Source organism: Pelodiscus sinensis, chromosome 4 (assembly GCF_052426305.1).
Source record: "Pelodiscus sinensis isolate ZL-2025 chromosome 4, ASM5242630v1, whole genome shotgun sequence".
In the NCBI taxonomy this organism is placed as follows: domain Eukaryota; kingdom Metazoa; phylum Chordata; order Testudines; family Trionychidae; genus Pelodiscus; species Pelodiscus sinensis.
The window spans coordinates 74,173,601-74,245,689 of NC_143055.1; the positions used below are offsets into that span (position 1 = coordinate 74,173,601).

The following is a 72,089-nucleotide window of genomic DNA, read 5'->3' on the forward strand; positions in this document are numbered from 1 at the left end:
CCTTCACTGGAGAGACCTCCCCACAGGCTGGCGATGCAGAATAACATGCTCCTCTCCCTTTGGGCCCTTCTCTAAGGCTATGTCTAGACTATGGAGTTTTTCTGGGATACCAGAGGTACCTCAGAAAATCTCTGCCGCATACAGGGAATGCGTCTACTCTTCCGACATTTTTTTGTGGGAGAGGAGACACGCTCTTTCGGAGTCCTGCCTTCCTCGTATTAGGAAGAAGGGCTCTTCTGAAAGAGGTTTTTCCTTCGTTTGTCCCAATGTAGACAGCCCAAATTTCGGAAAAGCCTCTTCCGACAAAACAATCAGAAAAAGGTATGTGGGGCACAATTTGCGTATCTTTTTCCGATTAAAAGCGGCAGGCTAGACATAGCCTAAGATGCCTCACCCTCCTTCTCCTCTGTGTCCCATGATGCCAGCAGCCCAGCAGGGGTGAGGAGAGTCTCACTCACCCGGCTGGGCTCGGCACCTGCAGCTCTGGATGTGGGCAGCAAAGGGCACAGGGCCAATGGCCAGGCAGGCCTGCCACTGCCTGTGAGCCGAGGCCCTGCTTTGGAGCTGAGAGGGGCGGGCACGGAACCATGCGCGGCGGGGGCTTTGCGCGCGGTCACACAGCAGCACCCCTGGCCCATTGGCAGGGGATGGGGGGTGTCCAGGCAGACACTCTCAGACGGGGACTGGGGAGACTAGGCTGAATGCTGGACCCGCCTCCTGATTGACAGGCGCGGTGGCTTCCGCCCCTGCGACTGGCAAAAGTGCCGAAAGGGAGGGGGAAGACGCACCCTTAAGGAGCTGCTTCCCCGACACTCGCTGGGGGGTTGATTCTTTGCGCATGCGCGCATAGCGAATAAGGCGGGGCGAGTAGACGCTGGCGCCCGCGGGCTGAATGCGCACGCGCCGCCATTCCTTCCGGGAGAGTCGTTTCGCTTCACCGCTTGTACCGCGCGCACGTGTGTGTGTTTGTAGAGGAAACCGGAAGTTGCGTTAGGAAGGGGCGAGAAGCGCGGCCGTTAGGCACGCGGGTTGCAGTGGGAGAGATGGAGGTCGTCGCGCAGCTGGAGACGCTGAAGTTTGACAACGTGCCGGCTCCGGGGAGTCCCAGCGCTTTGGGGCCGCAGCTGGAGCAGGGCCCCGGAGTTAACGAGGCGCAGGAGCCCGGGGGCGGCGAGGAGCAGAGCCCCGGCGTTAACGAGGCGCGGGAGCCCGGGGGCGGCGAGGAGCAGGGCCCCGGCGTTAACGAGGCGCGGGAGCCCGGGGGCGGCGAGGAGCAGGGCCCCGGCGTTAACGAGGCGCGGGAGCCCGGGGGCGGCGAGGAGCAGGGCCCCGGCGTTAACGAGGCGCGGGAGCCCGGGGGCGGCGAGGAGCAGGGCCCCGGCGTTAACGAGGCGCGGGAGCTCGGGGGCGGCGAGGAGCAGGGCCCCGGAGTTAACGAGGAGCAGAGTCCCGAGGGCGGCGAGGCGCGGGAGCCCGGGGGCGGCGAGATGGAGGTCGTCGCGCAGCTGGAGACGCTGAAGTTTGACAACATGCTGGCTCCGGGGAGTCCCAGCGCTTTGGGACCGCAACTGGCGCAGGAGCTCGGGGGCAGCGAGGCGCGGGGCAAGGCCTCGCCCCCTGCGGCCGAAGCAGCCCATGGCGCTGAGGGCTTGCAGGAGGAGCAACCCGGGGAGACAAGCACCGACTCGGACAGGTGCGTAGCCCGTGTTAGTCCCTGTGCCGGCCGCCCACGCCCACTGCCGTGCCAAGCCCGCCACCGCTACTGGCCCTCGCCGCTCGGGTCGGGTCGCTCTTGGCAGTAGCAGCGGCGGTGGACCTGAGCACGGGTTTTGTCAGTTTCACCTTGTGCGGCTTGAGGAAGCGCTGGGCAGCAAGCAGAGCCCTGGGCCTGTCAATATGCACTGTCTGGAAATTGTTATCGCCCCGTTCACGTGTATTTCAGTTGTTCTGGTTATCCCGGTGTACTCTTGTGCTTTGTCCTCCACGTTCTCACAGATATGGGATTCCCTGTGGAAAGGAGGAGATCTGAACATACATGCTGAATATGTGAAAACTCAGTTAAGAAAAAATTCAAGACAGGATGTAACTGTCTAGTGATTGGTATTAAATGGTGTTTTAAGACCAATCCTAATATCTAACTTTTGTGCAATGGAGAGGCTTTACAATGGTCCATCTAGCCTAATATCATGTCTTCTGACAGTGGCCAGTGCCAGAGTCTTCAGGAGGAATAAACAGAACAGGGTTTCATCCAGCGTTCTATTCTGTATGATCCACTCCCAGCTTCTGGCGAGCAAGCTGTGGACACTGAGAGCATGGTGTTGCACCCCTGAGCCATCTTGTCTAATAGCTGTTGATGGACGTATCCTCCATGAGTTTATATAGCTTTTTTTTGAACCCTGTTATGATTTGGACCTTTACAACATTCCACAGGGTGATGGTGTTGTGTGTGTGGTGGTTCTGTTTTAAATCTGCCACCTACTGATTTAATTGGCTGATGCTTGTCGGATTTTCTTATTTACTTTCCATACCAGTCAAGATTTTGTAGACATCTATCATCTTCCTTTAATCATCTCTTTTCCAAGCTGAAAAGTCAGTCTTTTAAACTTCTCATACCAAAGCTGTTCCATCCATCTAACCATTTTTGTTGTTCTTCACTAAACCTCTTTCGATTATAATACAGGTTGAACCTTTCTAGTCTGGCACCCTCGGGACCTGACTGGTGCCAAACCAGAGTATTTGCCAAACCACAGGAGGTCAATATTGTCTAGCAGCATTACCAATACTTTCATTGCTTACTGGACTCTTAGAAGACATTTTAGGGATTAATTAATGCTAAATACAGTCACCATTCATGGCTCTCTGTTAAACTGTATGAACCACAGGAAACTTGGCCACACCCTTGATAAAGTGGATATCTGGCTAACTAAAACCATGCTGGACCACGGATGTTGGTGGACATACAGGTTGAACCTCTTTAATCTTTTTTTTGAGATGGCATGTCCAGATTTGCATGCAGTATTAAAGATGTGGACATTAGGGATGTAAGAGTTTAGATGGTTCTAGTTACCAGTTAAACTCCTCCCATGGCATGGGCCTCTAGCAGGGTAAAAATTACTGTTTAAATGTCTCACTGATTAAATTGTATTCAATTAGATGGTTAGTATTTTTTAATTCTTTTTACATCCCTTGTAGGCATGCCAGGTATCTATATAGAGGCATTATATTTTCTGACTTCTCTGTCCCTTTCTTAATGGTTCCTGATATTCTGTGTCTACTTGAGTTATAACTGTGCACCATAAACTTTTTGAATTGCACTGCTTCTGTGTGGAAGTCAAAGTGTTGCTTCTTACCTATGAAGTCTAATGGCTTAGGACTGGCTACTTTAAAGACATCTTGTGCTTTGTGTACCTTTCTGACAAGGTAAATAAAGAGAAGCCATTTTCAGGAGGTTGTTGCTGGTTGTGAAACTTGTTCCTTATCTGTAAGAACTGGGAGTTATATTTTGTACTATGTTCTGAAAGTATCTTTTGGAGCAAACATTTGCTTGACTGGGCTAGACTTCATGTTAATGTTTTTGTTGGTTGTAGAGGAATGATGGCTGTGTTCTCTGCAGCTGATAGTTTAATAAGTGTAATGTTGTCTTATGCCTAAGTTATAGCAATAGACACTTAAAACACCTTAACACAAATTTAATTACAATAGTGCAAGCCTAGTAAAATGGGGCCTCAGTTAGGGCTATATAAACACTTGTAGACCCAATACATTTACAATCTAAGAAATATAATTGTCTTGTCCCATTGCTGGTAACTGGCCTGTTGTGCCCTTTTTTGAGTTAGGATAATAGATTTAAGTATAATCCTTATGCCTTTTATTTTACTTTAGCACAGGTGCTTTCTTATAAAAAGATATAGATGTTTATAATTGACCTGTTTTTTGTTTTATGCAGTGATACGGATTCTGATAGTTCATCTTCTGTCTCTTCATGTTCTCTTTCAACTGAATCTGCTGAAAGTGGTGGTCATCAAAATGGAAAGGATAACACATCCTACCATGTTAAAAAAAAGGATGAATTGCCTCTTGAGGTAAGTATATTATGAAAACTATCTTTCCAACTTTTTTCTGTTATCCTATTAAATATATGAAACTTAATACACTTACAGCTTTTGTGAAATTGCTTTTTAAAAAATAATTCATGTGTTTATGGCTTTTGCTTGTTAGGAAGTACTGGATTTGATGATTTAAGATTTAGTCCTAAGCGTTGCACAGATTATGGTCCAAGAGCTGAAAATATCTGAACTTCTTGGTAAAGCAACTATCAAGTAATTAAATTCAACCTCCTTGTAGGGAAGAAAAAGAAGGACCTTCCCCTCCCCCCAAATGATACTAGCTACATGTTTTGTTAGTCTGTAACTGGAAAAACTTAAACAGCGAAGAGTCCAGCAGCACTTTAGAGACTAACATGGCTATCCCTCTGAAGGTTTTTTTTTTTTTTTTTTTTTTTTTTTACTGTTCCTCCAGCTCCTGGCATGCTACTGAACTGACTAAAAAGGGAGGCTTTTTAACTACTGTCCTTGATTGTCACCAGGTATCCCAATCAGCCTGTCTCCACTTGCTGTAGCACAGGGATTGGGGGGGGGGGGGGGCTGGCCTTTTTTGAGTCAAGGGCCACTGACCCACAGAAAAATCAGCTTGGGGGCCACACACAAATGAAAAGAAAACACAAAAAAACCCTCACTAGTGTGGCCCCTGACTAAGAAGGAGACAGACATTTCCCTCAGACATCTGAGCTTTTGGGGAGGGGGGCGGAATAACCTAGTGGATCTGGTGTGCTCCAGCCTCATAGTGGAGTGGCAGGGGCGGCCATAGAACCAGTGCTGGGGAAGGAGTCGCTGAGCATCAGTGGCCAGATGGAGGCAAGCCAGGGGCTGCAGGTTCCCCATGCCTATTGTAGCAGATTTTTGATTGACTCCCGGTATCTTATTTAAACTGGTATATACCTTGTTCGTAAACAGGGCAACAGGAACTTGTTAATATACCTGCTTTCTTGTAGCAGTTTGGCTTGACCCAGTCACACTATGCATCTTTCAAAAAACAATTGTTTAAATATTAAGATAACTAATCTAATATGCCAGACAACAGCTCGGAGGTTTTCTTATTAAAGGCTTAATAATGTATTGCAGTACTACTGTGATGTAAATGAGTAGTCAACTATTGGATAGTTGACACACTAGTGGACTTGTTGCTCGCCTCTTCTTCCTCCCTCTCCCCCCCTGCCTCTATTAGATGGAGGCATCAAAGAAGGTGGGGGAGATGAAAGGATGTTTCAAAGTGGCAGTGCCGTGTGGAACTAGGGACCAGACCCCAGGGTCCACGCAGCGCTGCTGCTTTGAAACTCCACGTGCTGCCTGGGACCAGCTGGAGACTCTCTTGCTGACTCCAGGCTCCATGCGGCACTGCCACTTTGAAACGTTGCAAGGAGCACAGGGCCAGTGGGGACTGCTTAAATCCCCCTCTGGTCCTGTGCTCCCCACAGCGCTTTTGCCCTTGAAGTGTAGCAACAGCGCTGGTGGGGCTGTTGCTACGCTTCAAAGGCAGAGGTGCCCTTATTGACTAATGGAATAGTCAATGCAAATTGCATTGACTGACTATTCCAGGGGTGGCCAACCCCTGGCTCTTGAAAGAAAAAATTGTGGCACCTGCACTCGTGGCTCTTAAAGGGGCAGCGTGGGCAGCGTGTTTGTCTGAAAGAGACAGAGCCGGAGTTACGGGTCCCATGCAGGCTTCAAAATGGCTGCCTTAAAAGGGCAATGCCTACTCTGCTCTTAAAAGAGCAAACTGTTTTTTTTTTTTTCTTGATGAAACATGGTGGTGAGGGCGCTTTTTTGTTTCTCAACTTTTTTCCTTTGGCTCTTTGTGCGGTATCCACCACTATTTTGTCTCTATCTGTAATGGGTTGGCCACCATATTTGGCTTAGATATAATGGATATACATGCAGAAGTGCTGTACGATGCAAGTATTTTTAAAAAATCAGAAAAATAATATTCCCCAATATAATTTCAACCCTTTAATATGAACAATTTTGTTTAAATGCCATTTATTAGAATGAATTATTACTAGAATTAGCTTTTTCTTGCGATCCACAAACGTAAAATGTTTCAAATCATTTCCTTGATGGCTGGCAGGATATCTCTACCCATGAAATATTATGTTTTGAACATTACTTTTATATTAGCAGGAACTACCTACTGTGGAAGATTTGACAATAGTTCTTCCTGAGGATGTTGAGCTAAAACCCTTTGGGACAGTTTCAAGCATTCTTGAGCAGCTGGGTAAGTAAACACGAGTTCTCTTATTTTGCTTAAACGAAAATACATTTTTATATAATATGAGTTGTGTTATCAGTATTTTGAGAATAGTGTTGCTACAAATATCACATTTCTTAAGACTGTTCTGTTTCCCTTGATGAGATGCTCTTGCAGAATGAAAGGGAAAAGAGAGTAGGCATTGAATGCATTGTATTGAACAGATAAGTAATACTTGTGCTGAATGCCACTGTGTGGCTATTGGATGGGTATGTCACATGGTTTATCTGAGTAAGTGTGACAGTGTCATCAAAGTCTTAATAGAATCAGCATATGTAAATGGAGAAACTGTTGGGATTTTGCAGTTCCCAGAGAGTCAGGTGCTGGGCAGAATCAAGGGTCTTCAATTCAATTCAATACGACTTTATTGAATGTGCACAAAGGGAGAGCCCCTGGTACTAAAATCAGCCAGAGCCCCTCGAGCAAGGAGCCCCTCCCCTTGCTGTTTTATAGCACATGGCAGTTACAGGTTACATAACACAAACTTCTAAACCAATCATATTCAACCTTTCCATATATGGCTTTGTACTTCTCCACTCCACATGTTGAGTTCTCCCCCCTCCCCTTGGCCTTTTCTAGGCTGTTGCTAGGGTGTTGAGCCACAGCATGCTTCTTTATGCATACCTACTTTCTAAATCACATTTTGTTTAAAATGAACACATGCATGCCCTTCAGAGAATTTGAAAGACAAAGGGAAATGCAGGGCTTGTCTATACTGTCAAGAATACTTATGCTGTTAGAATAAAGAGGCAGGAATCTGTGTGTGAGAAATTGTGCAAGGACTTGGGGGCGGGGAGGGTCATGTTGAGGTCCTCTCCTCCTTCCCCACCTCCCACTACTGCTTAAGGCTGGGCTGCTTCCTGCCTCTTGCTTACAAGACAGTGTGCTGATAGAGCACATGTGCACACACATTCCCTGTGATAGTAACTCTTCCTCTTCCTCCCTGCAATGTAGTACGTCATCCTACTACATTAAAAAGCAGCTGTCAAAATAGGAGGATGACCATGGAGCACTGGGCTTGGGAGACCGTTTAAAAGCAGGCTCCCTCCCCAAGCACTGGCTCGGAGCTGCCTGCTCTGCCCTCCCCAGTGGGGATGTAATAGTGTAGTTGATTAACCAATAAGCAAAAGCTTAGAGGTTAATGCTATAGACTACATGCATTTCCCTCTCCCTGCCAGTAAATTTTTAGCCGGCTGGCCAGTAGCCTGGTTTAGTTCTGACATGTGATGGGTCCAAGACCTATCCCTGTTTCAGCTCTGCACTTCAAGTGTATTAAGAGCCAGCTAGGTGGGCAGGCAGTCCAGCTCAGTTCTGGCTCACATTGAGTCTGGGAGCTGAGACCCCTTTAGATTGGGACTACTGCCATCTTGCAGTGCTGCCTCTTTCTCAGAAGCGTCAGCACATAGTGACAGGCAGCTGGTCCACAAGGGAAGCTGGTTTTTAAACTGGCTCCCCTCGCAGACCAGTTCCAACTTGGCACTCCACGCTGCTGCTGGCCCCACCCCCAGGGACTATAGACTAGAGGACTAACCGATAAAATGTCATGAGGTTACTTGACTACTGAATTAACCGATATTTAACATCGCTACTCGCCACGCTTGCGCTATGAATTTGATTTTTTTCACTTTTTTTTTTACTTTATTCCTGGCACTTCATCAAGGTACTGGTTGCCAATATCAGTAACCATAGGATAGAGCAGGGGTTGGCAACCTTTTCAAACCAAAGAGCCAAACTACATCAAAATTCAGAACAAGTGGTCAACAATCATAAAAGGATGCCCATTTGCATGACTGAAAATATACAACTTAGTATTATTGGTGATTGATATGTTTAATAATAGCATAAATGAAACAGTGTACTCACATTGTACTTATATTTTACTCACGTATTTTATTTAATGGTACTCCTGCTGCTGCATCTTTTTGCACATTTCTTTGAAGTTTACACTGGCTTCCTGCTATGAGGGAAGCTGGGATGGGCTGATTTGGGAATCTAGAAGAGCTGTATCAGGCTCCCTAGTAGGCCATATTTGGCTCGCGAGCCATAGATTTCTGACCCCTGGGATAGAGCATGACTGAAGTGCAGAAGTGTTACCCTTCAATCAGTGCAATAAATGTAAGCCTGGGTAGAATTGTGAAGTATGGTGGACAAAAGCATAGGTATAGACAGTATATATTAAAGGGATATTTCAAGTCCATATGGATCCTAAACTTATGAAATACTTCTGTTGCATGAGATATCACTTCCCGCAGCTCCCATTGGCCAGGAACGACAAACCATGGCCAATGAGAGCTGCATGCAGCCATATCTGTGGATGCAAGGTTAACAGCTGTCCAACAGCCTGCCAGTGGTTTACTTTGAGCTGCATGAGGCCTGTGGGTTGCCCGCCACTGGTAAAAGTTATGTCAGGAATGTGAAAAACACCCTGTGTGCCACATAAGTTAAACATGTCAATAGGAGACACTTTTCTTCCAATGTAGCTACTGAAGCTGGTTGGGAGTGGTTTAATTATGATGGGAGCGCTCCCTTCTGTTGCCATAGCATGGCTGTGGGAGATCTTACAGCAGTGCAGCTGTCTAGAGTAAGCCTGATTTTGCAGGCTTGAAAATTTGAGTCAAATTTCTAGCCATTATGGCTTCAAACGTGACCTTTCAAATGTAAACTATTGTGGGAGTGCTGTATTCCTGATCTGCAGTCTGTCTTATGTAATAGTAGAGGGGAGTGAACTGGTCCATTAATCTCAGTTGTCAGTTCTGAAACATAATGGCAATGTGAGTCAGCGGTTTCAGTTATCACTTTAGCTATTAATATTTCACGTAATTTAGACAAGAAACAGGTTGCACTTCCCAAAACTGGCAATCTCTGCTCTAGCAACATCCATAGTCTGGCACGACCATGGATGATCCTGGATCAGCGAGCATTATCCAAAAGAGGGACTGGGCTGAAGCAGCAGGACAGGGGCTAAGTCTTGGTGGGAACTCTGAGCAGCCCAGAATAGTGGGGCTGGAGCCAGCAGCTGCCCCTGGAAGCTTGTGGCAGTGGTTCCCAGCTGCTGGTTCACAGACGGATGTTGGGTCACGAACTGCTGGCTGCTAGGCTACCAGGCTGCCGCACGCTCCATGCCCATGCCCATGCCTTGACAGGCCTGTATGCAGGGGGGTGAGACGCATCTCCCCATGGTCTCTGTGCTGGTCTGGCACCCCTTCAGGCCATGGGAGAAGCCCTTGGCCACTTTGCCCCCTTTGCCTAGCTCAGTGGAGGGCAGGGACTGCTGGGGGGAGCTAGCAGACCAGCTTACAGTGATTCACTTGCCCCATGGAGTACTAGCTGCCATGGCTCTGGTCCTGTGGCTGAGTGTTTACGCAGACTCCTCTCCCCCACTGTGGAGCAGTGGTGTGGCAAGGGGCAGGACAAATCCAACTGTTGCTGGGGGGGCCGTGGTAAGGCCACCAGAGGGCCCTGGCTGGTGACAGAGGCTTCCTGTGGAAATGTGAGACCTTCCCGTGTGCATCCCCCAGTCCTGGAGGTGGGTGGGAACATCCTGGCTTCTCATGCTGCAGCTGCTCCTACCTTCCCCAAGGGCACCAGGTAGACTGGAGCTGCTCTTCCCGGTTCACATGTGGGGTGTGTAGGCTGGGGGGGCCCTAGCCTCTGAGCATCTCCCTTCCTCCAGGATGGGGTCTAGTGCAGTGAGGTGGGAACAGAGGGGAGTTTTGGGTGTCTTAACTTGTTTCCCTCTGGGCTGCAGGCAGAACAAAAGGCCTAGCACCATGTTAATTCCTTCATGGATTCTGATCCAGTTCTGGCTGCTAATAGTGGTACGTTTTTCCTGAAGCAGAAACTCCAGATAGTTGCATGCAAACTAGGGGAAGGCCATATTTTCTAGGCCCTTTTGTTCTAGTAGCTGAAAAATGCACAGAAGAAAGTGAGCTCAGCAGGCTGTGTTGGTGGTTAGTTCAAACTTTGTGTAACTTGATGAACAGTTAAATTCTCACACAGAGCACTACAGTCCTAGAGCTACAGCTGCCACATTTCACTGGGGGCAGAGTGCTAGGAACTCTGGGATATGGCTACTAGACTTGAGTCAGTTGACTGAAGTCCAACTAATCTTGGACTTACATTGCTATGGACATACCTTCTATGTCCCAAACTGTGTGAGCCAAGGTCTTAAAAGCCACATGATACCTCATTCCTTTATTTCTTGCTGTAAATTCTCTATTCTCACATTTAGACTGCTTTTGCTTCCCAGGTATTAATAATTAATGCTCAGTCATTGAAAGTCTTGTCTCTTCCAGAGTTTCCAATTATATGTTCTTCTTTTCAGTTTTTGATGGCTGCTTCTCATCAACTCAAAATGTGTGATCTTTCCATACCCATCTCTTCTTCCTACTCTGGCAATCTGCATATAGTGGAACAAAGTGGGTCGATAGATTGAGGCACATGTGTATCATAACAACATTACTAAAATTTTCAATATTTATAAAATTGTAAACTAATTTTTAAAGTTAGAATAAATTACGCAGGTAAATACTCAACTACTGTGAAAACGTATTGTACAATAAAATCTCCATCTAAAAACGCACCTAAAGCTACCATAGAGCTGGCGGGTTGCATCAGACCGCCACAGAATTTGAGTTTGTCTTGCTGCAGAGTACATGGAGGGTGGAGGTAGTCTATCATGGTGCGAAAAGGCATATATGAATGTTTTTTAGGTGTCTTCCATTGTGTGAGTTTGAACTTAGCTTCTAATATGTTTATTTACTGTTTACTTTGGCTGCTTATGAGAGCTGAAGGTAGACCTATTTCTGTACATAATCTGGGCTCAGCTAGACTACACGGAAGATTCGAAAGAGGATATGCAAATTCGCAGAGAATTTGCGTATCTTACGATCTCACTTTCAAAAGTGGAGGAAAAGTAGCTTTTCGAAAAAGGGGAAGGGGACTTGCCAAAAAAAACTCACCTTGATTACTTTGACTTTCGAATTCCACTTCCGAAAGTGAGATTGGAAGAAGATATGCAAATTTAGTGGAATTTGCATGTCCTCTTTCGAATCTTCCGCGTAGTCTAGATGAGCCCTTAGATGCAGGAAGAGTGGTTGTCTTACCAATAAAGTTTGCAGGCATGCTATCATAAGTCAGACTAACAGTTGGAAACATTGTAATTTTAGCAATTTTTAAGAAATTCGCCTGCTAGGACACTTCAGTTTCAAGTCCCAAAATGCTGAAAGATTATCAACAACACGGCTGCTTAGAACTGTTTAATGAAGTTTTGCAGAGACATTGAGTAAGAGACCACACAAATGGTGAGGGAGCAATGAACTTGCCTAATTGAGCATTGTGCTGCCTTGAGAGGGGTCAGTTTACTTTGGATTTGGATTTAGTATGCCTGGATGTTATGCCCAACAGGCCCCTGGAGTATCTGTGGGCCAGCAACTATGAACGCTGACTTCTGGTAGGATAAAGGAGTAAACCTTAAATGCTTCTCTGCAGTAATGCGACAAAAGGAAACACAGCTCTAGAACACAGTTAACTCTTTAAAAAAAAAAAAAAAAAAAAAGACTAGAAAATAAACTTCCATTTTCAATGAAGATACATTAAAAAATTTAATTAAGAATCCGTTAGACTCATTTCCTGTCTACCACATTGTGTTCATAATATAATTTCTTGCATATCTTTTTAAAAGAGTATGTCAGTTAGAACTAATACTTCATAGCAGATATTATAATGTATGAATATTAGAGAGAGCCTGTTCTGTCTGCATAGACCTCCTGCCGCAGGGGTTAGTGTCCCACAATCCTAAAGGAAATGTTATCCACTTTCAGGGAACTTTTTTCCTCATTCATTCCAGTTCTTGTACTGTTGTCTGAATTATAGTTTTTAACTATCTGATTCTAATGATTAGAAATATATAATCTTATGTCTTTTAAGGTGGCTATATCGTTAAGAATGCTTGTTTGCTAGTACTACTGTATACTTATGCTAAACACTTCAGTACAAGGTGATGGTTTTCAGGCACATGAAGTGTACCTTATGGTATGCTCATTAAATATTCCAAGGTAGCGGAATCATAAATGTTCTAGAAGAGATTACTATAATTAGTGGGTTGTTTTGTTTTTTTTAAAAGCTACCTCTCCGTGTCTGTTCAATTATACCACTCTAGTAAGCTTCCATTAATTATGCAGTATTACAGCTCTGTCAGAAATCTAATTACTTTACGATTTATTTTTTTTAACAGCAGCACTGTGTAGAAGCAGTAAAGCTTCAATATTTATAGTGACAGAATAACATGAAGTTATAACCTTCATGCCATAATTGTTTTGGCACATCTGATCTTCCCGTCTGACAATTCTAGTACTTTGCAGGAAGGTAGGGTTACCATAATAGAGGCTATTGGGGTGACCTTTTAAAAAGGCAGGAAAAAGATAGTAGCATTATTTTTAAAAAATAGAAATGGAGATGTACTGTACTGATTTAGTAGAAACAAAATGAAGATGGGTCCAACCTGTACTGTGGATACATCTGGTATCCACCCTTGGAATCTGGCCAGTCCCAAATGAGGGAATTTGCCAGGCCAGGAGAAGTCCCCTGCTTCCAGCCCCCCAGTTCACTGCCTCTCCCTACTGCTGGCTCCAGCCACCCCATCTGTTGGGTTGCTGCGGCCCTGGCAGCCCAGGGTGCAGCATCCACAGCCTGCTACCGGTGCTGGCGCTGCTATACTGCTGGGGCTCAAGTCCCTGCCCATGTCCTGCGGGCCTCCCAGACACCAGCACTCTTCCCACTGGTGCTCAGCCAGGACTCCTTGATGTAGGACATCCATTGTCCCAGAGAGTCCTGGTTTTGGGAGGTCCAACCTGCACTGTCTTCAAAGCTTATCACTAAAAATGAAATTAAAAGAAACACCAGAAAAAAATTCCTATCTCTGGCAGTTTGGCATAGAGCCACAACCATGTCAACAGAGCACTACTTTCCTACATCCAGTCCTCCCCTCTTTCTCTCCCATGCAGCAGTTTTTTATTGCTTAACTGTTGCACATCATCTCTTCCACAAATGCTCTGGTAATCATCCACTTAACTGGGGATAAGGCAGTGCCTTTCAAATCTGCTCATACTGAGTTAGTGAGCTGTTTTCTTCACTCTTATAGCAAGAAGTGGCTATCCTGACGCCCATGGCACTTGTACATAACTGAAAACATACAAAGTTAATACATGTTCAAGTAGATGCAGCTCCACTTTGGTGCATCTATGCTCAAGGGATTGAAGCTGGAGAGTTTTTTGCCTAGCAGTGCCAGTAGGAGGTGGCACTAAAGCCTCATAGAGACTAACATAGCTTTTAAAATACTATGTTCAAATTTTATAACGTACATTATATTCTAAACCATAGTGGTAGTTGGTGATAACACCTATATTTAGATTGAAGAACACTTATAAAAGAATCATGTGACTCTTTTAAAAAAAACAACAAAAAAACAACACATCTACTGCCAGATGATGCAGCTGATTCTGTAGTTCAAACTCCATATAATAAGATTGTGGAAGATTGTTCTTGCTTTAAAGATATTGGACTTTTAAAATCATTATTTGCAACTGTAACAAACTAACTTTATAGAGAAGCTAGCTAGTTTTGCAGTTTTTATAGGAATTGGTATGTCTTGTTTCTGTTAAATTCTGTAATACGATTTGGGCTGAGGGGAAGATGGTGGATGTTGAATGCAACTCAAATAGTGCATTATGCAATTTTGCATTTAATTTGCAATATTTACTTATTCGGATCTGGGATTTACTATGGAGATTTAGTAAAACAGTTTTTTGAACAAGCCATCAAAAAATCATGCAAAACAACCCCCTCTCCCCAACAAACCAACTCCTTTTAGCATCAAAAGACTATCACCTGCAGTCCAAGATAGGGATGTCAACATGTAGTTGATAATATGATTAACCGTTAAGTCTGGGCTTATTGATTAATCTTGTCAACTACATGCATTTCCCCGTCCTCTTGCTCCTTCTCAAGCGGGGGAAGCAGGAGCTGGTTCTGGGGTGTTGCCAGGCCCCTGCCCCCCCCCCCCCCGGCGCTGCTGCCTGTATTAGAGGCAGCAGTAGGGGGAGGCAGAGAAGTGCTCTGGACAGAGGCTGCTCCACATCTGGCAGAGCAGCCTCTGTCTGTGGGGAGCTTGTATCGGTGGCAGGCAGCTGGTCTGCGCGCAGAGCTGGTTTTTAAACTGGCTTCCCTTCTCGACCGACTCCCTCTGCTACCCAGTGTTGCTGGCTCTGACACAGAGGCAGCTGTGTGGGATGGTAAGCGGCTCCTTAGGAGCGGGGTTGGAGTGCATTGGCTCCTGGCCTCGGCCCTGAGGACTATAGAATAGTCATGTAACCACTAAGATTTCATGCAGTTACACAACTATTCAGTTACCCAATATCTAGCATCCCTAATCCAGCTCATAATTTCAGTCTTCAATGATTGCATCCCAAAATAAATCTATACCACAAACTACTTTCTCCACAAGCTTGACAGGGTCAAATGATACTTAATGATAACCAGTAATGACTTGCTTCTTTTTCCTGTGAGCCCGTGGCCCTTCACTTGAAAGCCAAGAAGCTTTCAGGGGATCCACATGAAGTTTTGGGCTAGAAAGCAAGTTTTGCCTAGTGATGATAGTGCCTAGTATGTGAAGCTATTCTCTCTCTCCCCTTATACCTCCCCCCTCAATTAATTTCTTCTCGCACTGTTCTCTCACCATGAAGTCTATTATAAATATTGGTCCTATACCTAACTTTTCCTTTTCCCTTCTTCCTGCTTAGGATCATTATCAATTTGTCATTCTTGCCGTGTCACAAGGGAGGTTTTATTATATGATTTTGAAGGAGGTTTTATTATATAATCTTGAAGTTATTGTGTGCTGCAGTTTTCTTGTGTGGGTGCCTTTATAAATTCATCAGCTTGCTAAAAAATGTTGATACTATAAAAGTGCTTTTTAATGTATTATGTGTATAAAGATAAAACTTCATTTGGAAAATCATTTAATGAGTATATATCTCATGACAAATGTACATCAGTGTTTTATCCACAAATGTTATCATTTAAAGTTGTTTCAAAATTAAACATGCTCTTTCTTTTCAGTCACTGCTTCTTACTAAAATAATTGGGTAAATACATTGGTAAAGGTGAATGAATTTTAAACCTTCTTGTATTTTAGTAATAATTGAATCTCTGAAAGGCCTACCTGCAGTAAATGAGGAAAGCATCATTTTTAAAGCAGATCGGCATGCAGCAGGCAAGGTGTGTAAAATACAAAAGCTGTGTGTTGTATTGCAATTTGTTCTATAAAACATTTGCTAGGTTAGTTTGCTAGCTCTTTAATTTACAGTGTGACTGTTTTTGAAAACCGAAGTATGCATCTTACATTTAAGACTGTATATGTAATACTAGAATAATTAGTCATTTCTAATACTTGCAAGGAAATTTTTTTATAAAACTGAGTTTTCAGTAAGATTCTTCAGAGGTATACTTGTAAATGAGAATTTCTTAAAGGAACACAAACATACAGTCATTGATATATGAATATTTTACTTTATCTTATGAGTTACATTTGACTCAACTATAAATGAAACATCAACGTTTGTTTTGTGCTTTTGAGAGCGTTTCTCTGCAGTCATTTTCACTATAGTCTGTTTCCTCTTGTTTATGTGGGAATTGGACAGCAGCGGGATCCCAAAAAAGGGTTTGGAAAATTACAAACATTCTTTCTTTTGTGTGTGTGGCTGCACCAGGGAAGGTCTGTCCGACTTTATTTGAAACTGACTGTGTTTTGATATCTTTGTTTTAAAAAGAATTACAGGAAAAGATGAGAGTTTCTGCTGTGATTTGATTTCAGGCATGTAAATATGTTCTAACAGAAAAATCAGTCAGGGACCGTGCACCAGTGAGAAGCAAAGAAAAAACAAAACAACAAACCCTCATTGGCTGAGAAGGATAAAGACACTCCCCACATTTCCCTTGCACACCAGAGCGTAGGGGCCCCAGGCTAGTAGATTTCATGTGTTCTAGCCCCGTGGGAGATGGCAGGGGAGTTGGAGCTGAGTGTTAAAATGTGATTATCTGGCTAATCGTAGTCAGTACAATTTGTATTGACTAGACCAGTGTTTCCCAAATGGTGTTCCGTGGAACCCAGGGGTTCCTCGAAGTGAACATAAGGATTCCGTGAGAATTCCATTACCATAACATTTTGAGTTAAAAAAATATTTTTGTATACATTAAATGTGATTTTTTTAATTATGTGCACTTAAATTAATTGTAGATCTCATGACCTTGTTTAGCATTTGTTTATTATTATCCTTACTTATTTGTGGTCTACTTTTTCAGCTCCATATCTAAGACTGTTATTAGGGGTTCCACAAAAGTATTTTGAGTTTAAAAGGGTTCCGTGGCCAAATGAAACTGGGAAACGCTGGACTAGATAATTAATCAATAAGCGCCTCTGCAAAGCCTCAGTGAGAGTAGCTCCAGGGGCCTACTTGAGCCGGAGCCATCCATGCTGCAGCTCTGCCTTTTAAATGTAGTAAGAGTTGATGGACTCTTCCTACATTTAAAATGCAGAGGCGCAGCAATCGTGCTGAGTCCAGCAGCCTCCGCACACAGCCATCCTTGGCTGTGTGAACAGGGGTTGCTTGACAGAAACAGCCCCTGTCCACAGGGGGGCCCAGCTCCCCGCTGGGATCCCTGTGCACAGGGGATGCTGCTGCAAAGTATCCCCATCTCCTCCTCCCCTTCCCTCTCCTCGGATAAAGGCGGGGGGGGGGGGGTGACACCCTGGAGATGGTGCTGGGGAGAGCTGGCATTTAAGCTGGCTCCCCCCCAGCACTGGCTCCTTCTCCCCATTGTTGCCTATAGGCAATGTGGGGAGGGGGGAGGAGTGGGCGTGATGCAAAGAGCATGAGGCAAGTGGGCACTGCTTGAGTCCCTGCTCACCCCTGCTCCCTGCAGTACTTCTGCTCTTGTGCGTTTCTGAAGTACAAGTGCCCACAGATACTGCTATTGGTGCCATGGTGACAAGATTGGATATGGAAAAATAATAATTTTTTAGCAGTGATATTTGCTGAAGAAAGACTAGAACTGTTAAACAATCCACCAAAAAAAAATCTAATCTCAACATGCAGAAAATTATTTGTTTTTTTAAACACAATAGTTAGTGTTGTCTTGATGATAACAATAATATTTACATCTAAAATTTCACAGTTGTCTTTTTCCTTGGCAGTATTTTTTTCAGGTAAATTGTAAATTTTTTTTTCTTCATTTCAGGTATTTGAGATATTTGGTCCTGTTTTGCATCCCTTCTATGTGTTACAGTTTAACAGCCCTGAGCATATTGAAGCAAAAGGTATTCATATCAAAGATACCGTGTATTTTGCACCGTCAGTGGAGGATTTCACGCAGTATATTTTCACAGAGAAACTAAAACAGTGAGTCTTTAACTTATTAAATTATTAATATAATATATATTGTAGCTAAACAAAGTGCAGTATTTTAAAGGACAGTAACAAAAAAGTTACAAGTTCGGCCATACCAGCTCTGACAAAGATTAATCTCATTTTCTCTGAATGTATTTTGTAGTTGTTGATTTTGAAGACAAACACCCCCACAAAACTGATCCAGGAATACACAACCATTCTGTAAATCAGTGTTTCCCAATTTTATTTGGCCATGGAACCCTTTTAAACTTGAAAGAATTTTGTGGAACTCCTAATAGCAATCAGACATATGGAGGTACATAACAGGCAATTGAATTACTGACTGACTGCGTGCACAGCGCTGGGTAGTGACATCATCATCCCCACTCTCTAGAGAAACTGGCATTACATAGGGATACTTATTGTGGCAAAAACAAATGAAAATTGTTTTCAATTAATAAATGCTTAAATATTATTTTTTTAAATCATAATGTTATAATGGAATTTTCTTGTGGGACCCTTATTTTCACTTTGCGGAATTCTGGAACACCATTTGGGAAACACTGCTGTAGGTTGTACATATAGTAATGAAAATTATTAAAAATAACAAATGTAAGCTAAGTGTTTATGAACAATTACTGAACTGTAAATTGTTAAAATAACCTAAAATACATAATCAAGTTTCTAGTCTTTCCATGTCATTTTTATCTGAAATAGTTTAATTTTATTATAACTAGTACAATTTCTGCAAAAAAAATCCTTTCTTTGTAATGTATTGCATTTGTCTTCTACAAATGCACTTTCTTCTAAGAATTTATCATCCTTATAAAAATTCCTGACACTTATTTCTGATTCCAAATTGATGTTATAATATAAAATTGTCTAGCAACATGACAAAGCAGTACTTGTGCAACTGTAGTTAATATTACCCAACTCAGATTGCATACATTTGCAACAAGTGGAGAGGGGGATGGCCGTGTGTGTAACTTTAATCTACATGATTGAAAATTGGATAAATTTCACATAATTTGTTCTTGTATCACTGTAAACTTATGGAAACTTCATTAGTGGCTCCATAGTTAAGGTTGAGATTCTTTTTGAAATTAAAATAATTTTATGTTTAAAGAATTCAATAAATCTCCCCAAAATTAATCTTTGGGCGCACAATACATTTTCTGAGAATTTACAAATAAATCCAAGTTAAAGTTTAATTTTCAAGTGGGTCTGCCAAGAAACTTAACACTTGCCTGACACATGGTGCTGGATCCTGAGAGCTCTTATTAACAGAACAGTTCGACCTAATCAAGCTTCCCATTTAGTCATAACTCAATTTATTGGCTACATTTCAAGAAGGATTAAAGCCACTTTTTGCCATTATTCTTTGTAACACAATGTTTCTCCTTCAGCTAGTCTTGATAAATTGTGGTATTACAGAAAACTATTAAATATCATCACCTTCTTTCAAAATGATTGATGTATAACTCACATAAACAGTGAAGTTAGTTTGCATTAAAAAGAAGTCTCTTATGAAAACAGCCACTGCTTCGTATTCCAAAACCTAGATGCCTGAGGAAAAAAATGTCACATTTTCCATTCCTCAGTATCTTGGCTTCTCATGAAGGAAAAGAAAAACAACCAAACTAGAAATCAAATGTTTTCAGAAACTAATATCTTCTAGTTTGAAACTACAACCAGTATTGTATATCAATATTTATTGTATATGTATATGAATATTGGGTACCGTATATCTGTAGGATTAATTAAAGGTACCTTAATTATGTATTTCCATAACTTGCCATGTTCGGATTTCACTTGCATTAACTTTTACCCACTTAATGTGGCTTAACTTTGAATATCCTGGGTTTGTAATACTTGTTGCTGGGATGATTACATCTCCTAACATTTTTATCCTTTATTTACCCATGTATGTAACCTTAATAAATGAAATATTTTATCTAGGAATGTAATAAGGTTACACAATTAGGCTTTTAAAAGACATTGATGGGTGAGCACATTTGCTATGAGAAGTTATAATGGCAGATACAGTATAAAATTAGTTCCTAACAAAGCAAATAGGAACTTTACACAAGGTGCAATTTGATTAAAATTAGATTTTTAGAAGGTAGGAATCAAACTCACCTAGTGTTCTGAATCCCTTACATGATCTGTTAGTACACTTCAAGGAAAATTATGCTTGAAATTCAGATTTCGGAGCCAGATTTGTTTTGTTTTGGTTTTTTTGCTCTTAAATATTTGGAAAGGTCATTTTTCATGATCTGTTCACTCTTGAGCAAAGGCCACCTCCTCAAATGTTAATTTTATACAGCCCAAAGCCAGAGGGAACTATTAGCTCCTCTAATCTGACTTTTCCATAAACTTTAACCCAAGTACACCTATATCTGTTTTATTCCATAACAATAATTTGTATTCATCCTTTAAGTTAAAACTCAGTTTTGAAACTAGCTAATTAACAGCTGTATAGTGAAAAAAACTTAAACAAGGAATAGTTCTGCAGCACCTTGGAGACTAACAAATGTAGATGGTATCATGAGCTTTTGTGTGCACAACCCATTTCTTCAGATGTATGGAGTAAGGCATCCAGGGTATACATAAATAGGAGCGAAAGAGGGATGGGGGAGGGAAAGAGAGGGGGAAAAAATATTGTAACTGAAAGCAGTGGTTCCCAAACTTTATGGCATCACGTTCCCTTTTTAATTTTTGAGAACCCCCCCCCCCCCCACACACACACACACACACAGTAGCAGCAAAACTTGTTGAGCCAAAAAAAAATACCCAAACCAACTGATCGGGGTTGAAAAACAAGTTTCCCTTTTAAAAGCTGAGCAGGTATTGCCCTTTTAAGGTAGCCATTTTGAAGTCTGCCTGGGATGCTCCATCCTCCCCCTGCCCCAGCCAGCCCGAGATGCATTTGTTCCGGTAGATGCCCGAGAGCCAAGAAAAACAGAAAATACCGGACATTTCACATGTCCAGTATTTTCTGTGTTTTTTTTTTTTTTTTTTTTTTGAGGGGGTGGGGGGGATTGATGGGGAGAGCTGGGTTGTGCCGCTGGCTCCCCTTCTTCCCCCCCCCCCCCCGGAGACTTCTCACACACACCGGCTGCGTCTAGACTGGCAAGTTTTTCCACAAACGCATGTGCTTTTGCGGAAAAACTTGCCAACGGTCTACATTGGCCGCTTGAATTTCCGCAAGAACACTGACTTCCTACTGTCTGAAATCAGTGCTTCTTGCGGAAATGCTATGCTGCTCCTGTTGGGGCAAAAGCCCTCTTGCGCAAATGCTTTTGCACAAGAGGGCCAGTGTAGACAATGTGGTATTGTTTTGCACAAAAAAGACCTGATCGCAAAAATGGCGATCAGGACTTTCTTGTGCAAAACAGCGTGTAGATTGGCACGGATGCTTTTCCGCAAAAAGTGCTTTTACGGAAAAGCGTTTGTGCCAATCTAGATGCTCTTTTCTGCAAATGCTTTTAACGGAAAAGTTTTCCGTTAAAAGCATTTGTGGAAAATCATGCCAGTCTAGACGTAGCCACCTAGTTTGGGAACCTGTGATAAATGAGGCTAATAGAGTGGGCGATAAGTACCCAGTGCTTAGCTTTTTGTGTTAGGGTATAGAATGTTGTGGCCCATCCAAGTCAGGTCTTTGTTCAAACCTTGATTACAGGTGTCAAGCTTGTGAATGAAACCAAGTTCTTCAGCGCTTCTCTCAAGCCGATTTGTGAAATTGGCTTGTAATAATATAGTAACTTAGAGATCCGTTAATTAGTGCCCAGTCAAGTTAAAATGTTCCCCAGCAGGTTTCTGTGTGTTACCTTTTTGAATATCTGATTTGTGTCCATTAATCCTTTGTCATAGAGACTGTCCAGTTTGGCAAATGTGCATGGCAGAGGGGCATTGCTGGCACTTTATGGCAGAGAACCATAGATCACAGTGGGGGATGTGCTGTGGTATGAGCTTCGGATGTGGTGGCTTGTGGTTAGGTCATGTGACAACCCCTAATCTGAAACACACTCTTCTTAGCAATCATGCTCACCCAAGAATCCACCCATGCAATCAGTGTTGTGCCAACCCTGTCCCCGTTATCTATACAAGCAACATCATCACAGGACTCAACAACATAAGCCACCACCTTTGATGTGCACTGTACATATGCTGTGTCCCCAGCCTAAGGTAGGCAATGCTTAACGTCAGGAAAGGCAGGAGACAAGACAAAAGGGATAACTTTAAATTTTTAGAATTTAAAAGGGAAAACCCAAAATTGTAGTAGGCAAATACGTAGTGTAAGATATTACAGGTTGACCCCCTCTAAAATGTTGCATTGTGGTCTGGCAACTTCCATTGTCCAGCATGATTTTGGTGAGCCAGATGTCTAACTAAAGACAGAATTATTTTGCTACTACAGATTGGGCCTCTGTAGTCCAGCACTCCTTGGTCTGGCAAGATTTTAGTTAGCCAAATGTCCATTTACCACAGGTGTTGACAAGTTTTTTTTCCCAGTCTCATAACGACTGTTTACAGCAACCAGTCCTAGCTCTCAGTAATCTGTGCTGATATTTAGCTCTAATTTACTCCTAAATGTTTCTTAGGAGCCCAGTAAGCAGTAGAAGTTTTGGTAGTATTGCTAGACAATATACTTACTACTTTAGGGATGTTAAATTGATGACTCTTAATACATTTAAAAAGCAGAGGTGCAGCGTCTGTAACAGAGCATGAGCTGGGAATCAGCTAATTCCCGGCTTGCGCCCGGTCCCAGTTACATCTCTGCCTCCTCTGCCCCCAACAGTTCTGGGGGGGAACCAGATTTTAATTCGACCCCCCCAGCATTGGCTCCTGCTCCCCCCACTCTGCTACGTCTCTCTGATAGGCAGTAGGGGGAGGAGGGAAGCAATGGTTATCGGGTAGTCAGCTAGTTCCTTAACTCTATGCTACTTGTTGTTGTTGTTGTTAGCCATAAGTTAATAAACATAAACCTTTGAGCTTTTACTCACTTCCTTACTTTGTACAATTAACACCAAATATATCATTATTAACAAGAACAAAACCTCTCCTTCATTGTCCAGCTCTACTTCTGCTGTCTTATCCTTTGCTTCTCTTCACCTTGTCATTCTTTATTTCTCCATTATGTGCCTTTGAACTGTATGCTTTCAGTAGACATTCAGATAAATCTTCTCTGTTCACTTCTTTTAGATCCTTTTGAAGAGGGTCTCCTCATTTACTGTTTTCAACACAACTATTTGATCTATTCTCTTTTCACCAATTATATTTCCTTTCATTTTTTTCTGCTTGATACGTTCTCTTCAGTACATTAGTACATTTTATTTTCCTCTAAATCCATTCTCTAGTAGTGTCTGCTCTCATATACTCAATTCTATTTTTTTTGCTTCTTCTGACCTGAAACCGTTTTTTTCTCATTTTTTTTCTCACTACTTCTACTTTTATTCTACTGTTCTTTTTTTGTTACCTCACCTTATCCCAGCTTCAGTTCATCTGCTAATTCTCTCCTCCTTTTCTAACAATTTTGTCCAGCTGAGCCATTTCTGAGCCCATCCTCTGGCTTTAGCGACTTTTCTCTCCCGTTGACTGTTCCCTTCATCAAATGGTATTCCATGCTGCTGAATTGCAGATGTAGGCCTTAATAGCACCTTAGTAACTCAAAACTGCAGCAAGTGCTAGTGCTGGGACCAGGTTTAGAACATAATTTGTTCAGAACATCTTCGTTTGTAGGTTATTACAGTCTTCATTGATAATGTGTTGACATTCAAAATCTATATGAGCAGAGGAATTTCTATAATCAGAGCATAGTTAGGAACCATCATGCACAGGTGGTGGGACTAGGCTTATTGGATAGTTGAGGCAACTACTCACATTTTCTCTCCCCCCCCCCCCTTACTGCCTCTGTTTCAGAGGCAGCAAGAGGGGAGCAGGAGCCAGTGTTGGGGGAGCCAGCTTAAGAGGCAGCAGCAGTGGAGGGACAGGAGAGGCTGCTGCGAAGCAGTCTTTGTTCACAGTGGGCCTAGACCAGGACTGCTGGGCTTTGCATTTTAAATGTGGTAAGAACCGCCCGGCTATTACTACATTTAAAAGGCAGAGCTGCAATGGGAGTAGATTCTAGACTGAACGCCTTCCTTATCGACTAATTGTGTAGCTGGTATAAATTGTATTGACTACACAATTAGCCAGTTGCCTGCCTCTTAACATTCTTAATGCAATGTTGATGTTTTCATACATTATTTTTTCATATCTTATAATTTGCAGCAGACTGACTAGGGGAAACTTGGGGTTTGTCAAGTAACTATTTTTACATTTGCTTTTTATATTGATATCTTTGGGGAAGGTGTTAGGAATTTTTTAGTGAAATTTAACTTCAGACTGGCAAGTCTTTATCTTCTGTGTTAATACTCAAGAAGCATTTATATATATATATTTTTTTCTTTTAAGCCATCTTTCTTTTTGCAGTTTGCTTACTGGCACAACAGAATCTGCAACCTGCTAGAATAGTTGAATGCACTCCAGCTGGGGATGGAGGTGGGTGTGAGGGGTTCTGATAACAGGAAAGAGAGTGAGATAAATATGATAGCAAGAGGTAGTATGTGATCTTTGTAGTTTGGAGTGAAAAGAGTGCAATGGTAAGCACAAACCTGAAATATCAATAAAGAGGAGAATGAGTTGGCTAGACAGAGCCATAAATATGAAGAACCTCATTTTAACTTTGCCTACTCTTCCCAACTACATTGTGCTACAGGCAGTCCCTGGGTTACGTACAAGATAGGGACTGTAGGTTTGTTCTTAAGTTGAATCTGTATGTAAGTCAGAACTGGCGTCCAGATTCAGCCGCTGCTGAAACTGACCGCCAGTTCTGACTTACATACAGATTCAACTTAAGAACCCCAAGTCAGCTGCTGCTGAAACTGATCAGTGTCTGATTCCAGGAAGCCCGGGACAGAGCACCTGTGCCTCGGACTTCCTGTAGTCAGCGCTGGTCAGTTTCAGCAGCAGCTGACTTGGGGACGCCTGGGGCAGAGCAGCTGGGGTGCTGCTGGGTTGCTCCAGTAGCGCTGCTCCTCGGCGCTACTGGACCAACCCAGCAGCACCCTAGCTGCTCTGCCCCAGGCGTCCTGATTCAGCCGCTGCTGAAACTGACCAGCAGCGGCTGAATCAAGACGCCTGGGGCAGAGCAGCTGGGGTGCTGCCGGGTTGGTCCAGTAGTGCCCAGAGCGGCGCTGCGGGACCAACTGGCAGCGCCCCAGCTGCTCTGCCCCAGGGTCCACAACAAAAGCCTGGTCTGCTGTGGGGGGCACACTAGCCTCGCGCCCTCCCCCCCCCCCCCCCCCAGCAGACCAGGGACACAGGGAGCAAAGCCGCAGCGGCGGGGTGCCGCGCCTCTAAGGCTTTGCTCTGGCGCAGGACCTGTCGCGGCTGCGGCTTTGCTCCCGGTGTCCCTGGTCTGCTGGAGATGGTCCCCAGCAGACCAGGGGCAGGGAGCAGCTTTTCTTGCCCCGGAGGTCGAGGTGGCGGACCGCTGCCTGCGAGCTCCGGGGTGAGAGAGCCCCGTTCGTAAGTGTGGATCCGGCATAAGTCGGATCCGCGTAAGTTGGGGATTGCCTGTATTGTCAAAACAGGCCCCTAGGAAAGTGTGGGGCTGTGCCTCAGTTTACCATATTTTGCTTTTAAAACGTTTGAAAAAGAACTCAGCCAAAGCATAAGGACTTTCACTTTTCACTCAAAGTAGGAACTTTTTAAAAGTGGTGGCTAGAGACAGCATGATCTACCAAACTGAAATACATGTAAACTAGATAGAAATGGTTCTAAAAGCAAGTTTAAAATCCATTTATATTTTATTCAGGGTGCCATAGCGACCTAATTGTTATCTTAATGATTTTTTGTAAAATAGTTATAGAATTATGAATTTCTTGCTAACCAGCAAAGCAGGTTGCTATAAAAAGCTTCTCAAAATCTATGTCCAATTTTTTTCTAGGGTGAAAGGTTCTGATGCATCATGGAAGAATGACCAAGAACCACCACCTGAGGTAAGTTTTAGTGGATCACTTGGTTTTCACTTTGAATTTGCCTTTAGTGTCTGTGTATCTCAGTTAGGGATGCAAAAATCCTGTTTAAGATTTTAACTGGTTAAATGATATGTTTAATTGGTTGACTGGCTTGCTGCTCTGGGCTGGGACTGCTCTAGCCAGGCAGGGTCCACCATACTATAATGCTTATGGCAATGCTTATCGGATAACTGGTTAATCAAGTACCCCTTTATATTTTAATCTCTTCCTGGGTTTGACATGGTTTGGGCTACCTCCAAAATATAGACTTACTGTAGCCTGTTACAACAGCTTGGTCCACTCTTGCTTCTTGTCTATAGCCAAGAAAGCAGACAAATGATATCACACATTTTTGCAGTGATTTCATATTTTTGTACTCACCTTGTATGTAATTCATTGGCCATGACTGATGTTAGTAGCAGGTTGAGGTCTGGACACATGTTCTGAGTTTGCTGATAGGGGAAGAAGAATGGTCTCCTTTTTTCCCTCCTGGTAATAAGGTGTCAAATTAACAAGCTGTTATAGCCTGTTATAAATTCCACCTGTGATTGCACTGTGTTGGCAGGATTTATTGATGATTAAAACAAACTGGCAAATGCAATCCTAACAGAAGGTCAGATTGGGGCAAAGCTGTGTCTGTGCGTTTCATTTGACACCTTGAACTCTTGTTAGAGCATTGGCTTCTACTGTTACTTTGACAAAACATGCTTAGCTTTGTTCCTCCTCCTTTAACTTTGGATACTAGAATATCTCCTCTTTGAGGGAGTTGGTATTTATATTGTACAAGAACTACAGGAGATAAGATCAAGCATCTGCTCTTTGGGTTTGGTTCCTTCAATTAAGGAGAGACCTTTTACTCCTCCTTTCCGTTATCATAGTAGCATCTGCAGTAATTTTCAGCTTTGTTTGTCATCAGATCAAATACATCAACAGCATCAGCAGGGTATGTCGTTCCAGAGTCCGAACAAAGTGTGTGTGTGTGTGTGTGTGTGTGTGTGTGTGTGTAAATTATTACTAGCAAAGGCGCACTAGTAAGCTACATTTAGTGCAGGGCCAAATAGATGTTAAATGCCTTTGTCGCAGAAGATGGTCTGACCTGGAAACCACCATATCTGTCACCGGCAGATTTTTCCAGTCCGAAATAAACACAGATTCCAATATCCAATTTAAGAGAGATGTATTGTATACAACAGATAACAGCATAAGAATAAACCCAGAACAGAACACTGTAAAAGAAAACCAACCCCTCACCCTCTGAAATAATAGGGAATAGCACAGTTAACAAGAGAACATAAACTATACTCAGTCTGTCTAGGATGGAGGCGACAGCTGAGGCTCAGGACCTGCTACTCGTTGGCTGCTTGACAGCCTCAAAGAAGGAACACTGAGGAGTCCAAATGTGTTACTGTGTGGACGCAGGTAGCTGTGGTCCACCGTACTGGGCAATCACCACAGTGGTGGGCCAAAGCATCCTGTGAGCAGCTGGAGATAGTGATCCGTCCCACAGTAGATCCCGGGCCTTCACTACGGTCTCAGGAACGGCAGGCTGCTGTAGTAGTGAGGCAGATGAACAAACCGAACCAAAACAAATGAGTGGAGATGGAACAGAACCCAATCTCCTCTGGAGCTTGAGTTTATAAAGGTCCCAAAGCAGGAAAACCAGTGGAGTGTCTCTAGTGCACAAAATGGTGTTGGGTGCAAACAAATCAGTGCTGGGTGCAGATCTTCGCACTGTGTGCAACACTGTGGTGCAGTGTGCACAGCCATGTGCAGATGTTAAGTTTTGTCGGCAAAAGTCTCTCTGTTCCTTTGGGTTCCATTTTAAATGTCCTTCAGTCCATAAACTCCATTTTGAGTTCTTATGTCCTTATAATTATAATGTCCCAGATCTTGATTTACAATTGACAGGCAACAAAATCAAGGCCTAAAGAGTAGTCCTGGCTAAAAACAGGTGGCCCGTGGGCCACATGTGGGCCGCAGCCCATTTCTTTGTGGCCCATAGTGCAATTGGGGTTTATACAGGGCTCAACATGCAGAAAGCAGGTGGGAGTCAGAACAAAAAAGTAGTCAATATAATGGTCTTCTGTTATGTGTTTTAATAGTTAAATCGCGGATTGTCGTTGCTCATTGAAAGTGCTGTCATGGGTGGACATTGGGTAAATATTGTATTTTTATTATCAGCAAAACTGACTTAAATAGGGCCTGTGTGTTGTGTAGTTTTGCCTTTTCCCATCAGCGTGAAATAAGCTATTTGCGTGTCTATGCAATCACACTTAAGTTGCAGCCCTCGGCATGTGCTGAGAGTATCATTTTGGGCCTCAGAGCTTCCTGAGTTGAGTAGCCCTGATCTAAGCAGTCTGCTACCTTGCTGCCATTTTGTTGCACACCAAACGTGAGATGTGATGTGAAAATTAAGGAACTGAGACCAGAACCTGGTATAACAGCAGGGTTCCTTCATTTCCTCAGCTGGGGATAGCTAAACCATTTTATCAGCAAATTAAAGAAATATGTCTTAGACGTTATAGAAAAGACCTATGCCATTCAGTTTGTAAAACTTTTTCTTCTGCCCTTCTCTTCAAACTGTCTCATGAGGCCATTCTATTTTAGAAGTTTAGTTAGTTTGACTTCCGTAGGGAAGGTAACCAAATACCTGAGGGGTCAGAAGTTTTATTGAATTTGCTTTACTGTACAGAAGAATAATAGTGTTTTATCCAATTTTAGAGCTAAAATACCAGAACTATTCAGAAGTTTCAGTTCTGTATGTTAACTCTTGTCTCCATAATCTCTTCACTTTCTGTCATAGATTGGTTCATGACTCTCAGTTTAAGGGACACTTCTCCATAAATGTGTTGAACCGTATTATTGTGGTAGCAAAATGACATTTCTAGGATAAGGTGCTGCTCTTTGGCCTGCCTGCAGCATCAAGAGTTTTTGCAAAATTCTTCTCTGAGATAGCATTTCAATTGAGAATTCAGGATATTTCTGTTTACTCCTATTTTGATGATTGGCCATTTGCAAGGATCTACTAAGCCACGTTACTTTTATAATCACCCTTTTCTCAAACATGGGACAGCTGCTGAATGTTAAACAGTCAAATCTCTCTCCAACTCACAATCTTGTTCTTAAGACTTCTTTTTTGGACTCAGTAGCATGGAGAGCCTTTGTATCAGAGGACAGAAATTTAAAATTATGTGCATTCAGATGTGTCATTCAGATACTAATCTTTCTTTGGATCTTATGACAGCTGCTAATTACAAGATTTCATTTACATGCCTCACAGTGAGACCAGTACAGTATTAGATGTCTTGAGTATACAGACCAAATCTAGACACACTTCAAATATTATTTACTGTGCCTTGAAATATTTTGGACAAATTGATGTGGTAGTCATTCTCAGAGGTGTGCAGCACCATCTCCTGTAACTGCTGATAGTAGCTTGTCACTCATCCTAGACAGACTGGAGTATAGTTTATGATAGTAGCTTGTCACTTTTTAAATCTCAGAACAGGTGAAGATCTACCACCCCCCCCCGCCCCTTCCTTGAAGCCCCGCCCTCTCTATTCTCCCCCTGTCCATCACTTGCTATCCCCAACCCTTACACACTCTGATAAACAGTTTATTTTTAAATTATGCGATATATAAAATTAAAATCACGTGTTTATAATTATGAAAGAAATGGTCTGTTTTTTATTCATGCTATGTAAATCTAAAATGAAGCATTTATAATTAAACATAACTAATACTGGTCTTAAATTCCAAATGCTGTATAGCCAAGCTAAATCGTAAAATAAATGATACAGAGGTATTGAATGCGTTAGAATACTGGTAAATTGTCATTGAAGATCTATATTATTTAAAAGAAAGAAGTGTTTTCTTCCTACAAGTCCAGTGTTCAGCAAGCAGAGTTCTTGGCCACCAAATAGTTTTAAAATTTACTATTGTTAAACTTCTGTTTTAGAAATGTGTATATTTTTATATTCTATACTTGTGGATTGCAGACTATAGTAAGAAGCATCAAGTTAAAATGTATTGTGGGTTTTTTTTGTTTTTTGTTTTTGTTTTGCTGTTGATTAGTGCTATTCACAAAAAATACTGTATGTATTGGATTATTTTTCAACTTGATTTGTTACAATGAGTACTTAACAAGCAGTCTGTCCTCTGTGTAAATGGTTACTTTTTCATTACTGCCTTTAGGCAGCTGAATAATTAGGAGGATCTGATATTTAAAGACACTTAGGTGCCCATTGATTTCCATGTGTCTGGCCCAAGTTTTAAAAGTATTTAGGCACCTATATGCTTTTTTATTTTTCATCTGTATTAATAGTTAGTAGCTAGGGATTTGTTGGGCTGAGGAAGAAGAGAGAAATTAATGTTTTTCCACCCCTTGATATGAGAATTTATGGTATGTGCTATGTTAGAGATTCACTTATTCTGCACAAGGGTCTAAAATCTTTATTAAGGCAAAATGCTCAGGAAAGTGGTGATTGATTACATTGAAGTAAAAAAGTCATCAGAACAATCTCATCAGTTACCTCCTAAGCTAGACGATACGTCAACCTTCCTTTATTACACAAACTTATTTATAATTTTATTTTCCTATGTTAGCCTCTAATTTCCATGTTAATTTTCCTCCTGTTAGTAAAGTCTTAAGCTTTGTCTACACTAACAAGATTTGTAGTCAAAAACTGCCTTTACTCATCAAAACAATGAATGTACAAACTGCAATACAACTTTTTGTCGAGGAAGAATGTACGCTTTCAGTGACAAACTTGCACTCCTGTAGGAGACTAGGGATGTGAAAACCCATTTAATCAGTTAACAGCTGGGCTGGAGTGGCCACCTGTCTGGGTGGGCTCAGCCGGGCTGGAGAAACCCTCCTTACCCCCCATGCATAGTGTGGTGGCCATGACCAGGCCTTTTAATGCTGTAGGCTGCTCTAGCCAGACTGGGTCCACCGCTGGTGGGAGCTGCTCAGGCCAGGCTTCTGGTTAACCAGTAACAGGTTAACCACTGACATCCCTGCAAGATACTTTTTTCGTTCCTCTTCGCTTTATTGTGGAGCAAGAGCCAGTATAGACAGTGCTGTTTGTTGTGTCTACAGAGCTGTGTTCCACTAGTATCGCACAATGCCTGCCCCAATTGCTCTTCTGAGGCATTTGATCTCTGCTGCCCTGCAGGCATACGGTCCTCTTACTTCATGGAACTTTGAAAGATCTGACTGCTGTGTGTGTTGCTCCCTTTTGGGAACAAACATAGAACAAATGATTGTACTGCTTCTGTTCCGCCCTGCACTAGGAACACAGCAGCAGGCAGAGTGCTGCTTCAGTGGGAGGAGGAATGGACCTCTGTTCTGCTTTCACATTCCACAAAAGGAGAACTTATAGCAGTTGAGGAGGCTGTGGGAGAATTCAGAGGGAATCTCAAGATGTGATCAGCTCTGCCTTCTCACAACACTGCACTCAGATACATACCCACAATATATTGTTCATAGTGGTGCTCTTGGGTGTGGACATGATCTGTCAACATAGGAAGCAAGTGTGAACACCCTCTGGTGACTTTGTTTTGTAGAGTTTTGGATGTCGACTTAAGTTTTGTCAACCAAACTTGGGTAGTGTAGACCTAGCCTTAGAGTTACTTCAAGCTGGTCTTTTTCTAGCTTTCTTAGTAACTTAATCTGTTTTCTCTTTTTAACAATATCACTGCAATTTCTTACACATGCACTGTTCTATTTGTTCTTACACACTTAAGCACTGGCTCCTAAATTTTCATGCAGAGCCGCAGTGGTGATAGTTGCCAGACCCAGCACAAGCCGTTACTGAGTGTTTGCAGTGTTACCCTTATCGATTAATTGTGTAGTCGACAACATTTTTGTCAACTACATGATTAATGAATTACATGCTTCTTAACATCCCTACTTCTAATAAATAAAGATCTATTACAGGCAGCATTGAGTAGCTACTGACAACACTACATGTAGGTTTATATACACATATTATCACATCCCAAAAACTAAGTTAAGAAAATTGCTGTTGAAAGTTAAGTATTTTGTCAGGCAAATTAAGAATTCAGAAGCTAGGAAATGATAGAATTATGGTTATGCATCTCTAATTTAGATCCTTTGTACATGTGCATTATGATACAATTTGTAGTAACTTGACCACACTATTTTCCAAAGGACCTCTGTAAGGCATTCTAACAGTTAAAATGTTTACTTTTAGGTTTATAACAACTTTTTGGTGATTTATCTAATATCTTTTTGTAATTTTCTAAGGCCTTAGATTTCAGTGATGATGAAATGGAGAGACAGGCAAAACAGAAGAAAAAGAAACCTCAGAATCAAGAAAGAAAGAAACCCAGATCAGAAATGAATGAATCAAGTGAGTAAATACCATACAGAAAATAAAAATGTTCTAACTTCTGCCTTTCAAATCACATCTGAAAAGCAGTGATCAATTTTTCTTTGCATTTCATACTTCTTTAATATTGGGACTTCAGTACAATTTATCAAACATATCAATTTTTTTAAAAGTTGTAATTAAACTCATGAGGGCATCTCCCTTAAATTTGGAATATTTGATACAGATGAGCACTAAGTTTTGAGGAGCTTTTTGCTAAATGATCACCTTTTTCTCTGCAGCTATACATCACTTATAAAGTATTAGTGATATGTATGATGAATTTTCTAAATTGTCACTTCACCTACTATTCAATAATGGAAAAAGTATTGGATAAAGTATTGGGCTTGTTGAAACATGACTAGGGATGGAATTCATTTCTTTGCCCCAAGATGACAAGGGCTATGAATATAGTGAGGGCAGCTATGACAAACTCTTGTTGAGAAAAATTACACAATTCAGTCTATTTTCATTGCGTTTTACAGATCAGTATTATATTCTCACCAATTTTGGTCTATTGATTTTCAGTTCTACTTTTTTTATTTGATTTTGATTTTTTAATACTGTCACTAAATTATATCAGGCCTTGTTATTGGTACTAATTAAGTCTATTTTGCTTCTGTACCATTTTCTATTAACATCTGTTTTTTTTATTCTGACTTCATACGAACATATTCACTTTTTTTAATACAGTTGAGCTTGTAACTATCTGGTAGGCTTAGCTATTACAACAATAGGTATGTCCCTAGATGACTAATGCTGAATCTTGTGAATATTTTATGACCAAATACATCCTGATAATTTTTCTTTCAGTGGCATGGTGAGTTTAAGGGTCTTTTTAATGCACATGCTTTTTAAACGATCTTCCATTGTGAATCAAAATATATTTAATTAACACTCCGTGGCTTGTGTGTTATCATAAAATCAAAATCCTAATTAAGTCACTTCTGTGTTTACTCTGATAAACTAAATAATTTAGAATTAACCTTTGATACCACAGTAAAACTCCAGTGGTCCGGCATCCTGATGGAACCCGGAAGTGCTCCGGGCAGCTGGACAATTGGAGCTGCTCTGCTCCGGGCTTCCCCGAGTCAGCAGCTGGTTAGTTTCAGCAGTGGCTGACTTGGGGAAGTCTGGGGCAGAGCAGCTGGAGTGTTGTCGGGTTGGTCCCGCAGCGCCGAGGGGAGCATGCCCCCCACTCCACCCCAGACTCCTCATAGCCCTCTCTTCCAATAGTCTGGCATATCTGATAATCCGGCATCCCCTGGGTCCTAAAGGTACCAGATTATCGGAAGTTTACTGTACTTTGCAAAAGACATGCAACATTTAAATGGTGAAATCAAGATTTGTTATATTGTGATTGATAAATTGCATAGTCAGTTGCTTGACCACACTTAGGTTTGGAATGAAGTGTATGAGATCAAATAGTTAATGTTAGTCAGGTTTACTGCTTGTACAGGATAGTATAAGAGGAAAGTTTCTAGTGTCCAGGAACCTGTTCCGTGCAATGTTGTTAAATTTAACATAGATACAAGGGATGCCCCCAAAGTTGCATGTTTTAGTTAGGCATTTTTATCATCCTATTAATACTGCAACTTACAAAACTTTGTACATCTCACTAATATCCAATCTACCAGTACGTCCCAGTTCTTCAAATTCTTGTTCTGTACTTATCCTTGTTTTGAGTGCTAGTATTCCGGATACTAGTTCATGGAGATGCCTCCGCAGCTTGTAGTAGGACAGAACATTAATGTATTCTGGGACATTTCCTGTGTTGAAGCTCAAGTCAGCTTTGGCATTATCAAATGTTATAGCATACTTAGCCTAAGTCAAAACAGGCACTGTAACTGACAGAAATATATATAAATATATAATATGAGAGAGCCCTGCATATGTAGGTCAACTAAGAAGCCAAAAGATAGATCAATATGATTTGATTTGACAGTTTGTTTATATAAATGATAGAGGGAAAATTATTGGGTTTTTAATAAGCTTTTTCAGCTGAATTAAAATCTGAAAACTCTTGCACAGAATCAGATCACTAATTTTATATCTTCAGTTTTACATTTTTTGTACTCATAACAAACGCTTACATTTTATTGCAAAGAAAACTTTTGGGTGAGTTATTTATGTTATGGGTATCCCTGAGTAAATAATCCAATAAGTACACATGGAGGAGGAAGGTGTAAAAGTTGACATTTTAATTTTCATTCTTTCAAATCTTAGAGCCACTAAACTATTTCAGCATTGTTCCAAAACAAACACCCTCCCCATGAATGGAGTTCATTTAACAGTTTACAAATGGTAACTTATTGGTCATTTAATGAAATGTATTTACTAATTTCAGATATTCAGAAGATCTCTTAAAGTTCAAATGTGTATTTTTTCTTTATTTTTAAAACACTAAATCAGCTGATAAACACTAAACACAGCATAATCCTTGCTTTGAGTTTGAATACAGTTTGCATATTTTTATTCATATACTGTTAAGTATTAGGCTTTTTTAGGAGGAGTAGACCACCTCTTGTGAGACCGTTAGAGTAAGCTATTTTATAGTCAAAGTTCTAGAAACTGAATATTAATAGAATAAGAAATAGTAATTCTGTGGATTTTTTTTTTAAGGCAAGAGTAATGGAGTTCAGAATCAACCTGTGCAACAGCCTACTTCAAATTATTCAAGAGGATATTGTGGCAGAGAATTTAACTCTGGCTTCTCAAGGGATAGATTTACTCATCCATCTGTTCATCCGAGCTTTTCAAGACCACAGCTAAGACCTCCACACTCGTACTCTTCAGATCACAGGATACACCAAGAATCTGCAATGTTTCCACAGCCTCTCAGACACGGAAATCCTATGATGCCACAATATCCCTTTCCTCCTCCAGGATTTGGACCTGTTGGTAATGAGATGCATCACTTTCCACCCCCAAATCTAAACATGACGTGGACAAGGCCCAGTCTGCTCTCTAATCTGTATAATCCACCATTCCTATTCCCGCCGCCGCCGCCACCACCACCACCACCACCACCTGCTTCTTCAAATGGTCAGTTTGAAACTCATAAGTATTTTCATGACTGAGTACAGTGAGCTGCATATACTGGAAACCATGTCTTTCCATCCAGAAACACATTTATAAGTAAAAGAACAGAACAAATCTGAAGTTCTAATGCTAAATAGGTACAACCTTCTGCAGCGATATCAAACATGCAAAGACTGCCTTTTTTGATAAACCCATCTTTAAAAAAACTGAAATATACTGAATGCTGATTTAACTTGATAATGTGTAGTGTTTGAAGTATCCCAAGTATTAATAAACATTATTTTTACTTTGCAACCGCCTATATGCATTTTTGTAGCAACTTTTGAGCTAGCATTTATATAAAGTATCTGATGGGGGTATGAGAGAAAATATTTGCTCTTGAGATAAAAAATAAGGATATATCGACATGGATAGCAAGATGATTGGTCCAAAAAATTTTATGAAAACAAATATTATAAGTTGTCGTATCTTAACTGAAGATATCATTTCTCTATTTGTTGAGAAAAATTACACAATTCAGTCTATTTTCATCACGTTTTACAGATCAGCATTATATTCTTTCTAAAGAAGGCTTTGAGAGATATTGCAACCGCATGCAATATCTCGAGTGACCGTATTGTGTTAAGTTTATGAATGGTTTTTGTCACTATGGACCAGGGATTCTGTATAGCTCTACTGCAAGAGTGTTACCACAGCTCCTCAGAAATAAAAAATAGTGGGAGGGTGATTAAGGAAAATCAGTCAAGTTGTAAACGCTTCTAGAGAATTATCAGTCTCTGTGGAGGTATGTGCTGGTTCAAACTGGGTTTTTCCAAAAAGCAATAAGAGCTTTTGGTATGAAAACGATGAGTTCATAATGTCAATGGGCTTGCTTCCTGATTCAGCAAATGGACAGGGCCTCTGTCTACATGGGGCCCCAACAGTTGTGGAAGGATTGGAAAGACTTTGACTCCCTAGGAGCCCATAAAACAGATGACTCTTGATATGCTTTTAGCATGTGTGCAGGAACACTTGTTTTTGTTTCTCTGTAATGCTTTTATCACCAGAATAAATATACTTTGCTTTTTGCAAGCTGGTTGTTAAAACAGATATATGCACTTGTTGTCCCTGAAGAAAGGGTAACCACAGATGATAACCACAGTCAGACTTTCTAGGGAAGTCACTTTGCAGAGGGACTGCAAGTCTGAAAACTTAGTGGGTGTCCTCAAGGGAGCCCACGATGGGAAGAGGGCAAACTGCAGTTAACTCTGAAGCTATGACAGGTTAATCTCTGTCTTGTAAACATATATTGAGCCAAATTTTTCTCCCTGTGCATGAAATAATTGTAAATCTTGAGTAACTTGCTGAATGAACCAGGAAAACCAGGTTACCAGCTACTCTGGGGACTGAATTAGACCCGCTAGGTTACCTACATTTTGAAATTAATATAAAAAGAACTGTATAAGAACAAAGCTATAGCTTAGGAACTTAAAATATACTTTACTTGGGTATATTTGGAAGTAAATCTGTTTGGATAGAAACTCAAGGGAGCCATATCATAAAATTACCTGCATCAGAACTAGTCTCACGGTAACCCCCGGGTCAGCACCACTATGTTGCATGAAGGACACTCAACAAAATTACTGTACTTATTGATGAGGGGGGAGAGAGAGTGAAGTCATTCAGTTTTGTAAAACATTACCATGGACCTAAAAATGTTTATCACAGACTTTCGTGTCTGTATATAGATGTATCTTGCTGACGCCCTGGGGCAACCTATTGAGTACATCTGGCCTGGAGTGAGCTGCCTAACTGGCTACGCTGACTAGTTGGAAAGATGATCTCAAAGCCTAGCAGCAATTCATCTGCTGTTCAAATCAGTCCGCCATGGCTATGATAGCTCTTGCTCCTGCCTTAGGGTATGTCTATACTGCATGGCTATTTTGAAATACGCTATTCCGGAATAGTTATTTTATTTCAGGATAGCATGTCTACACTGCAAAGAAGCCTCAAAATTAGTCCATGGCAGGCTTCCATAATGTAGATGTGCTATCTTGACTTAGAACCCCAGGAGGTACTGGGGAAGAATAACTTAGCCCCTTACCAGGACCATTCTATTTCAAAATTGCAGCTGTGGAGTGTCTACACATGCCTTATTTCAAAATAGCTATTTCGGAATAGGTATTTACAGAGTTCTGAATAATCTGTCTTATTTCAAAACTAATTTTGAAATAATGGAATGGCTGTGTAGGTGCTTGCATTATTTCGAAATAACGCTAATTATCTCGGAATAACAGTGCAGTGTAGATGCACCCTTATTGAATTAGCTTTAAAACCTTGAGTCCATTCTATTAAAATGCAATTGTGTATGTAACTTCTCTAAGCAATTGACTAATTCAGTCACTGGAAGATACTAGTAAGTTCAAAGGGCCTTTTGAAACAATACATGTAAAGTGAATACTAGGATTTCCTGGGTATGGTGTAAAGGGAATGCAAAATAGCTACTTTGAATTCACCCTTTTGAAGCTATGCCCTGTGATGAAAACCCATTGTCTCTTAATTGATCTGGTGTTTCCAGAAGCATGTAAAAACCTCCAAACAGTATAAAGAGATTAGACTAAATATGTTCAGGATGTGCTTATTCTGAGTGGATCACCTTAATGGACTTTTGAGAGAAATATAAATGCTGCTGTTCTGCACCATGACAAACTGATTAACTTCTTTTCACAAATAAGAAAACCTACTTTTGTGTTGGATTTGAACTAAGTTCTTAACTGCCTCATGAAGCCTCCATTTGAGCCACAAGCTAATTACTCTATGCTATACTTAAGAAAACAGCATTTTTGGTAGCCATAGCTTCTACCCACAGTGTTGGAGAATGTGTGGCCGTTTTTACATTTTCTTTTTAAAAAAATTTCCTTATGACCACATCTTAAATTTTTAACCCAAAAGATCCTCTTAATTTCCACATCAGTTAGGTTATAGAGAGAGAGTGTGTGTGTGTGTGTGTGTGTGTGTGTGTGTGGCTTTTCCCCCACAGCATCAAAATTCTAGGCTAGAATCTACTCTCCGTACTCTGGATGCTTGAAAGTTGTTAGCTTTCTATTTGACCAGAACTGTATAGCTTAGTGTGTCTGAGACGGTTTCATTTGCCAAGAGATCAGAAAGGCTCAATTTCCACTCAAATGTTTTCATAAATGGGTTTTTGGCTGTATCCTTACTTAAGAGTGAGTTAATGTTTAATGTCCATTAAGAATGTAACAGCTCACTTCTCTAGATCCCATTCTACCTCCATAGCATTGGTGAAAGATGTTCCAATGACTGAATTTTCCAAAGCTGGACATCTGTTCACAATTTTCAAAGCACTGTGCCCTAATACTGCCTGTAGGCCAACGTCTGCTGTTGGCATCTCAGTCTTGCATCTGGCTCCAAAACTTTCCCATCCTACACATACTGCTTGGGTGTTATCCGATGTGGAGATCATAGGGACAGAACTTGGAGCGGTTACTTGCCTTGTTCTTCCATATGTAGCTTCCTGTAGGTCTTCCATTACTTGCCCTCCACTTTAGTCTCTCATCTGTGGGATTTCACGGTGGGAAAGGAACAGTGGACAGTTCACCCATGTAGCTGTATATAGCTCAGGTACTGGGCACAAGGAAATGCAGTATAAGCATAGGTCAAACAGGTACTGCTACTGAAATTCTGTGATCAAAGGTATGTAGATGGTGCACCCACAGGAGTATACACTATGAAGAGCTCCAGTTACTACAGAAGGTGAATTAGCTTTAAAACCTTGAGTCCAATATATTAGAACGCATCTGTGTATGTGTTTGTATGTAACTTCTCTAAGCAACTTTCAATCACTGGAAGACAGTAGGAATTCCAAGGGCCTTTTGGAACAATACATTTTCTTGTTCCACAAAGGAAAACTCTGTACCTGAAAGACATACATACTTAAAACTCTTTGCTGAATAGCCCTTGGCTTGCTGATCTTGTTGAATTAATTGCAGAAAGGACTTTTCTTCATCCCCATTGTTCTCTCTTCAAAAACAATACTTCCTCGAGCCTTTTGTTGTTGTTCCAATTACTAAAAAAACTTACACTGCACGGCAATGAGCAAGATGATCAAGTATTTGGAGCCCTTCCTTTATTTAGGCACCACAGAAAGAGTAGATACAGTAAACTTCCGATAATCTGGCACCATTAGGACCCAGGGGGTGCTGGATTATTAGATATGCCAGACTATCGGAAGGGGGGGGCTATGAAGGGTCTGGGGTGAGGTGGATGCCCCCAACCTCTCATAGCCCCCCCTTCCGATAGTCCAGCTCTGCCACAGGCATCCCCGATTCAGCCGCTGCTGGTCAGTTTCAGAGCAGCTGGGGTGCTGCTGGGTTGGTCCCATAGCACCTCCCCTCGGTGCTGTGGGACCAACCTGGCAGCACTCCAGCTGCTCTGCCCCAGGCTTCCCCAAGAGCAGCTTGGGTGCAGCTGTGTTGGTCCCGCAGCCCTGAGGCGCAGCGCTACGGGACCAATCCGGCAGCATCCCAGCTGCTCTGCCCCCGGCTTCCCCAATTCAGCTGCTGGTCAGTTTCAGCAGAGGCTCAATCGGGGAAGCCGGGTGCAGAGCAGCTCCAATTGTCCGGCTGCCTGGAGCACTTCCGGGTTCCCGATGGTGCCGGACTATCAGGAGTGCTGGAGCATTGGATGCCGGACCAATGGAGTTTTACTATACATGGAAGTCTTTGGTTTTGGTAATTTAAAGCACAGAGTTAGCTTAACATCAAATTTAATATGCATAATTACTATAAAAAGATATTGTACTGACTGAATTGTGACTGACTTCTGTGAATTGTTTGGAGAAATTGAAAGTTGTCAGCTGCTCGACTAGCTGGTTTCTTTTGCATATTTGCCCCTCAAGACTGCATGATGGGGTAGGAGTGAAGAGAGAAGGCAACACCTAGATCCTACTTTCTTTTGGGACACATTCATACAGGGATATAAATATATATTGAAAGGATAGAGCAGGCCCTGTGGGTGGTGGAGAGGTACTGTAAGTGAAAGATAATACAGAATCAAATGAAATAAAAATATTAAATGAATCCACATGTTCAATAGAATCTCAATGGATAGTAATTCCATGCTCCAATAAGAAGAAATTAGCAGTAGGGATATATTACCGACCACCTGACCAGGACAATGATACATTGAAATGCTGAGGGAGATTAGAGAGGCTACCAAAATAAAGAACTCTAATAATGGGGGATTTTAATTATCCCCATATTGACTGGATACAGATCACCTCAGAAAGAGAAGCAGAGATCAAATTTCTCAATGGCTTAAATGACTGCTTCTTGGAGTAGTTGGTATGGGAATCCACAAGGGGAGCGGCAATTCTCGATTTAGTCCTGAGTGGAGCACAGGATCAGGTCCAGGAGATAACCGTTACAGGGCCTCTTGGGAATAGTGACCATAACACAACATTTAACATTCCTGTGGTGGGAAGAACACCTCAGCAATCCAGCACCCTGACATTTAATTTCAAAAAGGGGAATTACACAAAAATGAGGTTAAACAGAAATTAAAAGGCACAGTGACTAGAGCCAAATCCCTGCAAGTTGTATGGAAACTTTTTAAAGACACCATAATAGAGGCCGAACTTAAATGTATACCCCAAATTAAAAACATTGCAAGAGACCTAATAAAGAGTCACTGTGGCTTAACCACCATGTAAAAGAAGCAGAGAGAGACAAAAAGGTATATTTTAAGAAGTGGAAGTCCACTCCTAGTGAGATAAATAGAAAGGAACATAAACACTGTCAAATCAAGTGTAAAAATGTAATAAGAAAAGCAAAAAAAAAAAAAAAAAAATTTGAGGAACAGCTAGCTGAAAACGCAAAAAGAAATAAAATATTTTAAAATACATTAGAAGCAGGAAGCCTGCTAAAAAACCTGTGGGTACCCTAGACGATCGAGATATAAAAGGAGCAATCAAGGAGAAACTAATGATTTCTTTGCTTCAGTCTTCATGGCTGAGGACGTTAGGAAGATTCCCAAATCTGCGCCATCCTTTGTGAGTGATGAATCTGAGGAACTGTCCCGGATTGAAGTGTCATTAGAGGAGGTTTTGGAACAAATAGAAAAACTTAATGTTAACAAATCTCCGGGACCGGATGGCATTCATCCAAGGGTTCTAAAAGAACTCAAATGGGAAATGGCTGAACTATTATCTATGGTTTGTAACCTATCCCTTAAATCGGCTTCCGTACCTAATGCCTGGAAGGTAGCCAACGTGACACCAATATTTAAAAAGGGCTCTAGAGGCGATCCTGGCAATTACGGACCGGTAAGTCTAACTTCAGTACCAGGCAAATTAGTTGAAACAATAGTAAAGAATAAAATTGTGAAGCATGTAGAAGAACATATTTTGTTGGACAAAAGTCAACATGGTTTCTGTAAAGGGAAATCCTGTCTTACTAATCTATTATAGTTCTTTGAAGGGGTTAACAAACATGCGGACAAGGGGGATCCAGTAGATATAGTATACTTAGATTTTCAGAAAGCCTTTGACAAGGTCCCTCACCAAAGGCTCTTGTGTAAATTACATGGCCATAGGATAAGAGGGAAGGTCCTTTCTTGGATTGAGAACTGGTTAAAAGACAGGAAACAAAGGGTAGGAATAAATGGTAAATTTTCAGAATGGAGAGGGGTAACTAGTGGTGTCCCCCAAGAGTCAGTCCTGGGACCGATCCTTTTCAACTTATTCATAAATGATCTGGAGAAAGGGGTAAGCAGTGAGGTGGTAAAGTTTGCAGATGATACCAAGACAGAAGTAGAGTGTGAGGGACTCTAAGACTCCAGGAAGATCTCACCAAACTGAATGATTGGGCAACAAAATGGCAAATGAAATTTAATGTGGATAAGTGTAAAGTAATGCACATCGGGGAAAATAACCCCAACTATACATACAGTATGATGGGGGCTAATTTGGCTACAACAAATCAGTAAAGAGATCTTGGAGTTATCGTGGACAGTTCTCTGAAAACTTCCACACAGTGTGCAGCAGTGATCAAATAGGATGCTAGGAATTATTAAAAAAAGGATAGAAAATAAGACCCAGAATATCTTACCCTGTATAAAACTATGGTACGCCCACATCTTGAATACTGTGTACAGATGTGGTCTCCTCACCTTAAAAAAGATATTTTGGCCTTGGAAGGGGTTCAGAAAAGGGCAACTAAAATGATTAGGGGTTTGGAATGGGTCCCATATGAAGAGAGGTTAAAGCGACTGGGGCTTTTCAGTTTAGAAAAGAGAAGACTGAGGGAGGATATGATTTAGATATACAAAATCATGAGTGGGGTGGAGAGGCAGGATAAAGAAAAGTTATTTATTAGTTCCCATAATAGAAGAACTAGAGGACACCAAATGAAGTTAATGGGTAGCAGGTTTAAAACTAATAAGCGAAAGTTCTTCACACAGCGTGTAGTTAACCTGTGGAACTCCTTACCAGAGGAGGCTGTGAAGGCTAGGACTATAACAGAGTTTAAAGAGAAGCTAGATAATTTCATGGAAGTTAGGTCCCTAAAAGGCTATGTAGCCAGACAGCCCCCCCCCATCTCAAACAATCTTGCTTGCCCTCTGAGATGTTTGTATACAGGGCAGAGAAAGAGCAGTAAAATCAGCATAGTCTATGCTGGCTCATCTGATCCTGAGAAGCTGAAAAAACAGATATGTGGAGAGAGAGCGATTAAGTCAATAAGCTAAGCTCGAGGCTGCAAGAAGTGCCCGGCTGGCACCTATGTTGATTCGAACACACACACAGTCCCTGGGAGAGGAATTTCCTACTGAGAAAAGAATCCCCAGTAATTCCAATTTAGTTCTCTCTCTTATAAATGTAAATTAAGTTCACAACTCCCTTGTAAGAACTGGTCTCACAAAAGACAGACCAGCCCCATTTGGCATGACAGACAAGAAAGAGAAATATGTGACCCCATGAGTATAAAAGATAGGTCCAGCACACACTCACTTTGAGTGTCATTCTACCCTCTACCTGCTGGTCGGGTTAGGTGTTTGACCTCCCGAGGTTCTATGGGGATGCCCACCTCGTATTTTCGTCTTTCCTAGGAATTGAGGGACCGGCTCTGGCCTGACATGCTGGAGTCGAGAGGCACAGAAGGGGGTAAAAATTGTACCTGGATGTGGTCCTCTGTCTTAAGTGTACACATAGAAAGAGTAAGCTGTTACTTGGTACCATTATTTCTATTTTTCTATCTTTGTCTTCTTTGTAACCATTTTTAAGATCTATATTTTGCTAGCAGTTAAGAAATAGAACAATAGCCATTGCAACCATATGATTTATAAGCTTCCTCAATAAACCTGTAACTGTTTAAGCTTTAACCTGACTCCTTCAGTTGCTGTAACAGAACCAAGCACAATTTAAAAGAACTTCAGCGGGTCATTAGGGACAGATATAGGGAGAGCTTGGGCGTTTGGATTTGTGTCACACCCAGGTGACACAATCCACTGGGGCACCTTTCAGCCTTTCCCCAAGGCTGCCCGCTGCGAAGGAATTACGAATTCTAGCAGCTGAAATCTAAGGTGTAATAAGCTCTTCCTATAAACTCGGGGCGTCTGAGAGCCTGTTGGCTGCCCTCTGCGACGGGACCCCGGTCCTAGCAGTAAAGTCACAGATGTTAAACTATTTTTTGGGGCGCCCTCCAGTCTCCTAGGCTGCCCACTGCAACGAGACTTTGTGTCTCAGCAGTTGAAGACTTGGGTGTAACACACACGCACACACTGCCCTGACCGTCGGCTGACAGGCTATTAGCCAGGGGAAAGAAATGGTGTCCCTGGCCTCTGTTTGTCAGAGGCTGGAGAAGGATGGCAGGAAACAAATCGCTTGATCATTGTCTTCGGTGCGCCCTCTCATTTAGTCTGGTGACGAGAAGACTGAGGAGAGACAACAGTTTTCATGCACATAAAAGGACAAGAAGCAATGGTCTTAAATTGCTGCATGGGAGGTTCAGGTTGGACATTAGGAAAAATATTGCCTATGGAGGTTGTGTCGTCATAGATTTTTAAGAGCAGGTTAGACAAATACCTGTCAGGAATGATCTAAATAATACTTAGACTTGCCTTGAATGCAGAGGATTGGATTAGATGATTTCTGGAGATACCTTCTACTATGATGAGGGCAACCAAAATGATTAGGGGTCTGGAGCATATGACCTACGAGGAGAGGCTGAGGGACTTGGGTCTGTTTAGTCTGCAGAAGCGAAGAGTGAGGGGGGACTTGATAGCAGCCTTCAACTTCCTGAAGGGAGGTTCCAAAGAGGATGGAGAGAGGCTGTTCTCAGTAGTGACAGATGGCAGAACAAGGAGCAATGGTCTCAAGTTGTGGTGGGAGAGGTCCAGATTGGATATTAGGAAAAACTATTTTACTAGGAGGGTAGTGAAGCATTGGAATGGGTTACCTAGGGAAGTAGTGGAGTCTCCATCCCTAGAGGTGTTTAAGTCTCGGCTTGACAAAGCCCTGGCCGGGTTGATTTAGATGGGATTGGTCCTGCCTAGAGCGGAGGGCTGGACTTGACGACCTTCTGAGGTCTCTTCCAGTTCTGATTCTACGATAAGGGGATGGTTGGATGAAATAACATGATCTTGGTAACTAATTGACCATTCATTACCAGTTGGAAATAGGTCAATGGAGGGATGATAGGAGTTGCTATAGGGAACTTTCTGGGTGTCTGGCTGGTGAGTCTTGCCCCCATGCTCAGGGTTTAGCTGATCGCCATATTTGGGGTCAGGAAGGAATTTTCCTCCAGGGTAGATTGGCAGAGGCCCTGGAGGTTTTTCGCCTTCCTCTGTAGCATTGGGCACAGATCACAGCTGAAGGACTCTCTGCATGTTGGGGCCTTCAAAGTATTTGAAGGCTTCAATATCTGAGACATAGGTGAGAGGATTATTCTAAGAGGGGTGGGCGAGATTCTGTGGCCTGCACTGTGCAGGGGGTCAGACTAGATGATCATAATGGTCCCTTCTGACCTTAAAGTCTATGAGTCTATGAGTCTATGATTCTAGAACATTTGATGTGCTCACATAGTTCACTATGCTTGTGGGTTCTATCCCTTCCTCTGTCATGGCCTTTTTATTTAGTGCTATATCTACACTACAGCTTATGCTGGGAACAATTTATATAATTCAAGGGTATAAATAAACTACCTCTCTTAGCAACATAAGTTACAGTGATATAAGCGCTTGTGAGTATAGGGCTTTTCCACTGACAGCATCTTCCATTCACGGAGGTGGTTTTTTTATGCCAATGAGAGCGCTCTCTCCTGTTGGCATAAAGTGTCTTCAATGCATGCGTTGTTGCAGCACAGCTGCATAGGTACAACTATGCTGCTACAGTGCTATACATATAGACATGTCCTAGTTTGTAAGCTCTTTTGGGCAGGAATTATCTGTGCCATACGATTTAAGGCAATCAGAAATATTGTGCCTCCTTTCCTGACTTTTTTCAGAAAAAATCATAAGTTTTCTGTCGTCTTCAGTACTAGGTTACAGAAAAAATGTTTTGGATGCTAATGTTTCCAGGCATTTATTTGTTGTGAATGGGAGGTACCACTGATCTGTGTAGTTACCTTAGGACATGGCTTGATCAGTATTGCTACATCGAAAAAGGAGAGATATGTTGGCTATGCATTATGTATAAAGTCATTGGGGGAAAATGCAATGTGTTATTAAAAGAACCTAAAACCATGGGATAAATCTTTTAGAAAGTAAAGAAGCAGATCTTCAGAGAAAGATGAAGTGTTTTTTTGCATATTGGAAAATAATCTTTAGAAAATACTATTTTCTGATGTTTAGTCATGTGAAAAATGAGCGTCAGGTTAGCAGAACAAAACAGATTTATGTAGTAACTCAGATGGAACAACTCTTCAGTGTGAAAGCAATAGTTTTCTAAAATAGCTGAAGCATTCCTTTTTTAGATGATGGAAGTGTGAATAGTATTTACAATATGCTCCCAGGTCCATTCTTCACGCAGTTTTGAAAGGCTACGTCTGCTGAGTGTGTGATGGATTTTTTCAGTTTTCTGGCAGTATATTCAAATTCAGATTGAACCAAAACCAGCAAATCAAAGTCAGAAAAATCTTCAGTTAGGTTCAGGGATTTCACTACCCCCCCCCCATGGGAGTGTATACCCCCCCTGAATTTCCCCAACCTCCCCCCCCTCCCCAGTTTTGTGAACTAGTTACATGCCAATTTAGTGATTGTTTGGAAATTTGTATTAAAGTTGAAACATTAATACACACTTTAAAAGCATATACAGTATATGATAAGATATGTGTATCTGAAAAACTATAATAGATTTGAAAGGTATGAACATAGACTAGCTTCCTTATACAGCTGTTGTTTTTTTATGACAATGTCAGTGCATTCATTTTGGTGATGTTGGCCAACCTAATAATTACAAATTATGATTTGTAAGCAAAGTCAAAATGAGCTCTCCCTGACAGCTAGTGATGAGCTGGGGGCTGGGGGGAAAGGCTTTAGGACCAGATTGTATTTACATTCACACCTAATCTATCTAGGTACCCAGCAAACAGAGCTGTGTTGCCCAAGTGATAGATTTTGGCTGGGGTTGGGATAGAAAACACTTGAATGTGGGAGGAGGGGAATGAAATGTTGTTGCTCTTATTGTATGAGTAAAGGGCAGTAGAACTGTACTTAACCTGTACTGATTGAGGGCATCAAGAGAGAGGGTAGGGACAGGTGTTTTGCTTGATGGTCTGTCTGAGTCACAAGTACTATTTGACCTGCCCCTCTCCACTGTTTAAAGACAGAGCTGATTAGGCTCCATATATAGTCTTTGTTCTGTTAAGTGACCACTACAGCTGAAATCACTGATAGTCAGGTCTAAGTGCTAAGTCCTGCTGTGGGGACAGTGTTCCTGTGGGTACAGTGATTTTGTGTAAGAGACAGCCCAGGCTGCACTAGCAATAAGGTTCCCCACTGAGAGCTGGGTGGAACCTCAAGAGACCAACTCGCAGAGGTCACAGTGGCAGAGGGCAGCGGAAGGTGATGGCGTAGGGCCATTGGCAACAGAGCGATGGAGTGAACGGTGGCACAAAGAACAACAGTGGCCAGAGCAAACAGTGAGCAGCTGGAGGAACAAGCAAAGGTGCCTTCTTGCCCCCCACTTGGGAGGTGTACTCACGTGAAAGCACCTCTGAACTCTGAGCCTCCACTGACCAAGAACAACACTGGTGAGGGGCACGTTAAATAAACATTTGTTTGTTGGACTATATTTTAGTCACTGCTCCAGAATGCTAGATTTGTGACTGGGAATAGAAACTTATATAAATGTGTTTCCTAGTAGGCCAAGATTTTTAAAATGCATTATTTGCCATGGTTATCATCTCACATCATTGCTGTCTTGAGAGGTCATTATGTTGGGGAGTTTCTGTACTAAACATTTTTATTATAATTAATTTTTACATAAGAATGGTCAGACTGGGTCAGACCAGTGGTCCATATAGCCCAGTATCCTGTCTTCCGACAGTGGTCAAGGCCAGGTGCTTCAGAGGGAATGAACAGAACAGGTAATCAAGTGATCCATCCCCTGTTGCCCATTCCCAACTTCTGGCAACAGGCTAGAGACACTTAGAGCATGGTATTGCATCCCTCCCTATCCTGGCTAATAGCCACTGATGGACCTATTCTTCAGGAATTTATCTAGTTCTTTTTTTAATCCAGTTTTGGTCTTCACAGCATCCCCTGGCAAAGAGTTCCACAGGTTGACTTCGTTGTGTGAAGAAGTACTTCCTTTTGTTTTTTTTTAAACCTGCTGCCTTTTAATTTCATTGGGTGAGTGCTAGTTCTTGTCTTATGTGAAGGATTAAATAACATTTCCTTATTCACTTTCTTTACACCAGTCAAGATTTTATAGACCCCCTATCATAATCCCCCCTTAGTCATCTCTTTTCTAAGATGAAAATTCCCAGTCATTTTAATCTCTCCTCCTGTTTCATACCCCTAATCATTTTAGTTGTCCCTGTCTGTACCTTTTCCAATTCCAATATCTTGTTTTTTTGGGTTGGGGTGACCAGATCTGCACACAGTATTCAAAGTGTGCACGTACCATGGATTTATGTAGAGGCAATATGATATTTTCTGTTATGTGTTTTGGTGTATTTTGCATTATCCTTATGTTAAATTTGCATCATCCTAACAAAACATTTAATTAATTTATATCTCTTTTATACATTGCAGGTCAAAGTGAAAATGAAAAGACAAAACAATTTTTCCACTCAAAGGCCTTGAAAACTAACCAAGGTGAAGAACACATCAAGAACCAAGAATATATCAATATGTCATCTGAAGGGTCAAGTGGTGTATCTACATCTGACCAGTCCGAAGCACAAATACAGCTACCTACTGTAGAAACAGTGTCTCCAAAACCTAAAGGCAGATCCCGATGTTTGTCGATAAAAGTGTTCCCATTTATTGAAATTACAAAAGATGGCTACTGGTGCATCTCTTGCAAAAAAGCTTACGAAGAAGGAAAGCTTTCCAATGCTATTACTGGTAAAAGTGGAGGAGCTTGGTTTGTCAGACCAATCAGCAAAACCAAGGCTGACAAACTATGTGAAAAGGAAGCAAAACACCAGGCCTCTGGACTGTATCAACATGCAGAAAGCCTTATAAACCCACTTTCAAAGCCAATTTTAGAAGTACTTAATGAGGCTGTACATTATCTTGATGTCAGTGATAGGCCAGTAGATGAATTTCTAGATGTTCAAGTTATAGAAAACACATCAGCTTCATCTGAGACAACCCACATCTTAGAGTTTATCCTTGTCTATTGGACCCCAAACAGATAGTTGCTTGTGCATTTGATGGAGCTGCAAACTTCTCTGGAAGACAAGGTAGAGTACAAGCTTTGCTCAGAGAAAAGTGTAACCTTAATCTCTCCTATACACACTGCAGAAGCCGTCTACTCCAACTAGCACTAGTACACACTGCAGAATCTTCAAAAGACATTAAAAAAAGCTATAAATTTAATGTCTTCATTATATTCTTTTTTCAGCAAGAGTCCAAAGAGACTGAATATCTTGGAAAATATAGAAGATACACTGGGACTGAAGTTCAAATCAGTCCAACCTAGGAAAACCTGCTGGCTTTCTCATGAGTGATTCTTGGCTGTTGTCTTAAAATTACTCCAGCCATTATTACTGGCTTTGGAAAGTATCTACCAAGATGGGATGGATCTAAGCAGTGAGGCTGATGAATTACTTTTGCTACTACGTTCAGAGACGACTATTGCCATTCTCTCTCTCATAAATCTACTGTTGAAACCACTTGGGTGATTAAACAATGCCATCCAGGCATCTGCTACAACAGTAGTAGATCTTTGTACAGCACTAGAAGCTACATTTGGATCAATCAGAGAACTAGCCATTGAAAAAGTATTGGAAGAAGCTAAGATTTCAGTCCAGAAGTTGACTAATGAAGGCATTTATGTTGAATCCTTAAGTGAAGAGGACAAGAAGTGTTAAGACAACTGAAAAAGTACACAGACTTGATTCTTAAAAATCTGCAACAGCGACTTCTAGATTCTACTCAACCTCTATGTAGCTGTCCTATAAAACACCGACACCTGAGTAGAGTGAGGCACTACCAGCAATGGGGCTGCAACGTGCTCAGGTCAGAATAGAGAATTCAGTCACATCCCAATTCTTTAAAATACAGATTTTTATAATCTTCATAAAATTGTGGAACTATTATTGGCAACCTATCTTGCAGAAGCCTTTCTCCTTCTATCATACTGGAGCAACTGAAACAATTGCTAAATAGTCAAATTACTCAGATGCATGAAGGCATGACATGCTTCATGCCTAACAGGATAACAGGAAATCAGTAACGATTTCCTGCCAAGAATAGTAATTCTTTCTTACTGCCTCAAACTCGAACAGCACTGCTCTGCCCTGGCATGATGGAGACATGGGCTGCCACAGTAATTTCAGAAAGAGAGAGTTGTATTGACAACACAAACTAGGTGTACTGGAAGTGAAATTATTCATGTCAGGGAAAACAAAGTTCTTAGTGTCATCATGATCTCACTGATGATTCACCTCACCATATATCACTGAAAGAAAATAATGGTCCATTTGTGCAAGTGAGAGAGAAAGGCAGACACTTTCCTCTTGCAACTAATGCCAGCCTACTCCCATGTGAAGATGGAGGGAAGGTGCAGGAAACTGGCCACCACAAGTTAGCAGTTTGGGGTACAACGGGTAGAAGAAAACAGGGACAATCAGATAACTCATGTGATGGGAAAGAGGTTAGGGCTATTAAGTGCCTTGGCTTCAGAGTGTGGGAATTTACCCTCTTTCTCCCTGCAAGATTGGTCTACCCAGGATATCTCAAATCCTTTCCCCATGCCTAGAGATTAGGCTCCCAAGTTTGAGAATCTGTCCTCTCTATTCCAAGTAATATTGCATGAATACAGTCTCACCTCTCATCTCTTCACCACTTGGATGTGTAACTCAGGTGGGAATGGGTTTCTCTTCATCTTTCACTTGGAGTGTGCTGGGAAAGCAGTACGGACTCCTGTTCAACCTCCCTCTCTTTTGGCAGCAGGAGGGAAGGCCTACAGGGGAAGAAAGAAGTGTGAGGGGGCCCACAAACAAAACCAATACTCACTTCCTGAAACAAAAGACAGAACTATGTAGCACTTTAAAAACTAAAGTGCTACATAGTTCTGTCTTTTGTTTCAGCTAGACCAGACTAACACACTTGCTGAAGTTATAGAAGCATCAGGAGCTAATGTTCTCACTATAATTATTCTCCCTATCTGAGGTGACAGGTTTGTTTTTTGTTCATGTGAGCACAAAAGCACTCCAGCTGCTCTGGATAACTGAACTTTTCCTCCAAAATCTGAAAAGTTCTTGAAAATGATCTTAGCCTTAGCATTTACAGACTATAGTTTTGTAGCTCTCCTGTGTGCCAGTTTATTTGCATGGATGGAATAGTCAAAAAGGATTATCAGATGAACCAATGTGAAACTGGTAGTTGCTGTAAATACTGAGTGGCTAGAACAGGAAAGCTTGGAAACAGACTGCAGGGTTATCACTAGCTTAATCTCCCATATCCTGAATGAAAAATTGTCATGACTTTCCAGAGAGATATTGCGCACAAACACTTCTGAGAATTACACCATTCACTTGTGTATTTCTAGTGAAGGTTCATTCAATCATTTTTACCAGTCTGTGTCATTTTATATTTGAGATAAGAATCTTACAGTGGTACACCTTTTAGGCTGACATTTTCACATTCATCACCAAGCTGTTGGAATAGATTTACAATAAAACCTCTCAACAGTATTCTTTCACTCAATGAGACATAATAATTAGAGCAGGTTGGAAATTTTTAAATTAACTTTGTGTTTTGTTTGGAAATTGTCACTTCATCAAACCAAAGATTTTGGCAGTAAGTATCAGTTTTCATAAAATGGTTGTCAAGAAGTTTTCTCAGATCTAGGATCAATTTGACTCTGGATCTGAGAAGGTAACAATACACTGCAGAATAGTCAACAGCCCAGTGGTTGGGATATGTACTAGGAATGTCAGAGACCCATGCACCAGGCTGTTTTATTTGGCCAAACAGACAGTATTTTCACTAAGCTATTTCACAATACTATTCTGTGTTGTTGCTGAGTCATTTTTTTTTAAATCAGGTAAAATGATGAAACATGTATTTTGCATCTTAAGGAAATCAGTCTTTGAAAGCTTGAAGCTTTTCACAAAACAATTCTTGTTTCTTGATAGCTCTAATAGTAATGTTGCAAGAATAGCCTAGCTATATGGAAAAAAAACCCTAGTTGTCAACTGAACAATCTGTTAAAAGAGGTCATGGGATTGCCAACAGTGGTGAGATGCCATAAAAAAAATCCCTCATGTTAAGGGATAACCTGTCTTTTCGTAAGTATGGGGAATATCCATATCCAGAATTGATTTTGTCTGTTTGTAACAGGAGGCCAAGCAATACTTTATCCAATTAGAATCCCTCAATCAGCATCTGGATTTGCTATTTGTGTCCTATTATAATCCAGCATTCTTTTGGTCTGCAGACAATTGTTCCAATGTGATGTCCGGTAAGGAGCTTCCGTCTTCCTCTGAATGGAATGGGAGACATGCATGAAGCCTGAGTGAGAAATATAGTCTCCAAGGCATTATGGGTTTTGCCATACATCTAATTATAGTTGTAACTAAATATTTTAGTGAACAAATAATCATTAAAATTCCTACCCTTGATAGGTACACTTACGGTGGTATTTGAGGTCTCTGTTTTGAGTGTAGGAAATACCAGAAATCCAACAGTATAGTAAATTAAATATTGTGGTATGGCATATACTGAAGTGGAGCCTATTATGCCCAGTAAACAAACATTATTCCTGGCATTTGCTTTTTAATCCTTCTAAATGTATTTGAAATATTATTTACCATAAAGTACAATATTAGCTGAGTTTTGTCACTTGAAATACATACAGTGCAGAGATTTATAGAAGTAACAGACGTTTCAAGTCTCATTTGACGTTTCTAGATCAATCTGTCCTGCAGATGTACAGGGAAAAATGGATTAACTATGTTGAGTGATTTAATGCAATATCAGCAATAAAAAAAGCTTGATTTAAATAATGAATTAAATCCTGTTTTGCATTTGTACATTTTAGTTATTTTCCTAAAGAAAAGTTGATTCTCGTTGGTTGGTAACCATTAAAACTTGTTTATTTAAAACCAAATATAATCTTTAAACTAGGGCTGTCAATTTTTCTGCATTAACGCGTTAATCTCAGGCATTAATGCTGCACTTTCCCTTTGAAGTGCTGCTCCAGAGCTTCAAAAGGGCAGTGCTGCCTGGAGCTTGGGGTCAGCTGGGGATTCCAGCTGATCTGGGGACTCCTGCTGATCCTGGGCTTCCACAGTACTGCCCCTTTGAAATGCTGCCACAGCATTTCAAAGGGACAGCATGCGTGATTAATTGCAATTAAATATTTTAATCACTTGACAGCCCTACTTTAAACTAAATTTGATACTACTTTTCATTAACCAGGAGCATATGTGGTTCTATACCAATTTATTTAAGCAATTGCATAGCTTAATATATATTAGAGAGAGAAGCTGGGTGAGGTAGCATCTTTTATCATCCACCTTGTGCCTTTGAAGTTTTACTTACGATTTTTGTCAAGCTTTACTTGGATAGAAATTGGAATTCAGTTTTGCATGTGTGTTCTCTCTTTCTCATAATTAAATCTACCTTAGATGTGCTGGGTACATAAGAAAAACGTTTATCAAAAACTAGCTGATGTATAAAACAATGGAAGTATTATCCTTTAGTGAAGTGAAGTAATTGTTTCTGGTCCTTCAGCACTTTAGAACTTGTAGAAGTCATCCTCTTATCTCATTTTTATTCATAGATTGGAAGAGGAAAAGACTCTTCCCTGCTTTTTCAACTCCCAGTTGGTTTCTTAACTTTGAATGAATTAGTCATTGAACTAGTTGAATATACCAAACTAAAGAAATATCTGCAGCTGCAAAAGGCTGTTAAAATTGGTTTAACATTTTAAAATATTCTAGTGCAAAGTGCTTTGGCAATGACTGCAGCCAGTTGTGTGTGTGATGGTTCAGGACCCCTAGGAAGCCATCTGAGATAATAGAATCCTAGGGCAGGAAGAGACCTCAGGAGGTCATTGAGATGCTGAGACACTCTAGCTCAAAAGGAATTGTATCTTTAAAAAATCCAGTCTCAATTTTAACATCTGTAATTTAATTCCCATGGAATTTTTTTTCCTAAAAGGGAATCTTTTGGATCAAGCTATGCACTCATGCTAATAGAAATGTTGGTGTCACGCAACTGGAAAAGAGAGTCTGTAAATTTTTAGAAGTTTCAGAAGAGTAGCTGAGTTAGTCTGTAACAGCAAAAACTTAGAAAACAACAAATAGTCTGGTAGCACTTTAAAGACTAACAAAACATGTAGATGGTATCATGAGCTTTTGTGGGCACTCCCACTTCAGATAACCAGACTATAGAAGGATAGCTATAATTAGTAATTTCCAGGTACTCTACCAGTTCTGTGTTCATCAAGGATGCTGTTTGTTGTTGTCTGTTATCTTTAATATCTAACACTGCCTAACTTAATTAACAGAGAAACTATGTCCCTGTAAAGAGCAATTTGTAAAGGTTTGCACTTAGTGAAGACTTGGTGGAAAATGTTGCATGGGTATACTGCACAACACTAAAACTGGAGGTTTATACTCACCTCTATATCAATGCAGGATAGTTTTTGTCTGATGAACATATAACCTTTGGCAACCATGAAAGGTGTTGCATAAAGCCTCTGCCTGAGCTATTGCTTGATTTACACACAAATTTTCTGGAAATTTATTAAACTGTAAGGTCCTGCCAACACATGACTTGGAGAATTGCTGTGAACACTTTTTTTTAAGGTGCACAGTTGTCTTCTAAGTAATTTTATTACTGATTATTAAGCTAGACATTGTTCTCAGTCATATGCTATGCTCTGAAAGGTATCTTTATAACCATTGAGCTTTGAAGCTTTGTATTTGTTTCTTTGTAACTTTCTGCTACCTTGCCTTTTAAATTCTGCACATTGTTGTAAGATGGTTGCAACTTTGTAACTCTCAGCCACTTTGCTTTAAGTTCAGAAGCCTACTGTAAGCTTGGTGATTGTTGAGCCTTGCAACTCTGTCATCTTTGTAACTCTCAGCCACTTTGCTTGTAACTTGCTCTAAGCTGCATGCTACCCTGCTATAAGAATGTGCATGTGAATGGAGCATATTTAGGGTGAGGGAAACAGCAAGTCTAAACACGTGGAGCCAGGAGCCAGGTGGCGACTAAGTAAAGATGCAATGCTGCCCTAAACAAAGAAAGGACCTCCACTGAAGGAGGTCTGGGCATGCTCCTCAGTGAGGAACGTGGAGGAAGGACCCCTGCGTGATAGGAGCCTCTCAGTTCCAATAAAAGCAGAGAGCACATGGTGGCAGAAGCCCTCTTTCTGATCAGCTCCCGGGCCAGCCAGGATCAACGGCTAGAGGCAAACCTCTGGAGTCAATAATAAATCCATATGAGTATAACCCTGGGGTGGTCTCCAGTGAAATTTGGGGTAACAGAAGGTTATTTGTAGTTTTGTTAATCTAACATGCTTTCCTTCTTTAATTTGAATATGTCTAGGTATCTGAAGCAGGTGTGTGGAACACAGGTGACAAGTCATCAGAATTGCTGAAGATTCACATTAACACAAAACCAGGGGCCTTCCAACCCTATATGAACTGTAATGGAGCTCTGAATGGTGGAACCTAGAACTACCTCTGAGTTGAGGAGTTGGAATTAGTCTTCCTAACTATCCCATACTTCTTCTACCTAGAGTGCGAATAGTCAAGCTTTTATATAGTATTGGCTCCTTTGTAGTTGGAGTGAATATCCAACCTTCATGAAAAACAGATAATTTGTTTCAAGCTGAATTCTATGTCTCACAATGCGGTGATGCTGGTGGAAAGAGCATAGCTGAACAAGTTCAAACATTAAGTATCCACATTTGCTTATAATTAAGTCTCTGGAAGTTTGGTTTTTGTTCTCTGAATAGGCATATGTAATCAGCCTGCAGGCTCCATTACAAAACTAAAACAAATCTAGGAACTTCTCAAACTTTAAGAATAAAATGCCAGTTAAACACAGAGTAGGGTCCTTGAGATTTGTGTGTGCAAAACTGATTCAAGTGATATATGCTTTCTTTAAAAAGGAGAAAAATGTCACAAGCACACAAAGGTTAGGAAGATTATCTTTTGAAATGATGTGTGGACTGGGTAGAATTTCATAGCTCTCTTGTTAGGAATTATGTGGAGATGCATTCGAAAACGGAAATTCTATGAAGTGTGAAAGAGGAAAATGATCAGATTTATTTTAACACAGATAAAAACAGTATAACAATGTAAGAAACTTAAAGGCAAAAAGACATGACATACCTGGCCCTAACTGAGAGTTATTGGTGAATTCTTTGCACCTGCCTTCATCCCAGAAAATAGTGGAGAGCTATCTAATCCTGTCATGTAATTAAAAATGAGCTGCATCAGATCATGTAGAGATACTGGAACAAACTGATAAGCTGAAGAGCAACATATCTCTAAGACCCGAAAATGTATATCCAAGAACTGTGAACGAACTTACGAATGGCTGATCTAAAGTCTCATTAGATTAGAATCATCTACAGTATCCATTTTTAAGAGTGACTGGAGGTAATTCACATAACATTACAAGGTAGCTCTTTTCCCTTTTCCCAACATCCCTCCCATAACATTTTATTTCAGTACCATTGAAATTATATACATCAACATGATTTATAAAGACAAGCCTTCACAGTTTCTGTATACTAAACATCTCCAGTATTTTATGGAAACTTGTGGAAGCAAATACTTGTTCAGACTAACATCGACAGAAAGCAAAAGGGACAATGGATCCAATAACATGAGTTTTTGTTTCTATTTACATGATTTTTTACCAGTTTTGGGGAGACACCTAGCTTTCCCTTTGACCTTAAAATTGTATGCCTATTCAGACTGAAAAGGAAGAATAAAAATATGCATATTGAGAGACCTGCTGACATTATCTCTAAGATATTGTCTTCACTGTAAGTTCTTCCGGCAGAAAGTATGCTAATGAGGAACTCATTAGTATAAGTCACAATCTCATTAGCATATTTTCTGCTGTTTCTTTTTGGACAAGGGGTTTTTGTGCAAAAAGAAGCAGAGAAGACTTTTGTGCAAAAAAGTCTGCTTTTTTACACAAAAACCCCTTGTGCAAAAAGAAACAGCAGAAAATATGCTAATGAGATTGTGACTTATGCTAATGAGCCCTTCATTAGCATATTTTCTTCCTGAAGAACTCAGTGAAGACATAGCCTAAATCTGTCTAGGATTTATGCTTCCCACCATAAATGAAGCTACTCTTATAAAGAGGGGAATGGTATCTTAGAGTATGTCTAGACTGCATCCCTCTGTCGGCAGAGGGATGCAGATTAGTCAGGCTGACATTGTAAATGACATTTAAATATCCCATGCCTAATTTGCATAAAATGGCCGCCACGATTTGCGGACTCAGCACTTTGTCGGCAAAAAGCAGCAGTCTAGAGGGGGATCTGTCAATTAAGAAAGCCTTTTTCTATAGATCCCTGCCAACAGAGGGATGCAGTCTAGACATACCCTATTTGACTAGGTAGATCTGATCCTTTATTAGGAAGAACCTTATTTCTGCATAGAATTAACATATGATGTGTCTATACTGCACCATAGCTCAAAATCAGATCTACAGTTTGAGCTATGCAAATTGCATATCTTATTTCAATCTTATTTCAAAATAGCTTATTTCTACACCGCACCAAATTTTGAAATTACCCGCTATTCCGAAACATCCCTTACTCATGGAATGAAGTTTACAAGGATAGTGAGCCTGAAGTAACTGTGAAGCAAGCTTACTATAAAAATGTGGGATAGCTATTTTGGGATATTCTGGTATCCTGAAATAGCATTGTAGTGTAGACGTAGCCATGGTGTCCTACTACTCGCTTGCTGAAGCCTGCAACTGCTCTGTGCTTTTTGTTTCTATTATCCAGCTTGCAGCACCTCAGTGGATAACTAGGCAACTGCACTGAGACAGGATGTGTGGCCCATCTATGCATCCTTGATAATTTCCTCTGTTACACAAGTGGTTCCTTTTATATGGGATATGAACTTTTGTGATATTTTTGCAAGTGATGGGATTTCAGGAGAGGTTGAAGCCCCTCTTATTCTTCAGGTATAAATTGCAGCCCTCTAGCAAATCTGAGTCCAGCCTCAGTGAATGGGGGAACCCTTGTGATTGGCTGTTTGTGTCACTTGTCCACATCTTATGCCACAGCATCCGATCAGAGGTATTATAGGTTGAATTCTCTTCCCCCTGCCTCTCCACAATCCAACACCATTCAAAAAGGAGAGAAGTGGGAAGTATGGAGCTAAAGAGCTAAGTAGCTTAGGGTAGCTCTTTTCTCTTTCCAACAGCCCTCCCACGAGCAATGGGGAAAGAATGGTGCCTCTGCTCCTCTTTCATCTCCTTGACAATACCTAGTCTGGGAAAAGTCAGATGGGGGTGGTGAAGAAACTCTGGAGGAGCAGATGTGAGGATGTTGGGGATAAACTGATGAGAACCAGGGGCAAGAATTCATTATGAGGATGAGAGCAGAATTAATTGCTGTGCAGAGATATGAGCAGAAGTATGGATTAAAGCTCCTCCTCCATGGGCTGGCCAATTTTCACTCTTACACCTACCAGCAGGGAGATTTCACAAATCAAAAGACAGACCTAAAGCAAAACATAACTTTTTTTAGGGTTAAAAACCCCCTGATTTTTATTTTTGATTTTGGGAGGTTGGCAGTACTAGATATATGAAGAGGTAGTAATGCCAGAAGTGATGCCAGCCTCTGTCAGGCTCCATTTGCTTAGTGTATTAATCTAGTTTGTATTTCCTGGCCGCCTGAATGATGATAACTTTGATTTGGAAAAGCTAGAAGTAAAATTTATTCAGTACTTGGTTCATGATGCTAAGCATTTGACTCAAATTCCAAGGATAATGTATATGTACATGTGTGTTTACGTAGATATGGATGTGGCAGTGTTCTAACAGGAAAACGACACAGGAACATCTATGAAAGGTATGAAATAAGGGCAAGTAAAAGAAGCAGAAAAACTGTCAGAACCTCACCAGTGGTGCCTGACTACCACAAAAGGTTTAAGTTAATGAGTCATTCCTGTTTTCCTTTTCTTGATCAGAAGTTCATGGTTCTGCCTTAGCGCAGGGGTGGGAAACCTGAGGCCCAGGGGCTGGATGCGGCCCCTGGCTTGCCTGGATCTGGCCCCTGAGGCTCAGGGCCTTCCCCAGCATTGGGGAGCCCATGTTGGTGCTCCAGTCCCCCTTTCCTCCCTAGGGTTGCCAGGTGTCCGGTTTGGAACCGGAGAGTCCGGTACTTGAGGGTTCTGTCCAGGAAACAAATTAGGAAATAATTAGGTAAGTTTTATTATTATTAGGAGTATCAGTATGCAGTTGCGTACTGCCTGGCTGGTAGACACGCTCATGCTGCGTGAGTATATCTACCAGCCAGTCAGTATGCAACTATGTAGGTCCGGGGGTGGGATGGAATCCCCAGGGCTGGACTCGCTCCTGCTTTGCCGGGACAGGTAGCGTCCCGGAATCTGTGTGTGCCCGGGTCAGTCCCGCTCCCCGTTGGCCCATTCTCTCCCCCCACTTCCCTCCCCTGGCCAGCTCAGCTCCCCCCAACCCCCTGCTGGCCAGCCCTGCTTCCTGCTGGTCAGTCCCCACCTCCCCCGTCTCCCCTGGCCAGCCCCGCAGCCCCCCAGCCATACTTGCTTCCTGCCAGCCCGTTCTCCTCCCCTCCTCTCCCTGATCTCCCCTGGCCAGCTCCACTCCCTCTGGCCCCCTCCCAGCCAGCCCCTGGCTAGCCCTGCTGCCCCCAACCACCCCCCACACCTCCTCCCAGCCAGCCCTGATCCCCTCCCAGCTGTTCTCCCCCCCCCCCATCTGAGATCAAGTGTGTCTGGTATTTTTTTTAAGCCACCTGGTAACCCTGCTCCCCCCTTCCCCCCACAGGGATGGAGCACACATAAACTACTAGGCTGAGCCCCCTTGAACTCTGGTTGCGAGGGGAATGTGAGGAGTGTCTTTCTCCTCAGCTGGGGGCTATGTCAGTGAGGTGGGGGAGGGGTTGTAGAGGTTTTGCTTTTCACTTGTGTGGCCCCTGACTGATTTTTCTATGGGTCAGAGCCCCCCTCCCCAAAAAAGATTCGCCACCCCTGCCTTAGAGCATGGCACTCACATAACCAATTTGTAATTTATGCCATGATTTATCAGAGCATGGCTCTTTGTATTCTGCCAATGTCATGTCTTTAATGAGACTGAAAAATGTGATCATTGTGATTCAGTATTTGCCAAAGTGTACGGCCTTGGCTTAGATTGAATTATCTGACAGCATCTGCTACAGAACGGAGGTGAATCTTACAACTGACATGTCTTACTGAAGTACTCAGCACCTGTAATGCTAAAAAGCAGCCTGCATCAGACAGAGCAATCATGGAAATTCATATGGTGTTAGATTGCTCAAGAAATTGCTGAAATATAAAGCCCTACAGCTAACAGCATTAGAACATACCTTACTGGGTTGCCAGTCTGAGTAGTGTCATATTCCTAAATCCACCCAGAAAATCCCATACATAGCTAGAAAATAGACCTGGATTGACCCCAGGCTGTGATTTTTACACACACAACCACCTTCATTTCCCATTTAATGTGCTTTCAGTGGAGAAATGAGCAAGATAAATAGGATGATTTGAGCTGTTTCACAGTTGCTTTATGTAAGCTATTGGGATGTGTGATATATAGAAGCATCGATGATGAAGCAAATAAAACACTAGTGGCACTAGAAATAATAGAATTTATAGCAATGGAAGTGTTATCAATTATCTCAGCACAATCTTACTCAGCATTAAACTTTTGTGTTACCAATTCAACCTGAACAGGATTTTTCCCCCCTTCTAGTCTAACTTGATCAACTATGCAGAAGCACAGGGCAGACAGACAAACATCAAGCTAGTGATAACCCTGCAGTCTGTTTCCAAGCTTTCCTGTTCTAGCCACTCAGTATTTACAGCAACTACCAGTTTCACATTGGTTCATCTGATAATCCTTTTTGACTATTCCATCCATGCAAATAAACTGGCACACAGGAGAGCTACAAAACTATAGTCTGTAAATGCTAAGGCTAAGACCATTCTCAAGAACTTTTCAGATTTTGGAGGAAAAGTTCAGTTATCCAGAGCAGCTGGAGTGCTTTTGTGCTCACATGAACAAAAAACAAACCTGTCACCTCAGATAGGGAGAATAATTATAGTGAGAACATTGGCTCATGATGCTTTTATAACTTCAGGAAGTGATAGAGATGCAGCCGTGTTAGTCTGGTCTAGCTGAAACAAAAGACAGACCTATGTAGCACTTTAGTTTTTAAAGTGCTACATAGTTCTGTCTTTTGTTTCAGGAAGTGAGTATTGGTTTTGTTTGTGGGCCCCCTCACACTTTTTTCTTCCCCTGTAGGCCTTCCCTCCTGCTGCCAAAAGAGAGGGAGGTTGAACAGGAGTCCGTACTGCTTTCCCAGCACACTCCAAGAGAAAGATGAAGAGAAACCCATTCCCACCTGAGTTACACATCCAAGTGGTGAAGAGATGAGAGGTGAGACTGTATTCATGCAATATTACTTGGAATAGAGAGGACAGATTCTCAAACTTGGGAGCCTAATCTCTAGGCATGGGGAAAGGATTTGAGATATCCTGGGTAGACCAATCTTGCAGGGAGAAAGAGGGTAAATTCCCACACTCTGAAGCCAAGGCACTTAATAGCCCTAACCTCTTTCCCATCTCATGAGTTATCTGATTGTCCCTGTTTTCTTCTACCCGTTGTACCCCAAACTGCTAGCTTCTGGTGGCCAGTTTCCTGCACCTTCCCTCCATCTTCACTTGGGGGTAGGCTGGCATTAGTTGCAAGAGGAAAGTGTCTGCCTTTCTCTCTTACCATGCGCAAATGGACCATTATTTTCTTTCAGTGATATATGGTGAGGTGAATCATCAGTGAGATCATGATGACACTAAGAACTTTGTTTTCCCTGACATGAATAATTTCACTTCCAGTACACCTAGTTTGTGTTGTCAATACAACTCTCTCTTTCTGAAATTACTGTGGCAGCCCATGTCTCCATCATGCCAGGGCAGAGCAGTGCTGTTCGAGTTTGAGGCAGTAAGAAAGAATTACTATACTTGGCAGGAAATCGTTACTGATTTCCTATTATTCAGTTAGGCATGAAGCATGTCATGACTTCATGCAGCTGAGTAATTTGACTATTTAGTATTTGTTTCAGTTGCTCCAGTATGATAGAAGAAGAAAGGCTTCTGCAAGATAGGTAGCCAACAATAGTTCCACGATTTTATGAAGATTATAAAAATCTGTATTTTAAAGAATTGGGATGTGACTGAAGATGACAGCACTTTGTGGCTGTTAATCTGTTGCTTTAAAAAGAGCCTTTATGACAAAATAACAAATAGTCTCCTACTTCTCCCATTGTAGGGGGGAAGGGAAGGTTTTGCACACACTATTTTCAAATTGTGGTCTTTACAACAAAATAATTGTCTATAAAATTGAAATTAGCATGGACAGAGTGCCTAATATGCTGGAAGTTAAAACTTACTGTTACAGGCCAGAAGAGTGACTATTTCTTTAGCAAAGTAATTATGGTTTATTCTTCCCATTTACACAAGATAGAGTTGGCGAACCCTATATATTGTAAATGGCATTGACGATTCTATTTAAACTTTAACTCAGACAGAATGAATTTAGTTGTTATAGTGGTTCATAAAATACCAAACTTTGCACTATGACTTGAATTGAATTCAAAAATCAATTTGTTAGAGTGTAACACTCACTTTGTTCAAATAGATAAATGTTTTTTTTTGGCGGGTGGAGGCGTGTCTTCATAATTGTTTCTTTATATGTCATGCAGCATCTTAGAACTCATGCTGTTTCATTGAGACTTTTTTTCCACACTCATGCAACAGTAATAGAAATAAATTGCTCACATGCCATATGTCCATCAGTACAACTTGCTAAATAGAGTACAAAAAAAAAGTGTAAATGCCATGTTTTGGTAGAGGAGTGGGTTTTCCCCCTCCCTTTTGTAGCTTTTCAACTTTAGTTGTTGGCTGGCTGAGGAGAATATTTACCTTTGTTTGAATAGTTCAATAAAGAAATTAATTCAATAAGCAAGTAAAGGACAAATGGACTGTATATGCAGGGCACAGATCTGAGATTTGTACAGGAAAATATCCACTTTAGGATTTTGTACAAAACTGTACAATAGGAATGAACACATTTTCCATGATCCTATGTGCACATAAATCTAGTGGATTCAAAATTTAAGATGTTTTTTAAGCTGTTTTAGTGTTCTTCTTAGGCAACTTTTGGGTTTGTAACTCTTGTTTTACTGCTTGGTTCAAAATTCTAGTTACCTTCTGCTATAAGAGAGGACTTCGTTTTGGAAATCTTGAGAGAGCTACTCTTTTACAGGGTTTCTGTTCCATGTATTGCATGGGTTGTTGTTTGGAAATGGGATATTCAGGCAGAACAGAGGGACAACAGAGACAAAAAGAGTAGATATTTTAAATTCAGACCCAACATTAGGGCTTTTGAAAGCCTTTTTCGAAAAAGACCATCTAGACTACAACCAGCACTTTCAAAAAAGCAAGCGAGTAAGCTGTGATCAGACAGTCTGGATGCTCTCTTTCAAAAAAGCACAGTTTGCATTACATAGCACCTTTTTTCGAAAGAAGACTTTCAAAAAAGGTGTTATTCCTCATAAAACAAGGTTTTCCGCGGATGAAAAAACTGTTGCATTCTTTCGATTTACTTTCAAAAGAACACGGCAACAGTCTAGACACGGGAAGTTTTTTTAAAAAAAGCTCACTTTTTTCAAAAAACCCCTGTAGTGTAGGCACACCATAGAGATTGTGTGAGGGGAACAATAACATGAGCTAACCCCCCCTTGCAAAACAGGGAGCTAATATGTTAAATGATGCATATAAGAAACAGTAAATTATTGCAAAAAACAAAACCCAGCAATGAATGTTGAAGACTATAAAATGGTAGTATATACTGCAGTTGATGCAAAACCAAACCAAAACTTCACCACTTTTCTAACCACCTGGGAGGAGCAGAAGATGGCTAATGTTCTGAAATAAATTTCTCCATTTTTGCCTTGTTTTAATATGATTAGGCTAACTCGTATTTCTGATCTGAACTTTCCTTGTCTTCTGTTTTTGCTCTTTCATCTTGAGTAAGCTGTGATGTAGAGAGATATGGTTTAAGAACAGGACAGCAGCTAGAAATTTCATTCTTTCACTAATGTGATTTGAGAAAAGCAACTTAAGCTATGATTTTTAAAACAGTCTAAATAAGTTAGATGCACATCTTTATGCATGGTAAGTCAATCTAGGGGCCTTAGATATCATCTGTTAGCCTTCCAGGAAGACCTGCATCTAAATCTGTTTTGAGTATAATATGCCTTGAAAAATGCTGCAAGGATTAAATATATGTAAATCATGTTGAAAATAAAAATAAAAATGCAATGCAAGTGCTGAGTGTTATTTTCTTGAATACTGGTGCAAATGAGAATATAGGACTTTACTAGCATCTGGCACATTCTTTCAATGTTTAGTTAAAATCTATTGCCCATTGGGAATTCTGGGTAATCTTTGTATGGTGTACATTATTGTTATACATACTACTGCATGCTTCTGACTGCTGGGTCTTTCAAGTAGCAGCCCAGTGCTTTAATCACAAAGCCATTGTTTGCATTTCTGAAACAGCAGCCTCATTCACAATATAATCCTACCTCATTTATGTACTTCCTGTGGTGAAAACAAAGTGTGTAATCATATAGTTATAGAATATCTTAATGTATATGCACATGAGGGCAGAATCAATCTCATATGGCAATCCTAATCCTGCCATTTTCTAACTTTTAAAAATTGCATTTTATAGTATAGTACATCAAGTAAAAATGAAAGTATATTTGGTTAATTCTGAACTCTCCTTTGTCTTCTGTGAAGGTTTAGGTGTGCTCTGTGCATGTCTACTAAATAGGTGAGAGAACGCATAATTTGGGAATTTCTCTGGATCTTTTGCATTAGATGGCAAGATGCTGCGGTGTGTTATGGGTTAGGTGTCTGTGCACATCCCCAACCCTGAAACTTAAACACCACAGGTATTTTAACAGTGGAAACTCAAGTATCTAGGGACTTTGGGCACATACAGCCTTGGGTGGCAGCTGCACAGGAGTTTTGTGAACACCTGTATCATCTAAAGTGGCAAGCAGTTAGACATCTAACTGCTTCCCTTGTGAATGTAATACTACTAGTTTATTGCTAAACCCTAGTCCTGACAACAAGATCTTTACCCATATACTTTACTCATACAAATAGTCCCTCTAAAGTCAATGGATTTAACCACATGTGTAGGTTACATGCAATTGTACCTTTTTGCAGGACTGAGGGACTCCTCAGTGAGAATCAGTTTGCATATCCAGAAGAAAGAGTAATAAAGACTCAATGTAATGTGTAAAGTTGGAAGAACTCAATCAGGGCATAATTTTCACCTATAGCTATATGATGCTCACAATCTAGGTGAATGAAAAGTATTGACTTTTTCCTGTGCCAGGCTTTTAAGCATATCTATCGATTTTATCTTCTGCCTCTTCCATGTGAAGTTAAAATAAACAAACAGATATCCATAGGTGGTTAATTACTTATCCAATTAAATGACTCTATTTTGTTTCAGAGCATAAAAAAGTAATACAAATTTCTTAGCAATTAACTCTGAACCAGATATAATGCAATAAAAAGGGAGGTTTGTGGGTGGCAGAAGAGGGAAAGAATCACTGAGGCTGATCTGTTAAGCACTATCTAGTTTACCTTTTTCAGAAGGAACCTAATGAGAGCAATCATGCTTTACCATCCAGGGGAGGCAAAAAAATTTTTTTTTAATTGTGTGTGTTGGGCTTGGGGGTGAAGGTAATATCAATACTGACTGGTGAGTAATCTCCATTCTAGGTTTACAGTAAGTATGAATGTGTGCATGACTTAAATAAACAGACTAATAAATGCATTTAAGTTATTAATACTGACTCAAGAGTAGAATAATAAAGCAGACAACAAAGACTCCCTGTTCTATATTAGGCTAGCTCCTCTTCTGGTATGACTTTTAACAGTAGTCTAGTAAAGAACACCTTTTCTTCTTTCCGGTGTGAGGGAATGGGTGTTCGCTCACTCTTTGAATACTACTCTTTCCTCTTTCCCTTCTATTCTTTTTTCTTTTGAGTAGGTTTTTGTATTTCACTCATCATTCTTATTCTCCCTTTCTTTTTCAGTCCTTAATTCAAACAAATTGATGGGTAAGTCGACTCATTGACTAATTTTGTTAAAATTTTGGTCTTCTCAATTCAGCAACTCAGTTATTTCAGTTCTGTTTTGGGAATTAGTTCCTTGAGACATTTGAGGCTTCAAGATGAATAGTGACAGTGCCTAAAAGGGTTACAATGCCTGGTCATTTCTCATGGGCTAAGCAGAAGGCTTTTTTGTAAGGAATCAACTATGGTAATAAAGTAGACCATGAAATGGGAAAATCAGGTAAATAGCCAGAGACACTAGTAGTGGGCTAAGGGTCCTTCAGGTAAATTTCTATCTTAGTCAGTCATTAAGGGAAAATTGTGACACTTGTCATCGTTTCCCACTTAAAACACAGCCAACTAGAATTTAAAATACAACAGGCAAAGATCTCTAGTTAATTCCGTAGCTGTTCAGAACTTGGAGCCTTGTCCCTAGAACTTGAAGTGATCAGATCAGTTTTCCAAGTCTACACATTTATTCTGTAAAGGCTTTATTTTTTTTGGCCTATGTGACGGTTGCATTCTATCATGTCTAGCCATATTCTTCAAATGAGGGGTTCTGGTCCATTGCATTCTGAGCAGTTCAGATCTGCAAAGCACTTTGCAGTGACTGGTTTCAATTTCAATTGTGTCTATAGGCAGTCTCTTAGGGTACATCTAGACTACAAGCCAATCTTTCGAAAAAGCTTCTTTCGAAAAAGAACATCTAGACAGCAACCACCTTTTTCAAAAGAGAGCTGCCTTTTCGAAAGAGAGCACCCAAGACAGTCTGGATGTTCTCTTTCAAAAAAGCACTATTTGCGTTTAAGAACGCCTTTTTTCGAAAGTGCTTTTTAACAAAAAGGTGTTATTCCTCATAAAATAAGATTTACCATGGTTGAAAAAACTGCTGCATTTATTCTATTTAATTGCAAAAGAACACGATGACAGTCTAGATGCAGGTGAAGTTTTTTTTGGAAAAAAGGCCTCTTTTTTTTGTGGAAAAAAACCCTGTAGTCTAGACACACCCTTAGAAACCCATGGATTTTTATCATGGTCAGTAATATTTTTGTTGCCATTCCACATATTGCTTAGAAGTATGCCCAAATTCCTGGGTAGACTTCAGATAACATTGTTTTTCTAGGTATTCTCTGTGTCTCAGGTTAGCTGGCCTATGCTTTGCCCGTTCCTCCAGGGTTATCTGCTCATAATTTGTGTTGGCTAATGCTCAAATCAGTTGCTTAAATGCAATATGGAGCCATGTAAGGAGTTTAAATTCAAAGCACGTTTATCTTCTGCCAATATTACTAAAGGTATCACTCACTTCCTCATTCATATATTTAAAACAGCTCATCTAAATAGATAACTCCAACTTAATTAACAAAAAGAAAACTGAAATCTCCACATTTATCCTGTCAGGTGTCTCTCATACAAACTGTTTCCCATCATTCTTTATAGTATAATCATGGGACAAATGACAAAAATCAATTGTATAAATGTACATTGGTGAAAAAGTGGGATGTTCCACTAAAAGTAATGAGCAAAATGTCATATAGCAGGAAAGAAAAGGGAGATGGGAAGAGACAGGAAGCCTGCTCCAGAAGGCAGGTACAATAGAGAAGAAGGCTGTTGGTAGGCAGCGGCACAGAGAAAGCAGATATGTGGATGAATCTGAGGTGAGAATAAAGAGGATCAGTGTCTGTTTTATATGTTGGAACACACCCCAGCTTTAGAAAGAACAGGAAGCGGATGCAGGTGATTGAGAATGGTGATGATCGTCATGCTCCCATAAGTGAAATGACAGTAAGGCAGGAATTCAGGGGCACCTTTTACACTGGTTCTCAGTCCCTGGACTCTACTACTGTATCTCTCATCTGCTGCCTCCCTGGCTTTCTCATACCCTGAGAGTGACCACAGCTCCCTTTCTGGTGCTCCCTTCTAGTTTCAGCTACTGGGCTTTATATATTTCTGGTCCACCTGAGCCTCATCTCTCATTAACATGGATTACTCCTTGGTTCCTGTGGTGACAGCTCCTGTTCCCTGCCCTCGTTCCCCCCTGTAGATGCCCTGTTCCTCTCTCCCACCTACTATGTCACTGACCTACTTTTCTTCCCACTGGCTCGATCTCTGACCCTTCAGTCTTCAGTTTCTATCCCATGGTTCCCAGGTCCTGAGCCCCTTTCCCATCTCTCTCCCCAGCCCATCACTGGATGAGTGGTTAGACAGGAGGCAGACCCCTCTCCTGATGAATCAATAATGCTTGATTGCTCTGTCAGCCTACCCTTTCTCAGCAGATTGTCTACTTGCGGCACCCTGGCTTCTCCCCACCAGAGTGCAGCAGAACCTGCGGTTGCTGCTCTCCCTACAGTCCCGTGCCTACAGTTAGCCCTGCAGGAAGAAGTGAGGGACACAAAACATAGCCCCCTTTTGCCTTTGAATAAGTCAGAAGTGGTAAAAGTAGTAAAGGGGTCCATTCCTCCAACCCTCTCTTATTTGAGCACTGGGTGCCTGGAAGACAACCTCCTGCCTAAGCTCCAGAGTGATTCACAAAACAGGGTGTCTAGTTACTTAAATCACAGTGGGCCTGAGTTGGATCCTAATAAAAGTTTGGTTGGAGGACAAAAAGCTGGAGATTTTATACCCTAGCGATTATTTGGGCTGTGGAATACACAGGTTCATGTCCCATTTTTTCCAGAGAAAAAGAATGGATTGGAACTAGGGTCTCCAACTTCTTAGGAGAGTTCTCTAAATAGGGAGTTATGGAATATTTTGTGGTGTTCCTTCAAGGGAAGAGTTTCAGGAGGGTAGGGGGGCAGCAGCCATGTACTCCAGGATGCAGCTTGCTTTTCATCCCATTCTCTGGACTATCAGGGAGTGAGGGGAAAGTACTTGCATTCTCACCAGGGAGCTCACCAGCCAGGTGTGAGAGACATGCAGGGAATGCAAGTACTTTCCCCTCACTCCCTTAGCATCCGGGGAACGGGATGAAAAGCTAACCTTGTCCCGGAGCATGCGCCTGCTGCCCCACCTACCCTCCCGAAACTCTGCCCTTGTACTCCTTCAGTCTCTCCTGTTAAAGCAGTTCCACTGTAAATAACTAAATGGACAGAGAGCAAGAGAAAGAATGACTCTATAATTCAGTGGTTGTCACCATCTAGGAGATGGAAGACCCTGGATCCACTCCCCATAGTCCAGTCACTCTTCTATTTATCCACAGTGGGACAGCTTCAGTGGACCTCCACATTATAATATCCTATCGATCGGACCAGTGGGGTGAAAGCGATGTAAATTGGGTAGTGAGGGTAACATCACCAGTTCCTTCATTCAGTCATAGATGGTGAGGCACCTCTGTGCAGTCTAGACTTGGGTGCCTAATATCTCCAAAAGTGGGGTGGGACTCAGCATGTACCTCTCCAGTTCACATCTATCATTGGCTAGTTTAGGTGGCTCCCCACCTAGCACACTAGTTTTTGTAGGTTATATTCTGGGGGGTGGGGAAGGGGAGGAATTCTATCTTTCCCTATTTATTGTATAGAAATCCTAGGTACCAAATTGAGCTTTGCAGATTGCAATGTTGTTCGTATAATTATTCTAGCAGTTAGATGCTGTGATGCTTAACTTTGGAATACCTGAGTGGATCCCTTTGTGGATCTTACCTGTAGTTTCTGACCAAAGAGTGTAAATGCTAATTAGAGGGCAAAACATAGTGCAAAGAACTCACAGAAGAAATAGGAAAGCCAAGTCTAGCTGTATCTCACAAGTGGGGCTATGTCTACACTACAGAGTTTTTGTGGGAAAATGGCCATTTTTCTGGGAAAACTTGTGGAGTGTCCATACCTCAAGCGTGTTTTTGCGCAAGTAAATTGAAATATCAGAGGGGTTTTTGCGCAATTGGTAATCCTCATTCTACGAGGAAGAACGCCTTTTTGTGCAAGAGCTCTTGCACAAAAAGGCATGTGTGGATGGGGAAAAAGGTTTTTTTTGCACAAGCAGAGGGAAGAGGAAAAAGCACAGGTGCCCTGGTGGCCATTCTGTCCATAGCAATCACTACTTACTTGCCAGAGAGCATCCAGGCAGTCTGGACGCTCTCTTTCGCAAAAGTGCATCACTTTTTCAATGCGCTTTTGCAGTGTAGGCGCTCTCTTGTGCAAGAAGTTTTTGCAGAAGATCTTTTCTGACAAGACTTCTTGTGCAAAAAGCCTACAGTCTAGATGTAGCCTGGGTCAGCTGTTCTGATATTATACACAGTAGAATTATACAGGCAACCATGAAAATGCCTGGGTTTCAAATATGAAATTGCTTCTGATGAGTGCAATCTTTCCAGATTATTAACATGTCAAACTGTCAACAATAATCAAGAAATGATAAGATGATTAATTCCCAGCATTATTGCTACTGTTTGAGGCGATTAATTGAATATATATATATAGGGAGAGAGAGAGAGTGAGAGCGGGCACAAGCGCACATCTTTGGGTTCCTAGACTCATTCTGCTGGAATATATGACTGCATTTTATGCCATTAGTGTTGTGATTTTTAAAAGAAGGCAGTTTTTAAATCCAGAAGGAATTCTGGCATTCTCTAGTAGAATTACAGTTCGTGATGATTCAGAGCACATTTGGCAGGTATTTTCTTGTTTTCACTCATAAAATCAAGTGGAGACCAAAGGTACTTCAAGTAAAATCAGTACATAGTGTTACGTAAGCAGAAAATTCAGCTTCAAAAGTAGGATTTTTTTTCCGCTTGAAAAAATTTTCTTCCATTTTTCTTCCAAAATGAAGAAAATCTACATTTACCTAAATTCTGCTGGCCACTTAGGGTACATCTACATAGCAGGGCTACACAATCTGAGCTATGCTAACTGCATAGCTGACATCAAAATAGCTTATTTTGAATTTGGGCACATCTGCACAGCACTTATTTCAAAATAGAGCACTCTTCCTCTGACTTCCCTTTCTCCTCATACAGTGAGGTTCACAGAAGTCAGAGTAAGAATACCGTTATTTCGATATTCTTTTGAAATAACATGTTTGCTACATAATTCCGAAATAATGTAGTGTAGATGAGCACTACATTATTTCGGAATTACATCTGAAATAATGTTGTGTAGATGTTTCCTTAGAGCACAGTCCTGTTTACATTGCCATCTGTAAGAATTTTGCCATAGAGTTCATTGGCAGCAGGATCAAACTGTCGTTCTGTAATAAGTAAGAATTGTTTATGCATGATTACTTACTTATTTTTAAAGACTCTAAATATATTTTTCAGATCTCCTTCCCTTGCCTTTCATCCTCCCACTTGTGTAAAAAAACAAAACAAAACAAAAAACCTGTAAGTAAAAAAAAAAATCAGGTACAAACATAAGAAAGTCAAAGTTCTCCTCCAATGTTTACAAAAAAACTGGGAAAGGTGCACAGACTGTTTGACCAGGTCCTGAAGCAGTTATATACATCTCCATTGGAAAAGAGCAAATATGCCTATTATTTAAAGACAGACCTGCCCTAGAACTAATCCTCAGGTACACCAGCCTCTTTTCTCAACAAATTCATAGGGCATTTTGTACTCGTATTGTTAGTCACTTTGCTGTTTTACTGTTTCCGGAACTATCTAGTTCAATACTACAATATGTAGATGTCCTTCAAAGTATAAATAAATAAAAATGTCAACAAATGAATTCAGATTGGAACTTTATATCTGGACTTCCCTCATCCAGCAATGTCT

At 41.2% G+C, this 72,089-nt stretch overlaps 1 protein-coding gene across 2 annotated transcripts; it reads left to right on the forward strand.

Moving 5' to 3' along the window:
* Positions 1-839: 839 nt before the first annotated feature.
* On the forward strand, positions 840-35,601 carry NAF1 (nuclear assembly factor 1 ribonucleoprotein). 2 transcript variants are annotated; one of them, XM_075930145.2, is made up of 8 exons: positions 840-1,693; positions 3,947-4,082; positions 6,237-6,330; positions 15,557-15,639; positions 17,659-17,819; positions 25,801-25,852; positions 32,142-32,247; positions 34,888-35,601. In XM_075930145.2, exons 1-8 carry the CDS (start codon positions 1,044-1,046, stop codon positions 35,343-35,345), a joined length of 1,740 nt encoding a protein of 579 aa, XP_075786260.2. In that variant the 5' UTR covers positions 840-1,043; the 3' UTR covers positions 35,346-35,601. The 2 variants fall into 2 exon arrangements, with proteins under 2 accessions (XP_075786260.2, XP_075786259.2); XM_075930144.2 differs by having other exon boundaries at positions 841-1,693; positions 6,234-6,330.
* The last annotated feature ends 36,488 nt before the right edge of the window (positions 35,602-72,089 follow it).

Excerpts from the sequence above, each read along its gene's own strand:
- NAF1 (XM_075930144.2), top strand. The coding sequence starts at position 1,044 with ATGGAGGTCGTCGCGCAGCTGGAGACGCTGAAGTTTGACAACGTGCCG. Across the intron at positions 1,694-3,946 it reads ACAAGCACCGACTCGGACAG|TGATACGGATTCTGATAGTT; the intron begins GTGCGTAGCCCG and ends TGTTTTATGCAG. Across the intron at positions 4,083-6,233 it reads AGGATGAATTGCCTCTTGAG|CAGGAACTACCTACTGTGGA; the intron begins GTAAGTATATTA and ends CTTTTATATTAG.